Source organism: Somniosus microcephalus, chromosome 7 (genome assembly GCF_052327205.1).
Source record: "Somniosus microcephalus isolate GS21.2 chromosome 7, FLI_Smic_1.0, whole genome shotgun sequence".
NCBI lineage: Eukaryota > Metazoa > Chordata > Chondrichthyes > Squaliformes > Somniosidae > Somniosus > Somniosus microcephalus.
Genome location: NC_140993.1, coordinates 196,738,176 through 196,810,264, shown reverse-complemented (window position 1 = coordinate 196,810,264; position 72,089 = coordinate 196,738,176).

The window sequence follows — 72,089 nt, the reverse complement described above, 5'->3', positions numbered from 1 at the left end:
GCGTGCGCCCAGTTAGCTTCACCTTTGACTGTCTCTGAGCGGTTTGAATCGCTCCCACACCCCTGGGTTCTAGACACCGGACTTAGGTACAGGCAGCGATACAGAAAATCGAGTAGTCAAGTGGTTTGGTGCAAGAAAACCAAAATTTTATTAAAGCAGAATAAAACACAATCTTATGAGAATTACTGATATAGAATACAGGCATAAACAATTACACTTATAAGGGAATGGGGAACACATGGCACTTCAAGGGAAACAAATACATTAAAAATCCCCTTATCCTTATCCCACCCCCTATACCTAACTAGATTAAGCTACGAGGGGCCAGGAATTCATGCTCACCAATTCGAAACCTGTTGCTTTAACTGGTGGGGTTTTGAGGTCCGCTCTTTCTGTCCTTTGGGGTATCCCGTCGCCACGTGGTCTCAGGGTGTGGCGCTGAAGTTGTTTGTGTGAAGCACCCTCCTTTTCCTCAGCTAACATCATCATTGAGTCGCGATGGGTCTACTTCTTCTTCCTCGGGCGGTCGTCGACGGTATTGCTGCAGTTGGGGGTCGGTTGGCGGTCTGTACAGTCTAATGATTTTGCTACCCAAGCTTCGAACACCAGTTTATTCTTAAACTGGGCTCTTATTGTCCATTGATTTTGCTACCCATCCTTCGAACGCCGGCTTATTCTCAAACTCGGCTAGGATTCTGGGGTTTTACTGTCCATGCATGCAACGCCAACTTATTCTTCAGACGCCAGCTTATAACTAGGCATTTGTCCCCCAACACGTTTTTCCGCTGCCCTTCTCTGCTCTTATCAGTTTACCATATTCTTTGTCTCGTCTCGTCTCGTCTGCCCGTTTGTGGCCTGTGTGTCCTGTGTGCTTTCGAATCGGGTTCGGTTCTCCTCCCCTGTTTGGCCCTGGTGCAATGGGCGTCCTTGGTGTTGAGCGGCACGGGGAGCGAGAAGAGGGCCCGCCACGCGGCCAGGGCACGAGAACGAGAGGCAGTAGCAAGAGTCAAGAGCCAGAGATAAGAGAGCGATCACCACTGATGGGCCTACAATTATACCAGTTCTTCATTCCTTATCTGCGCGCCAAATCAGGCCAGTCCTTTGTCTAACTTTTGGCGGGCTCGTTTAAAATGATTACAGCCATTTACTTTAACGGTTTCTGGAGTGGTTGTCTCCGTGTTTAATGGCCTCGATGTCCTGGTTGTTTGTCATTCATGAAACTTAATTGTCCCCATCCAGACTTGATGGCTACTGTGAGCTGTTACCGATTAAATATGCAGAAACCTAATGTCCTCGATTTAGGCCCATTCTGACTTGATCTGTTTCAAGGTGAATGAATGCATATTCTGTGTTTGCTTTAGCTGGCTGGCTCCACAAAGTCTCTTCACAGATTCATGCATTTTAAGTTTCATTTCAGGTTTGAAAAAGTGCCTGCCTTTTTCCCTGCAGGGCCTTGCTTTTAAAATCTTGTACTTTTGGTCACGAGGTTGCAAAAGCCATTTTGGGTACCCTTTTTACCAACTTGTCCATAGAGGGTCCCTTTATCCATAACTTTGGGGAATGTGGGAATTTTGAGAACCCTACATTCCTTCCTCCACATCCTCCTCTTTCTCTTCTGCTTGGTGCTTCCCCTGTGGCTTCAGCAGATGTGGAGGCCTCTTGCTCACTTTCATGCTGCTCTTGCTTCGACACCTTTGGTGGGTGTCCTCTGGGTTTGTGAGCCTCTGTGGGCTCGGCAACAGTCTGCTTCTCCTGCGTCTGTGCAGGGGCTGAGACGCCCATCTCAGTTGGGTGAGGACTCTGGTGGGGCTCTGACCGAGGGCTACTCAGTGGCATGGGAGTGTGAGGAGTCTTCCAGCTCAGGCTCTTCCTCCTGGACAGTGGGGAGGGGAGCTGTCGATGGTCCCGTGGGGGAGTAAAGGCATGAGTTAGACATGAGATATTAACGTAGCATGCACATAGACTTGTGCAGATGATCATGTCAATCTGTATGAGCATCAGAAGCCATATCAGTAAATCATGCAATGCCAATGAGAGAGATGCAAAACTATTCTGTCACCAGCTTGCACTGATGCGCCCGTCTGTGGGTCCCCCACTTCCACATCCTCCTCAGCTCCAACGATCTCTATGGATGCCTCCTCAGCACTGGTGTGATGGGCTATTGAGGGTGGCCCTCTTCCTGTCTTTGCCCTTTCCCTCTTATTGTGGGCTCTCTTTTCCTGCAATGGGGGACACAAGTGGAGTTTGAGTGAGAATGATGGAGTGAGTGTAGAGAATCCATAGCATAGATGCTTAGAAGGAGACAAAGATGGAGTGAGGTCCCAAGACCAATGGCCCTCCCTGTGTGTTGCTAGTTGTTGTCATTGCATAACAGTGATAGGGAGTGTGTGGGCAGCATAGTCGAATAGTGAAGTGATTGTGTACATAGACAGAGAGGGAATGGTTAAGGGTGCAAGGGATGTAAGGGTAAAGTGGGTAGTGTAGGAGTAGGTTGACAATGTAGAGTGCTGGTGCTGAGAGGAGATGGGGAGCAGAATGAGGGTAAAGGTGATGGTCTACTCACTTTTCCTGTGTGGACAAGGTCATTGAACCTCTTTTGGCGCTGCAGCCATGTTCTGCTGCACATCAATCTGGAACTGACCTCCTGAGCCAGTTGCAGCCACACAGCTTTGGTTTTCTGGGGAGGTTTTTTTCCTCCCAGAGGAAGGAAAGAGCACATTCTTTTGAACTCTGGCTCCCTCCACCAGAGCATGGAGGCAGTCATCATCGAAACGTGGTGAGGCCTTGTGCCTTGAGCTAGACATTTCAGCAGTAGCACACCCTTTAAGCAGTTGTCACTCTGGAAGAACATAGGCACAAAATGAAGCAATGCTGCTTGGAGGCCTTAAATGCAGCTGGAGAAATGACGTCAGCAGAGGCGAGTTTCAGACCCAAAAGACTAATTGGGCCAGGGGAGCGCACATGCAGGGAATCAATTGCCCAGTTAAATCACAATTTCATCCCGCCCGACAGCGGAGGCGGGAGTGGGACCTGCCAACCACCTGACCCGCACCCAACCCGCCACCAATGGCAAAATCGAGACCATTATGTCAGCAAGTATAAGATCATTGCATCCAATGTTACAAATTCAGTTCTGCAGTAGATATCTTTTAGGGTTCAGTTGTGTCAGTCATCCCTGTAAATGCCTGAGTGTGTTATATTATGGGAGTTGACTCACGCAGTCCTCTATTTAGTTGTATGGTAGCATAACCCACTCAAACAATAACAACTTGCATTTATAAAGCACCTTTAATGTAGTAAAAAGTCCCAAGGTGCTTCACAGGAGTGTTATCAAACAAAATTTGACACTGAACCACATAAGGAAATATTAGGACAGGTGACCAAAAGTTTGGTCAAAGAGGTAGGTTTTAAGGAGTGATGGAGAGGTTAGGGAGGGAATTCCAGAGCTTTGAGCTTAGGTAGCTGAAGGCACGGCTGCTAATGGTGGAGCAAAGAAAATCAGGGATGCTCAAGAGGGCAGAATTGGAAGAGCGTAGCGATCTCAGAGGGTTGTAGGGCTGGAAGAGGCTACAGGGATAGGGAGGAATGAGGCCATGGAGGAATTTGAAAACAAGGATTAAAGTTTTAAAATTGTGGTGTTGCTGGACTGGGAGCCAATGTAGATCAGCGAGCACAGGGGTGATGAGTGAACAGGACTTGATGCGAGTTAGGATACGGACAGCAGAGCTTTGGATGAGCTCAAGTTTACAAAGGGTGCAAGGTGGGAGGCCGGCCAGGAGCGCATTGGAATAGTTGAGTCTAGAGGTAACAAAGACATGGATGAGGGTTTCAGCAGCAGATGAGCTGAGGCAGGGGCAGAGATGGGCAATGTTACGGAGGTGGAAGTAGGCCATCTTGTTGATTAGGAGGATACGGGGTCAGAAGCTCAGCTCTATATCTACTTGTATGGTATCATAACCCACTCACACAGCCCTACATCTGTTTGTATGGTATCTTTGCCCATTTACACGGCCCTATATCTTCTTGTTTTGTAGCATAATCCAGGGACATAACAATAGCATTCCCTTGTGAGCTGGACTGGATGTTCATGTTTTTCTTATATATACTTCTACATTTCTGAAGGCGAACTTATCAAACACTTGATGAGATGAGGCCAGATATGAATTGTTAAGCTTCTTTATCTCACAATAAGGTGACCGTACAACCGTTATGATTGTACTCACTTAATTCAAGCCTTACAACTTCTCATAATAATACAAAATAGAGAACATGCCACACTAGCCCACATCAGTGGGTTGTCCTACTTGACTTAGACAAATTGGCTTCTAACTATCCTCCAGCATTTCTAACCTCTTCACATCAGTGAAAACCCTCACAACTTTCTCCGCAATAAAGTTGATGGTCCTCGTGGCCTTTCTGTTTCTGTTTCATCCAAAAAGTCTCACTCTCATCTCCCATATGTACACAGACAGATAGGAATCAAAGGACTATTCAACACAATGGGCACAAGGGGTTTTCAATTATGTAGACAAGTTAGAAAATTGCTTATTGTTTAATCTCTGGAGAAAGCAACTTTCATTTAGTATAGTAACCACCTTTCATTAAGGGCCTGTTTCTAACCTTGTGAGAATACACTTTGCTGAAAAAACCAAAGATAAATCCTTTGTGTGGAAAAATGCTCAAAAGATCTTGAAATGTGACTGGCATATTTCTCGGCTGGCAAGTGAAGTCTGGGAATGAATAAGTTCTAAGGTTCCCAACTCAGCTATAATTTTTCTTTACATTATTAGGTATCAAAATTTTAGAGGAATAATTTTTCCAGATGTTCTATAATAGGAAACACTTGTCCATTTTAAATGCGCAACGGGCATTCAGTACTTAAAGGGTTGATTCTAAATATATATATGAAAATAATAGTGATCATTGGAAAAAGGACAATGTTGCTTTAAATGCTGATTATTCTAACCAATAAGGTTCCTGATTAGATGAACTAATTTTAATAATTGGAACAGATTGAGTTTAAAGTGAAATGATTGCTGTGCTGCATTGTTTCAAAGAGACTAATAGTGCACACCCTGATAGTATTGACTTTCTTCACCTCATCTTTTTACAGCCATCATAAATCATTATTCTCCATGATGTGCCCCACTCCTAGTCCCTAAGTACTTTCAGAAAAAGGATATATTTTCCACCATTGACAATAAATAAGCAGAAAACCTAGCCCACAACTGCTGATTCCAGTGCACTTTACTCCCTTCTTCATTGCGAATAAACTTTATATTGAACACTAAGAATGAACTAAAGACACACTGTGAAGATTACAACATCCTCAAGCATGACTGGGGCAATAGGTGACAAAATATGTAAGTAAATTATTTTTATAACTTGAGAGGAAATATAATTAAACAGCCAACCATAAATAAAGTGTCAGATTTTCTGCAAGGTGGAGTATTCTAATTATTTGCCTTCCTGTCATACCCCTCCCCAATAAAAGAGCTTCCCACCTTACAAGTTAACTCAGAACTGACAAACCTCAACACACACAGGGTGAGAGGTCCGTGAGCGTGAGTGTCAGTTGTTGCTGGAACTTGAACCAAAGGACACAGCAGCACAATGAGAAAGTCCTAATTGCTGCCTGGAGCAGAACAAACCTTACATTCTTTCATCAGCCAAGCCTTGCTAACCCAATCACAGCAGTAAAAGACATTGCTACCTTTTTTTCAGCGTGGGTGCATCCTCTGGGGAATATTGAAACACAATCGCCCTTTGCCCCCAATCAGATCCTATTCATAAAGCAATTACAGATTGATTTAACAAAATCTGAACTTGTTTTCCTAATTCTAAAGTAATTCAGTCAATTAGGGGGGGTACAATAAAACATTCACCAGAAAGTTTGTAGTGACTGTGTGTGGTGTGTGGTCCTTCAGCTCTGCTCACAAGCAGCAGCAACATTTGGTGTTGTTTCTTTTTAATTCAGTAAGTAGTGGGCCAGTTGGATCCATCTGTGACAGGTCACTACCAGTCAGCTTGTGGACCCTTCCTTAAATGAGGCCGGATGAACCTCGGAACATAGAGTGTAATGGATTCCAGAACTTTGTCTAGACCGAGGAGAGTTGTTTATCTCAGGCATATGTTTAACTATGTCTGTGCCAGTGCCAGTACTGAGACCAGTCCAAATGAATTTGGGTTTCTCAATCTGTACTTGCATACTGAACAAAACACTGCATTTTTTTCTTCCTGCCAGCTCTTGGCACACCCAGTAGTGTGACGCATAGATCTGGCATAGCGAGCAAGCCCACTTCAGCTTTGGGACCATTTTGTAGTCAGTTTAAATATGATATTTTGAGGTGGCGTAAACTGTATTTTGAAATGTTGAGACATTTCCTGCCACAAAACCCAAGGATCCTGGCCAGACTGTAAGGTGCAAGGAACAAGGAAGTCATAGCAAACTGCTCCACTTAAGGAAAAACTTTGCAAATTAATTTAGGTCTGGCACAATACTGTATTGGTTACTGGGTTAGAGAGAGAGAAAAAAATAGTTCATTTTGAAGTTCTGGTATACATTAGGAAACAGACCTTCTTTTAGAACTTTTAAAGTGCACCCTCCTCAGGAATCTCTGCATACCTGATAGAAATTCCGGGAACGGTAGCGTAGTGGTAATGTCACTGGGCTAGTAATCCAGAGGCCTGGACTAATGATCCAGAGACGTGAGTTCAAATCCCACCATGGCAGCTGGGGAATTTAAATTCAGTTAATTAAATAAATCTGGAATAAAAAGTTGGTATCGGTAATGATAACCATGAAACTATCAGATTGTCGTAAAAACCCATCTGGCTCACTAATGTCCTTTAGGGAAGAAAATCTGCCGTCCTTACCTGCTCTGGCCTATATGTGACTCCAGACTTAAAGCAATGTGGTTGACTCTTAATTGCCCTCTGAAATGGCCTAGCACGCCACTTAGTTGTAACTAACCGCTACAAAACAATATAGTAAGAATGAAACCAGACGGACCACCCGGCATCGACCTCGGCACTGGCTACGGACATGGCAATGGCACACCCAGCCCAGTCGACCCTGCAAAGTCCTCTTCATCAACATCTGGGGACTTGTGCCAAAATTGGGAGAGCTGTCCCACAGACTAGTCAAGCAACAGCCTGACATAGTCATACTCACAGAATCATACCTTTCAGCCAATGTCCCAAACTCCTCCATCACCATCCCTGGGTATGTCCTGTCCCACCGGCAGGACAGACCCACCAGAGGTGGCGGCACAGTGGTATTGGTATCCTCAACATTGACTCCGGACCCCATGAAGTCTCATGGCTTCAGGTCAAGTATGGGCAAGGAAACCACCTACTGCCCTCCCTCAGCTGATGAATCAGTACTCCTCCATGTTGAACACCACTTGGAAGAAGCACTGAGAGTAGCAAGGGCACAGAATGTACTCTGGGTGGGGGGACTTCAATGTCCATCACCAAGAGTGGCTCGGTAGCACCACTACTGACTGAGCTGGCTGAGTCCTGAAGGACATAACTGCCAGTCTGGGCCTGCAACAGGTGGTGAGAGAACCAACACAAGGGAAAAACCTACTTGACCTCATCCCCACCAATCTACCTGTCGCAGTTGCATCTGTCCATGACAGTATTGGTAGCAGTGACCACCGCACAGTCACTGTGGAGACGAAATCCCGTCTTCAAACTGAGGACACCCTCCATCGTGTTGTGAGGCACTACCACCGTGCTAAATGGGATAGATTCAGAACAGATCTAGCAGCTCAAAACTGGGCATCAGTAGCAGCAGTATTGCATTCCACCACAATCTGTAACCTCATGGCCCAGCATATTCCTCACTCTACCACAAACCACGGGACCAACCCTGGTTCAATAAGGAGTGTAGAAGAGCATGCCAGGAGCAGCACCAGGCATACCTAAAAATGAGGTGCCAACCTGGGGAAGCTGCAACACAGGACTACATGAAGGCTAAAAAGCAGAAGCAGCATGCAATAGACAAGGCTAAGCGATCCCACAATCAACGGATCAGATCAAAGCTCTGCAATCCTACTACATCCAGTCATGAATAGTGGTGGACCATTAAACAACTAACAGGAGGAGGAGGCTCCATGAATATCCCCATCCTCAATGATGGTGGAGCCCAGCATGTGAGTGCAAAAGACAAGGCTGAAGCGTTTGCGACCATCGTCAGCCAGAAGTGCTGAGTGGATGATCCATATCGGCCTACTCCCAAGGTCCCCACCATCACAGAAGCCAGTCTTCAGCCAATTCGATTCACTCCACGTGATATCAAGAAACGGCTGAGCGCACTGGATACAGCAAAGGCCATGGGCCCCGACAACATACTGGCTATCGTGCTGAAGACTTGTGCTCCAGAACTAGCCGCGCCTCTAGCCGAACTGTTCCAGTACAGCTACAATACTGGCATCTATCCGACAATGTGGAAAACTGCCCAGGTATGCCCTGTCCACAAAAAGCAGGACAAATCTAACCCGGCCAATTACCGCCCCATCAGTCTACTCTCAATCATCAGCAAAGTGATGGAAGGTGTCATCAACAGTGCTATCAAGCGGCACTTACTCACCAATAACCCACTCACTGATGCCCAGTTTGGGTTCTGCCAAGACCATTCGGCTTCTGACCTCATTGCAGCCTTGGTCTAAACATGGACAAAGAGCTGAATTCCAAAGGTGAGGTGAGAGTGACTGCCCTTGACATCAAGGCAGCATTTGACCGAGTGTGGCATCAAGGAGCCCTAGTAAAACTGAAGTCAATAGGAATCGGGGAAAATGCTCCACTGGCTGGAGTCATACCTAGCACAAAGGAAGATGGTTGTGGTGGTTGAAGGTCAATCATCACAACCTCAGGACATCGCTGCAGGAGTTGCTCAGGGCAGTGTCCTAGGCCCAACCATCTTCAGCTGCTTCATCAATGACCTGCCCTCCAACATAAGGTCAGAAATGGGGATGTTCGCTGATGACTGCACATTGTGCAGCGCCATTCACTCTCCTCAGAGAATGAAGCAGTCCATGCCCGCATGCAACAAGATCTGGATGACATTTAGGCTTGGACTGATAAGTGGCAGGTAACATTCACACCACAGAAGTGCCAGGCAATGACTACCACCAACAAGCGAGAGTCTAACCACCTCCCCATGACATTCAACAGTATTACCATCGCCGAATCCCCCACCATCAACATCCTGGGGGTCACCATTGACCAGAAATTTAACTGGACCAGCCACATAAATACTGTGGCAACAAGAGCAGGTGAGAGGCTAGGTATTCTGCGGTGAGTGTCTCACCTCCTGACTCCCCAAAGCCTTTCCACCATCTATAAGGCAAAAGTAAGGAGAGTGATGGAATACTCTCCACTTGCCTGGATGAGTGCAGCTCCAACAACACTCAAGAAGCTCGACACCATCCAGGACAAAGCAGCCCGCTTGATTAACACCCCATCCACCACCTTAAACATTCACTCCCTCCACCACTGGCATACTGTGGCTGCAGTGTGTACCATCTACAAGATGCACTGCAGCAACTCGCCAGGGCTTCTTCGGCAGCACCTCCCAAACCCGCGACCTCTTCCACCTAGAAGGACAAGGGCAGCAACCACATGGGAACACCACCCCTCCAAGTCACACACCATCCTGACTTAGAAGTATATTGCCATTCCTTCATCGTCATTGGGTCAAAATCCTGGAACTCCCTACTTAACAGCACTGTGGGAGTACCTTCACCACATGGACTGCAGCGGTTCAAGAAGGCGGCTCACCACCACCTTCCCAAGCGTAATTAGGGATGGGCAATAAATGCTGGCCTTGTCAGCGAGGTCCACATCCCATAAAAACAAATTAAAAAAAACCATGGCGCTTCAATGATGTGTGTGAACCAAATGAGCAAACATAGATTTCTACCTTAAAGTATCAACATACCAAGCTTCAGATCTCACCAATACCATTGGGAGAGGTGCAGAACAGAGCTTAACCATTACTCCCAGAGAGAAAAGGGTGAATGAGGGGAGTGAAGAAGGCACATCTTTCCGAGTTGTTCTTGTGCACCTCCTAGTGACTGGCACAAAAAATGAAATAAGCAGAAAGTTGGGAGAAGAACTGTCAGGAAATATGCATAACATGAGCTGAAAAAGAAATATAATCAGCCCATCACCAGATAGTTGTGAGTTACTTTACACTGCGAAGCTGAGAGCTATGCTGGTTTGAACAGTATGGTGCTACTACTTCAACTACAAGACTTGATTTCCACAACTTCTATGACATGGCAGATGATGCAGACTATGAAAATGTGTGGAGAGGAGATTTTCTGTGTTCACTATAGTAGCACAATTTTAAACATGAGTACAAAGAATATGTTAACGATTTCACTCCAAATAGTGAGCATAGGAATTTTCTCTCCTTCCCCAGGGAAAGGGATTAAGAAACCAACATCTTCTCATGCTTTAAAACTCAAAGCACTGCTATTTAAGTTTTTAATATTAAATACAGACATGCTAATCCTCAGTTGCCACTGTCTTTGAGTTAAAAATTTACTGCAGTTCCTCAACCCAAATCGGCAATGGGCGCGTAACTAATGTTTATTGCCAATCAAGTTAATGAAAGGCATATCTCATTACTTTTGTCTTTGAATTCATTCTTCAGTAGCAACAATGACTTTGTTTAAAACAGTAAAGATCACCAGCAAAATGCTCTGCTAGCACTATTGCCAGAACAAAAGCAACTCAGATAGTCTCATGGACCTTGGTCTATTTACTTTAGAGCAGCATAGACATAGAGGTCTATAAAATAATTAAAAGGCTGGATAGTGTCCCTATTGATAAATTATTCCAGTTTAACAGATTGGGAAGGACCAGGGGACACGAGTTTAACCTATGTAAGAGTAGGAATAGGCTGGATGTTGGGCGGTTCTTCTTTTCCCAGAGAGCAGTGAGCCTCTGGAATACGTTGCCAGCTGGTGTGGTGGGTTCTGACTCTCTGCCTTCAAGAGGGAGCTGGGCCGGTTCCTGACTGGGGCAGAGATCGCATCATAGAGAAAGTAAGTGTCTTTATAGATCACACTGGGACCATGTGATCTCCTGGACTGGGCCTGAGGGGATCGGAGAGAAATTTTCCAAAGTATTCTCTCCCTTATTGGCCCTGGGTTTTTTGCCTCTCCCAGGAGGTTACATGACTGGGGAGGGGGTGGTGGGAAGAAGTGTTTAGCCATGATGGCCCAACCATCAAGATGTGCGTCAGTTTTGATGGACCAGCTGGTCTTCTCCTGACCGTCAATTTCATATGTTTGTAATTATACAACACAGTATTTACTCAAGTACCAGCCAGCAAAATATGAATGATAAATTATCTGACTGCATGCATAATGTGTTTGCTCTGTGGTTATGATCGTTATGAGGGAAGAATTGAACATAGAGCAGAATGCAAAAGGTAAGAGCCATCTAGCCTAACCTGCAGTGCAACCCAACTTTGGGTGATTTGAAGTTCACGCTGATTATGAATTTCTTCCACCATTTCGGCAGCTTTGATGATTTGCCTGCCAGCCCCGCTGGGCTCATTTGCATAAGAGCACCACTCACCTGGTGGTGCTGTGCCCAGGAATCTCCTGCCTTTACACCACTACTGCGCACTGGGAAAGTTACACCCATAGGAAACAGGAGCAGCTGCTGCCCCAGTCACCTGATTCAGGTGTATGTGGGGAGTTTGAGAGCTTTGAAATGTCCACAACCTTTGCTTGCTGATTCCTGCCTTTACAAATGTTTTATCAACCTATTTTTTCCCCCATTTTGCTCACTGAGACGAGCATCTGACTCACTCCCCTCACAGTGTTACAGTCTCACCCCATCCCTACATTTTATCATCCTCCTGCCACCCCCCCCCCCACCCCAAATACTCAGACCGACTCTGGAGAAGTATTGGCATTGCCCATGGGCGTACCTCTCTATTCCATCCTTGTTGAGGAGGAGGAGGAACGTGGAAGTGAGAGGAATAAGGCAGCAGGGCAGAAGACATTGACAGTGAGGTGCCGGGCCACCTCCCTCCAGGCAGCAAGGCTGACACTTCTGGATGGTCTGCTGCCTGGCACACCCAGGAGTATGTCCCTCCTGTCTTGCCCTCTTTCAAGAGGTCTTCCTGTGAAAAGTTTACAGCCCTTTGCCATGGGCCTGTGACTGCTCATAGTTCTGATGAGGGTGGGAAATGCCCTGAGTTAAAAGAAAGACTTTATCTATCACCTTTCACTACCTCGGGACATCCTACAGCACTTTACAGGCAATTAAGTACTTTTTTTGAAGTGTAGTCACTGTTGTAGTGTAGGAAATGCAGCAGCCAATATGTGCACAGCAAGCTCCCACAAACAGCAATGTGATAATGACCAAATAATCTGCTTTTAGTGATGTTGATTGAGGGATAAATATTGGCCAGGACATCGGGGAGAATTCCCCTGCTCTTCATTGAAATAAAAATTGATTAAAGGGCTTGAGGAAAGATACGCTGCAACCTTCCCTTGCTTTACCCACTTCACCTGCAAATTCAGGGCCTAGTTTTATATTGCTAGTCTGTGCCAGAAAATTAGCCTTGTGATTGATGTAGTACCATCTGATCAAATAAATTTTAGTTGTTTATTGAAATAGTAGATTTGCAAAAATTTACTCAATTTGATATCAGATTTCTATAACACAGTTTTATAGAACCAAGGCAGGTAGATGGGAGTTAAGATACAGATTCGCCATGATCTCATTGAATGGCAGAACAGGCGCGAGGGGTTGAATGGCCCTAAGTGCTCTAATGAAAACTGAAGTTTTTACAGAAGTTGTAGCACTTCTGCATTTGGGTTTCCTGGGGCTTAAGCTGTTCACTGCGCTTTTAGAACGCAATTATACCACAGCGTACACCACTTCACATACAAATTAACTTACCCAGGAAACTTGCGTGCAACTCCTACTGTTGAATGGCGTAGCTGTCTGGTGCAACAATAGTGTAATGGATATCAAGGAAATTCAAGGCCTCGTTTTTTTAAAATTGCTATTCTGTGCCAGAAAAGTGGCCTTGTGATTGATGTAGTGCCACCTGATTAAATACATTTTAGTTGTTTATTGAAATAGTAGATATGCAAAAATTCACTCAATTTGAGATCAGACTTCTATACCAGAGCCCTAAAGGCTATATGGCAAAGGGTGCATTTTGTGAGTTACACTGCTCTGGCATCATTTATTATAATCCTGTGATTTGTGTACCTGAAGGGATTAGTGCACAACAATTGGAATAAATTATATTCAAAACTAAAATGGCATATTATACACATTTACCAACACAAACGCATTTCTGGTTGCGTCTCAACTGAAGTTGTTTTGATGAGTTCAGGGGAAGATGGCATGGTGATGATCTTCCTGGAGTCTCTTCACATTACTGGTAGAATGTGTCTCATGGTGACACTTAGGCCTTTGAACTACCTGATGGGACTGTGCTTACTTGATTAACTTTAAAGTGAACTTTAAAACAAAGCTTGAGAAACACTATCAAAGTATTAACCTTTCTCACCACTTTGTGCCCCCACATTTTCTCCTTTTATCTTCACAGCCATCTGTCGCTACCTCATCAAACTGGCTATTCCTCAAATGGAAGCCTAAACCGTGAACCTTGGTAAACAACTGAACTGACCCAGTCCTTCATGCATGAACTGAGCTCTGCATACGGCCTCTGGATTATCTTTGCAAACGCAACATTTGGCGACGAGGATGGCTGAAATCTCTCTTCCACCACCTCCTCCCTTCCTTGCACTACCCGGTGAGCCCCCGATCCCATGGGTTCGCTGGTTGCAGTCCTTTGATACTTATCTCATTGCTCTTGGACTAGAAAATGTGAGTACAGCACGGAAAAAGGCACTGTTATCCCATTGCTTGGGAGCGGAGGGCCAGCATGTTCTTGGGACATTATGCGCAGCAGACTCAATTCAAACATATGATGTGGCTGTGGCTCTGTTAAGCACACACTTCTCTGCCCCACAAAGTGCCCTCCTGCGGCGATTCATTTTTAGACAGCGTCACCAACTCCCTGGCGAGTCGGTGCATCAATACGTGGCTAATTTGAGGGGGTTAGCTAGCTCGTGCAAGTTCGGTGCACTACAAGACGAGATGGTGCGTGATCAACTAATAGAGCACACCAACAACGTGAGAGTGCGTGAAAGACTGTTACTCGAGTCCGACGATCTGTCGTTGTCACAGGCAGTCAACATTGCCTTTCAAGTGGAGTCTGCAGCCGAATGTGCAGCGAAACTAGCACACAGACCCAGTGACAGCGCCCTCTGCCCCGACAGCTCTGACACTGTAATGCTCACGTGACGGCAGCAACGCGCACTACCGCGGCAACAGTGTGGAAACTGCGGATCTCGTTCACATGCTACCAGAGTGCAGAATTGCCCCGCGCGCGGCCAAGCCTGTCGCAATTGTGGAAAACAAAATCACTTTGCCAATGTCTGCCACTCTGCCCCTGTTGCTACAAATGAACACACTCAGTCCTCAAGCAGTTGGCCTATAATTCACAACGTGAGCTCTGGGCCAGTAGTGGCTTTCAAGTCATGCACAATTAACCTGAATGATGTGTGCATCCCTCTGTTGTTGGATACCGGTGCCAGTGTCTCACTGCTGAATGTGGACACATTCAAACGCTTTTTCAGCTCCCTGCCACATTCTGCGCCCTCCACTGCCCTTTGCGGGTATGGTAATTCGAAAATTGGACTAGTGGGCGCAGTCAACCTCACTGTACGCTATGGAACAAAGGTCTTGCCAGATTTTTGTTTTCATGTGGCAGGCCAAGGAGCTAACCTGATGGGACTGGATCTTTTCACTGACCTGGGTTTTTCTCTCTTGGACACTGGCGGGCCTGTGATTCTGCACATCGCTTCACCGTGGCGCCAAACATGGCCAGCACTCTTTGAGGGTCTGGGCTGCCTGACTGCCTTCACCCAACAGCCCATGGTTGACTCCACCGTTACCCCTGTCATTCAGCCACTGCGCCGCATCCCGCTTGCTCTCCGTGACGGGGTCACAGCTGAACTAAAGCAGCTACTGGAAGCTGGCATCATCGAACCAGTTGATGCCTCCCCATGGGTCTCCAAGCTGGTGGTCGCAACGAAAAAGTCAGGTGGTCTACGCGTCTGTGTCGCTCTTCGAGCAGTGAATAAGGCCGTAATCCCTGACAAATATCCACTGCCCACATCAGAGGAACTCACAGCACAGTTCTGTGGTTCCATCCTGTTCTCGAAACTGGACCTTCGACAGGGCTATCTACAGGTTCCCCTCCACCCCAGCAGCAGGGACCTCACTGCTTTTGTGACACATGCTGGTGTCTTTCGGTACACCAGGATGCCATTTGGACTTAGCTCTGCACCCAGCTGCTTCCAAAAGGTGATGTCCTCTGTGCTTGCGGGCATTCCTGGGGTGGCATTGTCGTGCATGGGCCCTCGACCTCCACTCACGACGAACGCCTTCACAGAGTTTTCACGGCTCTAGCAAAACACAAGCTCACACTGAATGGCGAAAAGTGTGTCTTTGCTGTTTCAGAGATCAAATTTGTGGGGTTTCGGTTGTCGGCTGACGGTATATCCCCACTCCAGTCAAACATGGATGCCATTCACAGCATCCCAGAACCCAGCTCTGCAGCACAGGTTGCCTCCTTCCTTGGCATGACTGGGTACTACCTGAAGTTTTTGCCCCAGTACTCAGCCACCACAGCCCCACTGCGCCAGCTCCTGCGAAAGGATGAGCCCTGGGTGTGGTCACAAGCCTGTACGGAAGCTGTTCACCTCCTCAAATCGCAGCTCACGTCGCCTCCAGTGTTGGCTCACATTGATGTCGCCAGCCCCACCCTCGTCACCTGCGACGCGTCCGCTGCAGCTGTGGGGGCTGTGTTATTGCAGATACAGAATGGAGTGGAGAAACCAATCACCTTTGCCTCCCGAGCCCTTAGCCCCACTGAGCAGAAGTACTCAGTAGGCGAGCGTGAGGCACTGGCGTGCGTCTGGGCATGTGAGCGGTGGCACCTGTACATGTATGGCCATGCCTTCACCCTGCGAACCGATCACCAGGCTCTCACTGCCCTGCTGTTGACATCTGGCACGGGCCACAGACCACTGCGTCTACACCGCTGGTCTGACCGCCTCCGCCAATACAATTTCAGTCTCCAGTTCACACCAGGACGTGACAATGTTGTTGCAGATCTGCTCTCCCGCACTGTCTCTGCCCCAGCCCCACTCGTCGGGTCTGAACATGTGGAACAGGATATCGTCCAGATGCTGCACATGCCTCTCCAAACCACAGTCTCTCTCCAGGAGCTCAAAGAGGCCTCTGAACAGGATCCGGCCCTCTCCCAGCTGTGCACCTTCATCAGAGATGGCTGGCCTCGCAAGGTGCTTGAGAAACTGTCTGCCTACTCCAGAGTTAAAGAGGAGCTCTCCTGCTGGAATGACTCCTGTGTTGCACGTGGGCTCTGCACTGTGGTCCCAAGTGCCCTTTGTGCGCGTGTTTTATCCATGGCGCACGAGGGCCACTTGGGCATAGTGAAGCTCAAACAACGACGCCGAGACCTAGTGTGGTGGCCGGGTATCGACAGGGAAATCGAGGCCCTGGTCAAGGACTGTGCAGCCTGCCTTGTAAGTGGCAAGACTGGTCACCAAGCTCCCCCACCCCTGCAACCCCTTGCCTGGCCCTCTCAGCCCTGGGAGCACCTGCAGCTGGACGTCTGCGGGGAGATCCATGGTGTCCCCCACCATCAACGGTTCCTAGTGGTGACCTATGACCTGCACTTAAAATGGCCAGAGGTCACTGCCGTGGGCTCCGTCACCTCTCGGGTCATCATCGATATCCTCGAGTCCCTCTTCTCCCGCTAGGGGCATCCAAAGGCCATCACCACAGACAATGGCCCCCAAATGGTCTCTTTGGAACTCTCCTTTTACCTTGAGGGCAAGGGCATCCATCACACTACCACCCCGAGTCAAATGGTTGGGGGGGGGGGTGGAGCGTTTTAACCAGACACTGAAAAATGGCCTCAGAGCACACCTATCCCAGGGGTGTGCGTTTGACAAGGCCCTCCTCCACACACTGCTGCACTACAGAGCCTCCCAGCATTCCACTACAGGGGTCTCACCCGTATCCCTCATGCTAGGCCGTGAGCTCATGCTGCCCCTTGGCAGGCTCCGCCCCTCGCTAGCTCAGAGCCCTGCTCCACGGGCTCAAGCCACAGTCGCTAGACAGCAGGAGAAGATGAAACTCCGCTTCGACTAGTCGAAGAAGGCCAAGGCGCCCAAAATCTCAGTCTCCGATTGGGTCAGAGTCCGCAGGCCTCACCGCAACAATAAGATGGCTTCATTCTGGTCCTCCCCTCTCCAAATCAGCCGCCAACTTGGACCAGCCACTTTCTGCCTCACTGACGGCTCTCGGTGGCATGCCAGCCGCCTTCGGAAGGCGCCAGCACCCCCTGATGCGGGATTATACGGACCTAATCCCCGAGCCTTACCCCCAGAGTGGCGGGATGCACATGTGGCTCAGCCAGCCAACCCTCAAGCAGATATTGTGCCTCAGCCTGCTCCTCACCAGTCCCCACTTCGGCCTGTTCGTACATGTTCTCGCCTTGGCCACCTACAGGACTTTGTCACTACATTTCATGTTTGAAATTTTGTGAGGGGGGAGGAAATGTTAATTCTGACATTGGTGATAGGTACTCGATTGCCTTGGCCGGAGCACATGGAGTTTGATAGTGCTGTTAGCATTGTATTGTGTCTGACATTGGATATAGGTATTCGATTGCTTTTGCCTGGGAGAGTGTGTTTGGATCAGCCATTAAAAGCAACATGAACTGAGCTCTGCATACGGCCTCTGGATTATCTTTGCAAACGCAACAATGCACACATGTCTTATCCAACAGGACCCAGTCATACTGTTCCTACTATCACCCCAGCTGGGATCAGCGAGCTTGGCACTTAGAAACATAGAAAAATAGGAGCAGGAGTAGGCCATTCGGCCCTTCGAGCCTGCTCCGCCATTCAATATGATCATGGCTGATCCTCTATCTTAATACCATATTCCCGCTCTCTCCCTATACCCCTTGATGCCATTTGTGTCTAGAAATCTATCTATCTCCTTCTTAAATACATTCAGTGACTTGGCCTCCACAGCCTTCTGTGGTAGAGAATTCCACAGGTTCACCACCCTCTGAGTGAAGAAATTTCTCCTCATCTCAGTCCTAAATGTCCTATCCCATATCCTGAGACTGTGACCCCTTGTTCTAGACCCCCCAGCCAGGGGAAACATCCTCCCTGCATCCAGTCTATCTAGCCCTGTCAGAATTTTATACGTTTCAATGAGATCCCCTCTCATTCTTCTAAACTCTAATGAATACAGGCCTAGTCAACCCAATCTCTCCTCATATGACAGTCCTGCCATCCCAGGAATCAGTCTGGTGAACCTTCGCTGCACTCCCTCTATGGCAAGTATATCTTTTCGTAGGTAAGGAGACCAAAACTGCACACATTACTCCAGGTGTGGTCTCACCAAGGCCCTGTATAACTGTAGTAAGACATCCTTGCTCCTCTACTCAAATCCTCTTGCAATGAAGGCCAACATACCATTTGCCCTTTTAACTGCTTGCTGCACCTGCATGTTTGCTTTCAGCGATTGGTGTGCAAGGACACCCAGGTCCCTTTGTACATCAACATTTCCCAATCAATCACCATTTAAATAATACTCTGTCTTTCTGTTTTTCCTACTGAAGTGGATAACTTCACATTTATCCACGTTATACTGCATCTGCCATGTATTTGCCCACTCACTCAACTTGTCTAAATCGCCTTGAAGCCTCTTTGCATCCTCCTCACAACTCACAATCCCACCTAGTTTCATGTCATCAGCAAACTTGGAAATATTACATTTGGTTCCCTCATCCAAATCATTAATATATATTGTGAATAGCTGGGGCCCAAGCACTGATCCCTGCGGTACCCCACTAGTCACCGCCTGCCACCCCGAAAAAGACCCATTTATTCCTACTCTCTGTTTCCTGTCTGTTAACCAATTTTCAATCCATGCCAGTATATTACCCCCAATCCCACGTGCTTTACTTTTGCACACTAACCTCTTATGTGGGACTTTATCAAAGGCCTTCTGAAAATCCAAATACACCACATCCACTGGACAACCAATACATCCATTATTTCAATGGCTACTTCTTTGAGTACTCTGGGATGCAGATTACCAGGCCCTGGGGATTTATTAGCTTTCAATCCCATTAATTTCTCCAGCACTATTTTTTTTACCAGACCAGATTCAAATGGGAGTTCCCTGGTCTGCATTCTCACCATCTTACTGAGACCTGAGTGGGAGTGGCGACAGTGGAGAAGGCGGCGGCAGCTTAAAGGGCATATCCGAGAAGGCCCAGAACAAAGCGCGGACTTGAGCGAGAGTGGCGGTAATGGCGGCAGCGGCTTAAAGGGAGCACCGGAGAAGGCCCAGGACACAGCGCGGACCTGAGCGGGAGCAGTGGCAGCAAAGGCGGTGGCTTAAAGGGAGCTGAGCGGCGACTTAAAAAACAAAAAACAAGGAGTGATGTCACAGGACAGCAGGTAGGTGATTGGTTGGTGAGTATTACAGCTCTTTTGCTCTCTAGGTTAGGTAAGTGGATTAAATTCAGAACTGGGAAAGTATTAATTACTATAACTTTTGTGAATTAATAACTTAAACTAAATTAACTAATTAAAACTAAAAATGAAAAGTAAAAATAAGCATTTGAATAAATACTAATTATAAAAAATAAAATAAGGTTAAATAGAGATGGCAGTGCAGGTGGTATGTCGTAACTGCAGCTTGTGGGAGTTGGTGGAGACCAATGAGATCCCGAGCAATCTCATCTGTGGTAAGTGCCTGCAGCTCGAGGAACTTCAGCTCAGAGTTGTTGAACTGGAGTCTGAGCTGCAGACATTGTGATACATCAGGGAGGGGGAGAGTTGCCTGGACACTTTGTTCCAGGAGGCAGTAATGCCCCTTAGGTTAAGCAGTACTTTAGAGTTAGTCAATGGTCAGGGACAGGAGGGTGTGCCTGCGAGTCAGGAAGGTTTGGGGACCCAGGATATAGTGATGGAGGAGCCTCAGCCCTTGATCTTGTCCAACAGGTACGAGGTACTTGCTGCCTGTATGGATGAGAACAAGGACTGCAGGGAGGATGGGCAAACTGACCACAGCACATGGTGCAGGAGGTCATTTAAGTGGGGGGAGTAAAAGGAATGTGGTAGTGATAGGTGACAGTATAGACAGGGGGATAGATACTGTTCTTTGCACTGTGACAGGGGAGTACTGAGGATATTTCCTCGTGGCTGGAGAAGAACTTGGAGTGGGAGGGGGAGGATCCAGTTGTTGTGGTACACGTAGGAAGCAATGATATAGGTAGAACTAAGAATGAGGTTCTGCTGAGGGAGCTTGAGGAGCTAGGATCCAAATTAAAACGCAGAACCTCAAAGGTAATAATCTCTGGATTGTTACCTGAGCCACGTGCAAATTGACATAGGGACAAACAGATTATGAGTTTAAATGCGTGGCTCAAAGACTGGTGTGGGAGGAAGGGGTTTCAGTTCGTGGGGCACTGGCACCGGTACTGGGAAAAGAGGGAGCTGTTCCAATGGGATGGGCTCCACTTAAACTGGGCTGGGACCAGTGTTCTGGCGAACTGAATAACTAGGGCAGTAGAGAGGGCTTTAAACTAATGAAGAGGGGGGGGCGTTGGGAGGATTCAGGAAAGAATACATTTAAAAGCAGCAAGAGAAATGTCAAGGCTCTAGAGCAGAGTGGAGTTTTGGGTAAAAATAAGCAGAATGGGTCAGGAAGGGACAGAGAGAGTAACAAAGGTAATAAGGCATCAGTGACTAAGGTAACAACAAGGAAAAATAGAAAAAAGTCAAAGCTAAAGGCACTATATCTGAATGTGTGAAGCACTCGCAACAAAATAGATGAATTAATAGCGCAGATAGAAATTAACAGGTTTGATCTAATAGTCATTACATAGACGTGGTTGCAAAGTGGCCAAGGTTGGGAACTAAATATTCCAGGATACTTAACTTTTTGAAGAGATAGGCAAAGTGGAAAAGGAGGAGGAGTAGCCCTGATAATAAAGGATGGGATGAAGACAGTAGAGACAAAGGGGGAGAAATTGGGTGAGTAGCGCCACTTGTTAGCGCCTAAAGAGGCAGGCAGCGGCTGTAGCGCCACTGGCTGTGCCTCCCGCGATATTGAGTTGGGGCGATAATGGTGGCGTTAGCCTTTTGCACTGCACCGCCACCGATGACGTCATCGGTGTGCGCAGCGCCCCATTCGCGCCCCGTTCGCGATATTTGGTAGCGAACGCCGCAGTTGCGCCGTTCGCTACCCGCGCCCGGTTCATGGGGCCTTACTGTGCCGGCAGCGGCACAGGTTAAGGTGGAGGTGCGGGGCGGCCGCCTTTTTTGGCGGCCGCCTGCCAGCACCTCCGTCCCCGGCCTCCTAAACCCCCCCGCGGCATTGCCGGCTGTTTCCCGAGAGCCCGGCACTTCTCCTTGGTGCCGGGCTCGTTTGCTGGCACTCGCGATCGGGGCTCGCGCTGTTGCAGGCACCTCCCCCTTAACAGTGGGAGGAAGGCCTGCAGTACCGCAGCGTGCCGTGCTGCAGCGTGTGGCGCTGCGGCACGTTGCGCTGCGATATTCAGTTTCAGCGCCCTAAGAGGGACGCGGAGCACCTCGAGCCTCGCCCCGTGTCCCTCGAGGGGCAATGAAACTGAATATCTGACGATCGCTGAAGCCTCAAACGCTGCGTTAAATCCTGCGCTCAGGCGACTTTTGCGCCACTTTGGCGCCCCAACCCAATTTCTAGGCCAAAGGATCTTAGCTCCGAAAATCAAGAAGTAGAATCAATTTGGGTAGAGCTAAGAAACATCAAGGGGCAGAAAAAATTGGTGGGAGTTGTAATGTAGGGCAGAGTATAAATCAGGAAATTAGAGCTGCATGTAACAAGGGTAATACAGTAATCATGGAGGACTTTAATCTACATATAGACTGGGAAAACCAAATTTGCAGTAATAGTGTGGAGAACGAACTCATGGAATGTATGCAAGATAGTTTCCTAGAATTTTATATTGAGTTTGAAAGTGATTTAGTTAAATCCGAAACTAGGGTCTTAAATCTAAACAAAGCAAACTATGTAGGTATGAGGGGCGAGTTGGCTAAGGTAGATTGGGAAACTACATTATAAGGTATGGCAGTGGACAAGCAATGGCTAGCATTTAAAGAATGAATACATAATTTACAACAAATATACATTCCTTTAAGGCACAAAAACCCCACAGGAAATGTGGTCCAACCATGGCTAACAAGAGAAATTAAAGATAGTATTAGATCAAAGGAAGAGGCTTATAATGTTGCCAAAAAGAGTAGTAAGCCTGAGGATTGGGAGGATTTTAGAATTCAGCAAAGAAGGACCAAGAAATTGCTAAAGAAAGGGAAAATAAAATATAAGAGTAAACTGGCGAGAGACATAAAAACAGACTGTAAAAGCTTCTATAGGTATGTAAAAAGGAAAAGATTAGCTAAAGTAAATGTGGGTCCCTTACAGGCTGAGACAGGAGATATTATAATGGGGAATAAGGAAATAACAGAGAAATTATACACATACTTTGGGCTCGATTTTACTAGGTCTGATGAGGCAGGTTTGGATGCGTGTGAGTTGTCAAAATCGCAAAAAATGGCAGCCGGACCCGATCCCGCCTCCATCCCGCCTCCAAACAATTTTCCCACATTCGTGTTTTCAGACCCTGTTTCCATCCTGCCTCCAAGAGGCGGGATAGGCCCTTAAGGTCCTTAACAACCACTTAATTGCCTCTATAATCCCATTTTGAGAGGCCTTTCTGATTTTTAGACATTTCCCCCATCCTACACACCTCCTCTGGAACACACCAGTTAATCCTGTCAGCCTCACAATTGGATTGCTTACTAACAGCTGCAGCTCCACCATTAAAAAGGAGTTTTTACCAATGATCACTTGCAGGTGGCAGAACTTTGTTGTCTCAGGTCTGGACGAATTTTAGCAGGCCTACACATTGTTGTGGAAGTTTAGAGCCTGACACACATCTCCAGTGTGACCTCCTGGGAAACCCCTCTTCCCACCTTGACTGAGTGCTTCCTCAACTGAGGCATATACCATGGTGAACATTTATTTCCTTTCCTCCTGGACATCAGATTCGGACGAAGACCAGCCGTGGCAGCAGCAGACCCATGAGCAACAGCAGCAGCAACAACAGGAGTGCCAAGCTGCTGCTCACCCACCTGAAGCTGCACAGGCCAGAAGGCACCAGCGCACGACCACATTGCTGACCGGGATGCAAGGGACGCACTCATCCTGGCCAGATTTGCTTAGCCTGCACAATCAAACACGTTTGCCTCACACCTTCTTACCAGACCATCGACAATGGACAAGAACCTGCGGATTCCTATTACTCTGACCACCATACTGACAATTGCAAGTCGCCCTAAGCCCTCAATGTGGAAGTCCCATTTGCGAAATGACACAGGCCACAACTTCAAAAGTTTGCCATCAAATCTGTTTATGATACCATGACAAGGATGGCTGGTCAAAAACAATACAATATTTCTTAAAGTGCATCCAGGGGAGCTTTTTGAGCCAGCATGTAGAAAGTCCTACCCGAGAGGGGGCGGTACTGGACCTAATTCTAGGGAATGTAGCCGGGCAAGTGGTAGAAGTGTCAATAGGAGAGCATTTTGGTGACAGTGACCATAATTCGGTGAGATTTAAGGTAGTCATGGAAAAGGACAAAGATGGATAACCGGGGAAAGAGTAGGGCCCATTAGGGACCAAAGTGGCAATCTGTGTGTAGAGCCGGAAGATGTAGGTGAGGTTTTAAATGAATATTTTGCATCTGTGTTCACTATGGAGAAGGACAATGTAGGCATAGAAATCAGGCAGGGGGATTGTGATATACTTGAACAAATTAGTATTGAGAGGGAGGAGGTACTAGCGGTTTTAGCAGGCTTAAAAGTGGATAAATCCCTAGGACCAGACGAGATGTATCCCAGGCAGCTGTGTGAGGCAAGGGAGGAGATTGCAGGGGCTCTGACACAAATTTTCAGAACCTCTCTGGCCACAGGGGATGTGCCAGAGGACTGGAGGACAGCTAACGTAGTACCATTATTCAAGAAGGGTAGTAGGGATAAACCAGGGAATTACAGGCCAGTGAGCCTAACATCAGTGGTAGGGAAATTATTGGAAAAATTTCTGAGGGACAGAATTAGTCTCCACTTGGAGAGGCAAGGATTAATCAAGGATAGTCAGCATGGCTTTGTCAGGGGGAGATCATGTCTAACCAATTTGATTGAATTTTGAGAGAGGGTGACTAGGTGTGTGGATGAGGGTAGTGCTGTTGATGTGGTCTACATGGACTTCAGTAAGGCTTTTGACAAAGTCCCGCATGGGAGACTGGTCAAGAAGGTAAGAGCCCATGGGATCCAGGGCAATTTGTCACACTGGATCCAAAATTAGCTTAGCGGCAGGAGGCAGAGGGTGATGGTCGAAGGTTGTTTTTGTGACTGGAAGCCTGTGTCCAGTGGTGTACCGCAGGGATTGGTGCTGGGTCCTTTGCTGTTTGTAGTGTACATTAATGATTTAGATATGAATGTAGGAGGTATGATCAGTAAGTTCGCAGATGACATGAAAATTGGTGGAGTGGTAAATAGCGAGGAGGGAAGCTTCAGGCTACAGGACGATATAGATGGGTTGGTCAGATGGGCAGAACAGTGGCAAATGGAATTTAACCCTGAAAAGTGTGAGGTGATGCATTTTGGGAGGACTAGCAAGGCAAGGGAATACACAATGAATGGTAGGACCCTAGTAAGGACAGAGGATCAGAGGGACCTTGGTGTGCATGTATGTAGATCTCTGAAAGCAGCAGGACAGGTAGATAAGGTGGTTAAAAAGGCATATGGGATACTTGCCTTCATTAGCCGAGGCATAGAATATAAGAGCAGGGAAGTTATGATAGAGATGTACAAAATGCTAGTTAGGCTACTGCTGGAATACTGTGTGCAGTTCTGATCGCCACACTATAGGAAGGATGTGATTGCATTGGAGAGGATGCAGAGGAGATTCACCAGGATGTTACCTGGGCTGGAGTGCTTCAGCTATGAAGAGAGACAGGACAGGCTGGGGTTGTTTTCCTTAGAGCAGAGAAGGCTGAGGGGGGACCTGATTGAGGTGTACAAAATTATATGGGGAATAGATAGGATAGATAGAAAGGAACTTTTCCCCTTAGTAGAGGGGTCAATAACCAGGGAGCATAGTTTCAAGATAAGGGGCAGGAGGTTTAGAGGGGATTTGAGGAAAAACTTTTTCACCCAGAGGGTGGTTGGAATCTGGAACTCACTGCCTGAAAGGGTGGTAGAGGCAGGAACGCTCACAACATTCAAGAAGCATTTAGATGAGCACTTGAAACGCCATAGCACACAAGGCTATGGACCAAGTGCTGGAAAATGGGATTAGATTAGACAGGGTTTGATGGCCGGCACGGTTCTGTGCTGTATGACTCTATGACTAATACATCACAACACCCGAGTGACTACTCTTGTGACTACTTGTGCTTTACCTTCCTCTTACGTGTGTTCCTACATGGTGCTTCTCCTGTGGCTTCAGCAGATGTGGTGGCCCCTTGCTCACTTTCTTGCTGCTCCTGTCTCGACACCTTTGGCGGGCGTCCTCTGGGGTTGCGAACCTGTGAGGGCTCGGCATCAGTCTGCTGCTCCTGCGGCTGTGCAGGGGCTGAGATGCCCATCTCAGTTTGGTGAGGACTCTGGTGGGTCTCTGACCAAGGGCTTTGCAGTGGCATGGTCGTGTGAGCGCTTGGAGAGGAGCCCCCACTTCATTGTTGCCTGCCACCAACATCCCTCTCATGGGTCAACCCCACTTCAGAGCTAGCAAGTGGCTTGACAGCACCTTGCTGCACTGCAGGGGGGCCATGAGGACCCGTTTCTGCACTGGAGGTCCTACTCCAGAGGAGTTCCATGAAAGCCTGGTGTGTATGCTCAATAGCTGACCATTGCTCCTCAAGAGATGTCATTCTATTCTGAACAATGACCATGTTTTCAAGACCCTGGCGACTAAGCTGCTCCATGGCCATAGCCACCCTCTCCTCTACCATAGCCATCCTCTCCTCTACGGTAGCCAGCTGTACCATAGCCATCCTTTCCATGGAGGCTGCCATCCTTTCCGCGGTGATGCGTTCATGCACCAATGCCTCCACAAAGGCTCTGCTCATGTTTGCGATGGACTCCTCCATTCGCTCCACACTCGCAGCGACCCTGGAGACAAAACCTGCCAGAGACTCCTGCACCTGTTCCTGGAGTTCCAGCACCGCTCTCCTTTAGAATGGACCCGGAGGCACATGGTCGACATGTAGCTGAGCTGAGCTGGCAGAGTCCTGCGCCCTCCGATGAGGACTCCCCACTGCTGTCCCTGTCTCCACCATCTGCTGATGCTCACTTGTGAGCTGTGATGCACCAGGTGACAACACTATATCTCGCGAAGGTCCCACCGATGTGTGAGTGTCTGCGCTGGTGCTGGGTGCACTGAATTCTGCTGACGCTGCGCCCTCAGAGGTTACAGCTTCCTCTGAGGAGTCTGGAGGCTCAGGCTGTTCCTCCTGGACAGTGGAGACGGGGGCTTGTGGGGGAGTAAAGGAAAGAGTTAGAAATGTGAGCTCAAGGTTACATACACATTGAATAGTGCCGATGATCATAAGTCAATCTGTTAGAGCATCAGAATCATTATCAGTGACTCATGCAATGTCAATGAGAGAGATGCCCAACTATTCTGTCACCAGCTTGCTGTGATGCGCCCGTCTGTCCGTCCTGCACTTGGGAATCGTCCTCGATCCCAGCGATTTCCAGGGCTGCCTCCTCCCAGGCGGTGAGCTGGGCTACTGATGGTGGCCCTCCTCCTGTCATGGCTCTTTCCCTCTCATTGTGGGCTCTCTTCCTGCAATGAGGGACACAAGTGGAGTTTGAGTGAGAATGAGGGAGTGAGTGTAGAGAATGCATAGCATCGATGCTTAGAAGGAGACAAAGGGCCCTCCCTGTGTGTTGTAAGTTGTCACTGCATCACAGTGATAGAGAGTGTGAGGGCTGCATGGTCGAATAGTTAAGTGAATCTGGCCATAGAGAGAGAGGGAATGGGTAAGGGTGCAGGGATGTAAATGTCAAGTGGGTTGTGGAGGAAGAGGTTGGCAAAGCAGAGTCCTGGTGAGGAGAGGCGATGGGGATCAGATTGAGGGTGATGGGAAAGTCATACTCACTTTTAGAAGGTCATGAAACCTCTTCCTGCATTGCAGCCAGGTTCTGCGGCTCATTGAGATGGAGTTGACCTCCTGGGCCACTTGCAACCACACAGCTTTAGTCTGCTGGGGTGGCTTTTTTCTCCCTGAGGAGGGGAAGAGCACCTCCTTATTGGATCTTGCTCCCTCCACCAGAGCTTGGAGGGAGGGCTCATCGAAACATGGAGCACACTTTGGCCTACTGGTGGACATAGTTGATCAATGAAGTGCTTACTACAATGGCCATAAAGTTTGCAGTCTCCAGAAGAAGCAAGGCTGCTTGCAGGCCTTAAATCCAGCAGCATTGATGACGTCATTGGAGGCGACTTTCTGTATGAAAAGACTCATTGGACCAGGTGTTCCCACACGCTGGAAATCAATTGCCCAATTAGGTGAAAATTGCACCTTTTCCCCACTTCACTTCGGAGTTGGGATCCTGACACGAATGCCACCTGACACGCCCCAGCCCGCCCACAATGGCACAATCCAGCCCTTTGTGTCTGTCTTCACAGAAGAAGATGCAAAAACTTCCTGGAAATAGTGGAGAACCAAGGGTCTAGCAAGAATGGGGAACTGAAAGAAATTAGTATTAGTAAAAAAAAAGTACTGGAGAAATTAATGGGCCTGAAAGCCGATAAATCCCCTAGACCTGATGGCCTACATCCTAGGGTTTTAAAAGAAGTGGCTATAGAGACAGGTTGTCATCTTCCAAAATTCCATAGATTCTAGAACAGTTCCCATGGATTGGAAGGCAGCAAATGTAACCCCGCTATTTAAGAAAGGAGGGAGAGAGAAAACGGGGAACTACAGACCAGTTAGCCTCACATCAGTAGTAGGGAAAATGCTAGAATCTATTATTAAGTAACAGGGCACTTAGAAAATAATAATAGGAGTCGACATGGATTTATGAAGGGGAACTCATGTTTGACAAATCTGTTAGAGTTTTTTGAGGTTGTAACTAGCAGAATAGATAAGGGGGAACCAGTGGATGTGGTGTATTTGGATTTTCAGAAGGCATTCGATAAGGTGCCACACAAGAGGTTATTAAACAAAATTAGGGCTCATGGGATTGTGGATAATATACTAGCATTGGCTGAGGATTGGTTAACGGACAGAAAACAGAGAGTAGGAATAAATGGGTCATTTTCGGGTTGGCAGGCTGTAACTAGTGGGGTACCACAAGGATCAGTGCTTGGGCCTCAGCTATTCACAATCTATATCAATGATTTGGATGAGGGGACCAAATGTAATATATATAAGTTTGCTGATGATATAAAGCTAGGCGGGAATGTAAGTTGTGAGGAGGATGCAAAGAGGCTTTGAGGGGATATGGACAGGTGAAGTGAATGGGCAAGAACATGGCAAATGGAATATAATGAGGTAGGAAAAATAGAAAAGCAGTGTATTTTTTAAATGGTGAGAGATTGAGAAATGTTGGTGTTCAGAGGGACCTGGGTGTCCTTGTACACGAATCACTGAAAGTTAACATGCAGGTACAGCAAGCCATTAGGAAAGCAAATGGTATGTTGGCCTTTATTACAAGAGGATTTGAGTATAAGAGTAAATACGTCTTACTGCAGTTATATAGGGCCCTGGTGAGACCACACCTGGAGTATTGTGTACAGTTTTGGTCTCCTTACCTAAGGAAGAATATACTTGCCATAGAGGGAGTGCAATGAAGGTTCACCAGACTGATTCCTGGGATGGGGGAGATTGTCCTATGAGGAGAGATTGAGTACACTAGGCCTATATTCTCTAGAGTTTAGAAGAATGAGAGGTGATCTCATTGAAACATACAAAATTCTTACAGGGCTTGATAGGGTAGATGCAGGGAGGAAGTTTTCCCTGGCTGGGGAGTCTAGAACCAGGGGTCACAGTCTCAGAATAAGGGATCAGCCATTTAGGACTGAGATGAGGAGAAATTTCTTCACTCAGAGGGTGGTGAATCTTTGGAATTCTCTGCCCCAGAGGGCTGTGGAGACTCAGTCATTGAGTATATTCAAGACAGAGATTGATAGATTTTTAGATGTTAAAGGAATCAAAAGATTTGTGGATAGTGCAGGAAAGTGGAGTTGTAGATGATCAGGTATGATCTTATTGAATGGTGGACTAGGCTTGAGGGGCTGAATGGCCTACTCCTGCTCCTATTTCTTACGTTCTTATGTTCTAATAAATATTGGCCCGGATTTTGCATTCAGCGGCAAACGAATAGCACTCGCCGTTCGTTAAGCATACAGCTGCCCACAGACTTTTTGCGGGCTTTTGTGTGGCAACTTATGGTTACTAGAGATCCATTTCAGTGCGGCACCCTCTACAGGGTATCTGGAACCTTTGTGAACAGGGCAAGCAACTGTGTGTCTCTTTAACCAATGAGATTGAAGAATCCTTACCAAGTCTTGCAAAGTCTAAACCAAGAAGTATAAGCTAGAATATTTAATTCAATGTAAAATCATTTACAGAAAACAAAATAAAGAGAGGGAAAGAAAGATGAGATTAAGAGTCAGAAAGAAATAGTTAAAAAAATTATTTTAATTTTTAAAAATCTCCAACAATAATTAAAATCTGAGGGAATGAGACTCCACACTTGTTAAAGTTGATTTTCAGTGCCAGAGAGGTTGTTTGGTAGTAATTAAGACTTATCACGCTGTTAAAAATTCACTTACACTTGAAGGGACAAACCCTAACTTTATCTGGCATGTTTAGTGGGTAACTAATGGATAAGTACTGCAACTTCATGCCTTTTATGTATTTGAATGCCGAATCTCTCGGTGAGATACCGGAGTAGCAAAGCTTGTGGAGGAGCAGGACAACTCGGACAGCAACTTCCTGATTTCCGCATTTAACTGTGCACTTGTGGATGCTGGAAGTTGCCATCCGGTTTACTCCATAATAACAGTGAGCGCTGATAGCCTCACCATTATCCCTACTGCAAAATCCAGGCTAAGCTGACAGCTGCCAGTGAGACACAATTTTTCTCTTCACTGGTGAATACATAGCAACAACTTCATCACTTTTATATCATGCAGTTGGGTTAGTGATTACGCATAACATTATGGCCTAGAAATTCGGTGGGCTGCCCCACCAGTTAGCGCCCAAAGAGGGCACTTAGTGGGTTTAGCGCCACTGGCCACGCCTCCTGTGAAATTTAGAGGGGCACTAATGGCGGCGTTAGCCTGTAGCACTGCGCCGCCACCGATGATGTCATCGGTGTGCGCAGCGCCCCGCTACCGCCCCAATCGCGATATTTGGTAGCGCCCCCCGCTGTAATGCTGGTTGCAATTTGCGACCGGTTCAGGGGGGCCTACCTGCGGCGGTAGAGGCGCTAATTAAAGGGAAGGTGCGGGGCGGCCATTTTTTTTGCTGGCCGCCTGCCAGCACCTCCTCGCGCCGCCGTCCCCGGCCTCCTGAGCACCCCCCCTGCATTGTGCTGGCTGTGTCCCTAGAGCCCAGCACTTCTCTTCGGTGCCGGACTCTTTTGCCGGCACTCGTGATCTTTGATCGCGCTGCTGCAGGCCCCTCCCCTTTAAGAAGGGGAGGAAGGCCTGCAGTACCACAGCGTGCCGTGCCGCAGTGTGTGGCGCTGCGGCACGTTGCGCTGCGATTTTCAGTTGCAGTGCCCCAAGAGGGATGCAGGGCGCCTCGAGCAGCGCCCCGCTTCCGTTTGGGGCGCTGAAGCTGAATTTCCGGCTGGCGCTCGCGGCTCCGTCTGGGGTGGTACTTCCGGTGCCCAGGCAAGACCGAATTTCTAGGCCTATATGTCTTAGTAACTGTAAATCTGTTCTTACAGCCAGTTATCATGAAATTCAATTTTTGTTTGAACCAGTGCAATTAAGAAAAAAGATTTTCTGGCCAAGCAGTGACTAACTGAAAATATATTTTCCAGTACCAAATGGAGTCTCTGTGTCTGACCAATCAAATGCCAAGCTTCAATCGCATTTCCCCCAAACTAGCTGAAGGGATTTCCCTGTCTGTATTCCTGGTTTTAATGACTGGTTGAGTCATTCCTAGTGTTAATAATGGTTGGTTGAGTGATTTGTATGATTGCACAAGCAGCAAATGATTTATTTTGCTTCTGATGCAGACTCTCCATGGAGAGAAAAGTGACAGTGTGCTGTTACGGTGCCAAATGTTTGTCTTATTTTTCAAATAACTGAAATATACTTACTTGTAAATCGATGTGAAGAACTGTTTGTCCAACTCAATTAATGCACTGCTAAGCTTAGGTGTAAATTTGATGATTGCTATTCGCACTGACACTGGTGCAATGCTAATAGTGTTTAAGTACATCCAAATATAAAAATGTTTTTTGTTTAACATTGTGCAGACAGTGACGGTATTTAAATATTTAAATGTTCACTGGAAGTCGCTTTTAGGCATGTTTGTTTTGTCAACTGTTTCATCCACCAGGAAGAATCAGCTCCCAGGGCCAAGGTCAGTCTAAGACCTTTTCACCTGGCGTACTGCTGATTTTTGTTGTCTATAGCAAAGACTAAAACAGCTTTAAGGCTTCTGTCCAGTAAGGGGTAAATCCTTGCATTAAATTGCACTTCATCATGTCTCTTAAAAATGCCCAAAGTATTGCACATGCAATGAATTACCCTTGTGAGCAAATTCAGCCGCCAATTTTACACACAGTGAAATTCCACAAACAGCCATTGGATGAATGACCAGCTAATTTGTGGTGTTGGTTAAGAGAAAAATGTTGGTCAGAATAGTGCTCAGTAACAATCTCTCAGCCACAGGACAAGCCTTGACTCTCATCCCAAGGAGGGCACCTGTAACAAAACTGTTCTCCCTAAGTACTGCACTGGTGTATTAACTTCAATTGTATGCTCAGGTCCTGCTGCGGGTTATGAGCCTATGATCATCTGACTCAGGGTTAAGAGTGGTGCCAGCTAAGCTGAGCTGACACCTTTCTTGGGCCTGGAGTTCCCTCCATGGGCACAATCGGCAAATTGTGCCCAAAATGCAGCCAAAGGTGCACCCGTCTGGTTGAGGTGAAATTATGCTCAGGTTTCTGTGTAAACTATTTAACATAAACCCGAACGTAAAATCACCCATGAATCAGCGCAATCACCGAACGTAATCGAAACATAACTGGAACTGGCTCTGCAGCTTATGGATAGAGGTTTAATGTAATTTCGCAGAAATTCACACAGTCGGCTGATCGCGCCCTCAGTGAATCATAGTCAGTGCACAGCCAGCTCCTCAGACATCTCCTCAGAGCTCATTCATGGCCAGTACACTCTGTGGGAAGGTACCTGTGATTGGGGTGCAGTCTTTTCCTGTGGCGCTTAACTCCTTGGGCCTCGAGTCTCCGGAACTCTTTCTCCTCTCTCTCCTCGTCAGCTTTAGGAAGATTCAGTAAGTGGTACAGGCAGAAAATGAGCTATTCTTCAGGTTCAGACATCACAGTGAGGGAGGGGATTGGACATCGTGTGTGGGGGAGGTCGTATATCGCGGGGGGAATGTCGAACATCGGGGGGAAGAGAGGTCACCGGGGGAGGGATGGGGGAGAAGGTCGGACATCGGGGGGGAAGGTTGGACATCGGGGTGGGGGGGAGATCGGACATTGGGGCTGGTGGGGGAGGCCAAAGGCTTCCTTGACTGGCTGGGGGGTGCACTCCTGCTCCTCCAGGCCCACAAGGAGAGTGGGGAAAGGCACTTACCTTCTTGAGCTGGCAGCTCCCGCCTCCCTTTCACTTCCGGGTTTCCCAACCCCTGGGAAACCCCCGCAGCAGCAGTGAATTTTAAATCGGGCTCCCAATTGCACTGTGGTAGACTAATTTAAATATATTAATGATGTGTCCCACCTCTGCATGGAGGGACACTCGGATGCCATGAAACCCGCCGCTGTAAAAATAGCAACTAGCGTGTGCGTGGCGAGTTGAGGTCATGTTTTGCGCATTTGACGGTTTAACTGTCCCTGACCCATTCCCACCCACCGTTAGGAAGCTAATATCGAGGCCATGGAGTCCGGATCAGCACTAGTAGAATGAAAAGGGAAGTAGCAGAAATGTTTTCACATAGAGGGCTATTAGATTATGCAAAGCCTCATCAGAAATGGCTATTGAGGCAGAGATTGTAACATCATTTACAAGGGAATTAATAGGCATTTTAAAGGAAGATCATAAAGGAAAACAGAGATAAAAACAGAAAATGCTGGAAATACTCAACAGGTCAGGCAGCATCTGTGGAGAGAGAAACAAGAGTTTTTTAAAAAAGATTTATTATTAGTGCTTTCTATTTTCTGGTTCCCTGTCTGTGAGAATTCTGCAATGTGATTGGCTGCTCAGACAGCTTGTTGACATCACAGCAGGTCACACTGTGGGATTCTCACTAAACTACGCTGATCTCAACTGCATGTCGGAAAAGCTGAACTTCTCGCCACAGAGATCACGAGATCTTTGTGGGAAGCTTACTTCAGGGCCAGCGGCGAATGCCTTTGCTTCGCCTCTGACCGCAAATTATGAGCCAACATCTCGCGATGTTAAAAAAAAAATCATCGCCCCTCTGGTTCTTTTGCCAATTATCTTAAATCTGTGTCCACTGGTTACCGACTCTCCTGCCAGTGGAAACAGTTTCTCCTTATTTACTCTTTCACTTTTCACAACCTCAGGACATCCCAAAGTGTTTCAGAGCAAATTAAGTACTTTGGAAGTGTAGTCACTGTTGTAATGCAGGGCAGCGGTTCTCAACTGGGGTCAAAGGCCCCCTAGGGGTCCGTGAGAAGGTTTCAAGGGGTTCGCCAAAGGGGGGATGTTCTGCACTGGCCTGTCATGCGCTGTAAATGGGTCGAACTGCATTCCTGAAATACCGGAGAATGAACCAGCAGGTTTACAACCAGTCAGGAGGACTCACACTGTGAGCAGGCGCACAGAAACAGAACAGACACAAATGGTGCAACAACCGTGCTCTCACCAGATAGGTCTGTACAATTTGTCAATTTTAATGAAGCTGTTTGATTTCTAATTGATCTCTTGTCAATTTCCAATCATGTCAACTCTGCACGTTCTTTGAAATTGATGTGGAGTATTTTAAACCAACACTCGACACAAGGGTTTCAGATCGATAGTCAAGTTGTCTTTATTACACTGGTGGGGAGACAACCTGCCCTGTCTTAGCCAGACTTCTATAGACTCTGGAACAGTTCCCATGGATTGGAGGATAGCTAAAGTAACCCCACTATTTAAAAAAGGTGGTAGAGAGAAAATGGGGAATTATAGACCGGGAAGTCTGACATTGGTAGTGGGGAAACAGGAAGACTGGTTATTATCTGAACAGCAATAGATTGGGAAAAGGGGAAGTGCAACGAGACCTGGGTGTCCTTGTGCACCAGTCGCTGAAGGTAAGCATGCAGGTGCAGCAGGTGGTTAAGAAGGCAAATGGTATGTTGGCCTTCATAACGAGAGGATTCGAGTACAGGAGCAAGGCTGTCTTGCTGCAGTTGTACAGGACCTTGGTGAGACCACACCTTGAGTAATGTGTGCAGTTTTGTTCACCTTATCTGAGGAAGGATGTTCTTGCCATGGAGAGAGTGCTGCGAAGATTCACCAGACTGATACCTGGGATGGCAGGAATGATGTATGAGGAGAGATTGGGTCGATTAGGCTTATATTCGCTAGAGTTTAGAAGAATGAGAGGGGATCTCATTGAAACTTATAAAATTCTAACAGGACTAGACAGACTAGATGCAGGAAGGATGTTTTCGATAGCGGGGGTGTCCAGCACCAGGGGTCACAGTCTAAAGATAAGGGGTAAGCCATTTAGGACTGAGATGAGGAGGAATTTCTTCACCCAGAGAGCGGTGAACCTGTGGAATTCTCTACCACACAAGGCAGTTGAGGCCAATTCATTAAATACATTCAAGAAGGAGTTAGATATATTTCTTAAGGTTAAGGGGATCAAGGGATATGAGGAGAAAGCAGGGACAGGGTACTGAATTTGGATGATCAGCCGTGATCTCATTAAATGGCAGAACAGGCTCGAGGGGCTGAATGGCCTATTCCTGCTCCTATCTTCTATGTTTCTATGTTTCTCAATTGTTACAGCAAGCACTACATTTTTATACATTCAAATAAGCATGGCGGCCTCATGCACAATTCATTCCTGCAAACTGATTGGATCTTGGCCTGCATGCACCTTCACCGATTGGGTTACATGTCCTAAGGTGAACATGTGTAAGCTGCATACTGAATTATTAGCCCAAACTGCTGAACGCTGATTAAAAAATAACTTGGAAGCATTGTGACCCAGATAACAAAACCATAAAGGCAGCTAAGCTGCTAGACATCATGGGCAGGATTTTCATTGGGCCGTGGAGGCGGGATTGGAGGCATGTGGGGGGTTAAAATCCTGAAATCGGGGGACACGAACCCATCCTGCCCCCAACTCGCCTCCATGCCAGTTTCAAAGGAGGCGGGTACCCGCCCCGCACTGGGACCCGCCTCCCCGAGGCGGGAAGGGGATTAGTGCCAATTAACTGCCTGTTAACAGGTAGTTAACAGGCAGTTTTTAACCTAATCCCTATTTTTAATGTTGAAGTGTGGGATTCCTGACGGCTCCAAACTACGCCAAGTTAGAGGAGGCGGACTGTCGGGATGAAGGGCTTGGAGGGGTCGAGATGTCTGGTGTTCAGGTGAGTGATGGGTGCATGAGTGCAAAGGTAAGTGTGTTTGGTGTGTGTAAAGTGTTTAAAGAAGTTTTACATACCTTTACTTACCTTTACAGCCTCCCTTCCTTCAGGTCTCGGGAGTCCCTCATCTCACCGGCACAGAATGCAGAATGGCTATGAGCTGTCAAAAATTGCAGCATTCAGCTTTCTGTTCCGGGGAGATCTCTAAATCATCCTGAGAGGAAGGAATTAACTTAGAATACAGATTGTCAGTGCTTGACAGCTTCAAACAGCTGTGAAACGTTGATATTTCATCTGTCAAAAGGTCTTGACAGATGAAATATCAATCTGTGACGTCACTTGTTGGCCCTTATATGGCCTGCTGAGCCCGCTGGACGGGCTCAACAAGGTCAATCAAGTCAAAATTGCGTGGGTTAGCTAGAACTCGATTGAGGCGGGACTACAACCCCGAAAGTTGTAGTCCTGCCTCATGTCTCAACTGAGTTGTTTTTAGTCTCAAAGGTCGGTTATCTTGACCACACCATATGGATGTGGTCTTTCATGTCAACAACTGCCACTCTTACACCATTCTGTGAGCTGCCAGCGATGTTATTTTAACTCTTTCCCCACTTCAAAATTAAAATGATATTAATTTGAAAAACTCTCTTTCACTTCCAAAAATTCCTCCCTCTCTGTCTACAGTCTTCCAAGCCTTGTAAGATTTAGTTTCCCTGAAAATAAGTTTACTAACTTGATTGAGTTTTTTGAAGAGGTAACAGAGAGGGTTGACGAGGGCAATGCGGTTGATGTGATGCACATGGACTTCCAAAAGGTGTTTGATAAAGTGCCACATAATAGGCTTTCCAGCAAAGTTGAAGCCCACGGAATAAAAGTGACAGTAGCAGCATGGATACACAATTGGCTAAGTGACAGGAAACAGAGAGTAGTGGTGAATGGTTGTTTTTTGGACGGGAGGAAGGTATACAGTGGTGCTCCTCAAGGGTCGGTATTAGGACCACTGCTTTTCTTGATATATATTAATGACTTGGACTTAGGTGTATAGGGTACAAATTCAAAATTTGCAGATGACACAAAACTTGGAAGTATAGTGAACAGTGAGGAGGATAGTGATAGACTTCAAGAGGATATAAACAGACTGGTGAAATGGGCGAACACGTGGCAGATGAAATTTCATGCAGAAAAGTGCGAAGTGATACATTTTAGTCGGAAAAATGAGGAGAGGCAATATAAACTAAAGGGTACAATTCTAAAGGGGTTACATGAACAGAGAGACCTGGGGGTGTATGTACACAAATCGTTGAAGGTGGCAGGGGAGGCTGAAAAAGCGGTTAAAAAAGCATATGGGATTCTGGGCTTCTTAAATAGTGGCATAGAGTTCAAAAGCAAGGAAGTTACGATGAACCTTTATAAAACACTGGTCCGACCTCAACTGGAGTATTGTATCCAATTCTGGGCACTGCACTTTAGGAAGGATGTGAAGGCCTTAGAGAGGGTGCAGAAATGATTTACGAGAATGGTTCCAGGGATGAGGGACTTCAGTTATGTGGATAGACTGGAGAAGCTGGGGTTGTTCTCCTTAGAGCAGAGAAAGTTGAGAGGAGATTTGATAGAGGTGTTCAAAATCATGGGGGGTCTAGACAGAGTAGATAGAGAGAAACTGTTCCCATTGGCGGAAGGGTTGAGAACCAGAGGAGATAGATTTAAGGTGATTGGCGGAAAAACCAAAGACGACATGAGGAAAAACTTTTTTATGCAGTGAGTGGTTAGGATCTGGAATGCACTGCCTGAAAGGGTGGTGGAGGCAGACGCTATCACCCTATCACAGACATTCCCTTTTGTTCTTTCCTCCCCTCCCCCCTTTCCCTGCCCCTGCACTTGCTTAAAAACCTGTTCCATCTCCAGCTTTTTCCAGTTCTGACGAAGGGTCATCGACCTGAAACGTTAACTCTGTTTCTCTCTCCACAGATGCTGCCTGACCTGCTGAGTATTTCCAGCATTTTCTGTTTTTATTTGAGCAAGAAATGTATTGTTTTCTAAATTAATTTTAGATATAATTAAAAACTCTCTCCACCCCTTGAGATTTTGCATTAACTGTAAACCTGTCCAATATACAACACAATTGTGGGAGGCCATTTATGTTTAATGAATTAGCACTGATATATTCTAAGTTAATATTCATGTTAGTTGATGTTATACTGTATTATAAGAATCTATCAATTCTTGACAGAATTGTTGCTCAGCACCAGCAACAAGTTTCACGTTAAGTAGAACAAAAATAATAATAAATATATATGTTTAATTGTATAACTAATTTATGTACAGAGAAATACTTGTGTTGTGTTACAGGGGGTCCATGGAATTTTTATAACACGGGAGAGGAACCTCAAAAGCAGAAAGGTTGCGACCCCTGATGTAGGGAAATGTGGCAGCCAATTTACCTACAGCAATGCCTCACAAACAGCAATGAGATAAATGATCAAATTATCGGTTGGTTAAGGGATAAATGTTGGGCAGAACACTGGGAAAACTCCCCATCTCTTCTTCGTATAGATCATTTACATTCACCTTAGAGGGCAGACAGTTTAACATCGTATCTGAAAGACAGGACCCATGACAGTGCAGCACTCCTTCACTACTACACTGAAGTGGCAGCCTAGATTGTGTGCTCAAGTCTCTAGAAGGGGGCTTGAACCCATAACCTTGACAGTCAGAGGTGAGAGTGCTACCACTGAGCCAAGGCTGAAAAGTATGTACTGTAACAAGTTTAAACCTGGGTTTCTGTTAGCACCACTCTGCCGAGGCATATTTTGTCTTTCTGTGTAGGCTAGGTGAGGAAGACACAAATCCTGACTAGAGTGTGACTACCACTTCAAAGGGGGATGATCACCTCTGCATATATTAATTGCTTGTAGACTATTCCCTGTCAGGACAAAATAGTTCATTTTTTTTCTGTCAGGCAATGTAAGTGAATTTGATACAGAAGAATGATTCTTAGGGGGAAAAATTCAGTATCGACCATTTTGGGGCACTAACATTAACGCCCGGTGCTAATCAGCGTTGGCGACCGCGAAATTCAGTTTTAGCGCCCCAAGAGGGAAGTGTAGTGTTAAATCAAGCGCTACACACTGCACTTAGGGCGCTAACTTTGGGGAGCGGGGCGCCACTGCAGAGCGCTATTCAAGTTCAGGCGCTGTCAATTACAAGTACTCAGACAGCCTGGCGCCTTCCAGTTCTTAAAGGGGAGGTTCAATCATGCTGCACAGCCTCACTCTGATCATTGCTGCTTGTGACCTGGGCCTGCAAGGAGCTGCAACCCATCAACCACAAATCTCATGGCTGCTCAGAGGCCCAGGGAGAGAGCTCACCAGTTTAGTGACCAGGCATTGATGGCTCTGGTTGTGGCTGTGGAACGCCGCCGGGCAGTGCTGTTCCCAGACACTGGCAGGAGGCCATTGCTGCAGGAGTTCAGAAGGATGTGGAGGGAGGTGGCTCAGTATGTCTCGGCGAGAAGTGAGGACCAAAGGACTCGCACGCAGTGCCGCATGAAGTTCAACGACCTCACTTTCATGGTCAGGGTGAGTACATGCTTCAAAAACCTCTACATCCCACCATCTCAATCTCATTCTGTGCACAGATGGTATGTGTAGTGTCCGTGTGTTGATAAAGACACTGAAGACAGGAGTTGGTTCATAGGTATTTACTAAGCAAAGTCTGGGGGGGGGGGGTTCTAACGGATATACACAATACACAGGCTTATATAGCCCGAGTGGCAATCACCGGTACCACAGCACACCTGGGGCTCTTAAAGGCACATACACTACAATTCCTCCACTTTTAGCTAACCAGTACATCATATTTTAAGTAATTATTAATTACATGTTATATGCAAAATAATATACATTGCTGTAGTTAATTAATTATAAGTCAGTCTCTCAGGAGGCTTCCTGACTCGGTCCGGATAACGCCTCGGGGGTGCAGTAGTTTCTGGTGGTGTAGTAGGTTCTTCTGGCAAGGCTGATTTGGCTTGAATGCCAGCGTCGGGTTCATCGGGTTCCAGTATCACCAGATCGGAGGTAGATATGGGTATCTCTACTTCATCGTTAGATGTATAGAGTTGTGGTGTAGGCTGTCCCTTTTCGGATGAATTTATGATTTGGTCAGCATGGCGCCTTATTATGCTTTCTCCGATGTCCACGGTATACATCAGTGGTCCTAGTCGTGTGCAGATAGTTCCAGGCTGCCCTTTCTCGGTACGGTAGTCCCGGGCCAAAACTTGTTGACCTATCTGGAAGGTTCTAGTTGGCCTTTCATTCATGCCTTGAAACTGCCGGTTCTCCACGTCCCTTCTGATGTTGGGCTTGACCAAATCCAGCCGGCATCTTAGGTTTCTATTGAAGAACATCATGGCGGGAGTTTGGTTGGTAACCATATGTGTTGCATTCCTGTATGCGAATAAGAAGTTATCCACCTTGTGCTGAAGTTTTATGTCTTCATTACCCATGGCCTTTATGGCCTTCTTGAAGGACTGGACAAACCTTTCAGCCAATCCATTGGTGGCGGGATGGTATGGGGCGGACGTGTAGTGCTTAACCCCATTGTTTTTTAAGAACTTTCTGAATTCTTCGGACACAAATTGCGGTCCATTATCAGAACAGATCTGTTCCGGCAGCCCATTCCTGGCAAATATGGTCCTTAATACTGTGATGGTTTTTTCCGTGGTGGTGGAGGACATCTTTATTACCTCCGGCCACTTGGAGTGTGCATCAACCACGATTAAAAACATTGAGTCCATAAATGGACCAGCAAAGTCGATGTGTACCCTTTGCCAGGGAGATGAGGGCCACTCCCATGGATGTAGAGGGGCTTGTGGTGGAGCGTTTTGGACCTTCTGGCATCCTAGGCAGCTCTTGGTCATTTCTTCGATGTCTCCATCGATACCTGGCCACCATACAAACGCCCTGGCTAGGTTCTTCATTTTCACTCCACCCAGATGCCCCTTGTGAAGCTCCTTTAGCACTTTATCCTGGAGTTTGGGTGGAATCACCACTCTGGATCCACACATCAAGGTTCCTCGGCACACTGACAGCTGTTCTCTTCTTTGCGAGAATGCTGGCAACAGTGGCTCACCATGTGCTGGCCATCCCTTCACTGTTAAATCGTAGACCTGTGAAAGAGTCGGGTCATTTCTTGTTTCCCTTTCAATGGCAGAATTTGTTACTGGTAGACATTCCACTATGGTAGAGTGGAACATCTCCATTGGGTCTACTGTAGGTGTCTCTTCTACCGTTGGCAACGGTAGGCGCGATAAACCGTCAGCATTCCCATGCTGTTTTGACCCTTTGTATTCTATGTTGTATTGGTGTGCCCCTAGAAAAAGGGACCACCTCTGTAGCCTTTGTGCTGTCATAATGGGAACACCCTTTTTAGGGTTGAATATGGAGATGAGGGGTTGATGGTCAGTCAACAAGGTAAATTTCTGTCCGTGTAGGTAATGGTTGAATTTCTTTACTCCCCATACCAGGCTGAGTGCTTCCCTGTCGATTTGGGCATAGTTACGCTCAGCTGAGTTCAATGAGCGTGACGCAAAAGCTATCGGCCGTTCCGAGCCATCAGGGAATTTATGCGATAGTACTGCTCCTATGCCGTAAGGGGATGCATCGCACGCCAGTCTGATTGGCAGTGATGGGTTGTAATGAGCCAAAACTTCTTTGGATGTGATTAAGTCTTTGCATTTATGGAAGGCACTTTTGCAGTCTTCGTTCCATTTCCAAATTACTCCTGTTTGTAGCAGTTCATTAAGAGGGTGTAGAAGAGTTGATAAGTTCGGTAAAAATTTATGATAGTAATTTATTAATCCCAGGAACGACCTTAATTGTGAAACATTTTCAGGTGCTGGGGCTTTTATGACCGCCTCAATTTTTTCAGGTGACTTATGCAACCCTTCCTTATTTATTATGTGGCCACAATATGATACTTGATTTTGGAAAAATTCGCACTTGGGGCGATTTGCTCGTAGGCCCCGTTCTCTCAGCCTAGTGAGCACCTGCTCTAAATTGGCAAGGTGCTCGTTGTCATTTTCTCATGTTACAAGGATGTTGTCTAGGTAGCATTGAGTCCCCGGAATCCCTCGGAGGACTTGCTCCATAGCTCTTTGCCAGATAGCTGGAGCGGATGCTACTCCGAAACCAGTCGATTGTACTGGTACAGACCTTTGTGTGTATTTATCGTGAGTTATTTTTAGAGGCCTCTTCAACCTCCATCTGTAGATATGCCTGTGCCAAGTCAATTTTGGTGAAACGTTTCCCTCCGGATAGTGAGGCGAAAATATCTTCTATCCTCGGAAGAGGATACTGTACTGTGTGAAGGACCGGGCTTACAGTCACCTTGAAGTCTCCACAGATGCGAATTTTTCTCTGTTCTTCATATTTATCATTCTTCAATGCTTTCTTCATGACTGGGACGATGGGTGTTGCCCACTCGCTCCAATCTATTTTAGATAATACGCCTGCCTTTTCCAAATTCTCCAGCTCTGCCTCGACTGCTGGACGAATTGCACATGGCACCGGTCTTGCCTTAAAAAACTTGGGAATTGCTGCATCTTCCACTTTTATTGAGGCGGTGATGCCTTTCAAGTTTCCTAGTTTCTTTTGAAATACTTCCTTGGCGTTGGCCAAGATGTCTTTTAATCGTTCAGGTATGACGTCATCATCATTTTTTTCCTTACTGGTCACCGTCAGTGTCTGAATGGAGTGCCAGTCTAAATGTATTTTTCTGATCCATTCACGTCCCAACAGCGGTGGACCACCATCTTGTAGAACGTATAAATACAACTTCTGTATTTCCTTGCCGTTGTATACAACAGGCACCCTTATTTTTCCTTTGGGGTATACTTTCTGCCCCGTATATGTTTTCAAGATAATGGATGTGTCTTTTAAAGGTATATGCGGAAATAGCCGCTCATAATCCCGTCGATTTATGACGGTCAGAGCTGATCCTGTATCTAGCTCCATTTTAACTGGGGACCCTGCTATTGTGAGGGTAACCCAAATGGTCTGGTAATCTTCTTTGGCACTTACATTATGTAATTTGAGAGAGCTTAGTCTCTTGTTCCCGGAGTCGCTATCGCTTTTCTGGTCTTCGGAGCTACTGTCCGTCATCATTTGTACCTTTCTGTGCTTTTCCTTATTGATTCTTTTCCCGTTAGTGGATTTTTTGTTTTCAGATCGGCACACACGTGGAATGTGTCCCATCTTTCCGCATCGCCTGCATGCTTTTTCCTTGAACCAGCAGTCCCTCTGGTCATGGGTGGATCTGCCGCAGCGATAACATCTCTTGAAACCCCGTGTCATTTCATGGGTGCCGAAGTCCTGTGACCTTTGCTGTATCTCTGCAGCTCCTATTGCACTGAAAGCCTTGTCCAGTGTTAACTTTTTCTCAGAAGATACCTTTTTTTGTGTTTCTACACTTAGGGGATCGCAGATGAATTTGTCTCGCAGAGAATCTGCCAGTCCTGCCTCGAATTGGCAGTGTAGGGTATCAACAATCTCCTCAAAATTCTTGTCCATCGGTTCGGCTGGAGTGATTAAGTTTCGTAACAGCTTGTATGTCTTTGCGCCCATTAGATCCAGAAGCACTGAAGCTTTTTTTCATCTTCTATTCCATTTGCGGTGCAATATACCTCCACTCTTTCCACATATGTGGTCCAATCCTCTATCTCGTTATCAAAAACATCAATATTGCCAGAATTAGGCATCTTAGAAAAGATATGGCGCTTCCCACGCTTTTCTTTCTTTTTTGTAGAAAAGATATGGCGCTTCCCGCGCTTTCCCACCGCTGCTGCCGATGACAACACCGTTTACTGCGGTTTCCGTTTGTTTTATTTTTTTATTTACTGTTGGAGACTCGTTCCCACCGGAGTTTCTCTCCAGGTCTGAATGCTGACCTGCTTGCCGCGCCGGCCGTCTCCCGAGTGCTCCCTCCCAGTCCATTATTGCTTGCCTCCGATTTCGCTGCCTGTCTCAGCTGTAGAGCCAGCCGCTGGAGCCCCAGCCTGACGCCCAGGAAGGATTAGCGCAGTACCTGCCACCAGCTTGGCCAGCTGGTGAAACCACAGCTTCTCTCACTTCCTTGAGTCTTTAGGACGCCCGAGGAATCGATGTCCTTGAGGTGCTGCCGAATTGCAGGTAAGTCCGTTTCCACTTCATCGCCACTGTAGTGTCCATGTGTTGATAAAGACACTGAAGACAGTAGTTGGTTCATAGGTATTTACTAAGCAAAGTCTGGGGGGGGGGGGTTCTAACAGATATACACAATACACAGGCTTATATAGCCCAAGTGGCAATCACCGGCACCACAGCACACCTGGGGCTCTTAAAGGCACATACACTACAGTATAAACCGCCAAATCCCCAACATTCACCCACCAACTATGCCCATCTACTAAAAGTCACATCCACATCTCACGCCTTGCATACATTAACAGCTATTCAACTATGGTAGGCACACCTGCCAAACACATAGCTGCACATTCACTCACACGCTGTCCTTTTTTCTTGCAGGCCAAGCTTGCCCATAATGGGAGGGAGCAGCATTGCATAAGAGGAGGTCAGATGGAGCTGCACCCCCTTACACAGCTGGAGGAGTGAGTGCGCAGTATCATAAGAACATATAAAATAGGAGCAGGAGTTGGCCATTTGGCCCTTCGAGCCTGCTCTGCCATTCAGTCAGATCATGGCTGATCTTCTACCTGATCTCCACGTTCCTCAACTATTCCCATATCCCTTGATTCCCTAAATATTCAAAAATCTATCGATCTCTGTCTTGAATATACTCAATGACTGAGCCTCCACAGCCCTCTGGGGTAGAGAATTCCAAAGATACACCACCCTCTGAGAGAAAAAATGTCACCTTATCTCAGTCCTAAATGGCTGACCCCTTATCCTGAGACTGTGATCCCTGGTTTTAGACTACCCAGCCAGGGGAAACATCCCCGCTGCATCTACCCTGTCGAGCCCTGTAAGAATTTTATATGTTTCACTGAGATTGTTATGAATCTTATGATCCATGAAGAAAGACTCATGAAATGACACTGGATGGCCAGCTGGTGGCGCCATCCAAGGAATATAAATACTTGGGCGTGGGCCCAGCTTTTCCAGGACATTTTGTAAACAGGAACTAGTGAAAGATAACTAGACCTCCATGTTTTGAAACAAGTTGATTAAAGCCTTGCTTTATACTCAAACCAAGTGCGTAGTGAGTTTTATTACGTCAATTTAATCAACTTGATAGTGACTCCACGCTTTGGGTGATTTCGGGAACAGCCAGCTACGACTTGAACCGTAGAAGGGAACTCAGACAAGTAATCGATCCATCATGGAGAAACTACTCAGACCTGCCCGTCTCGACCTGGACCCAAATTCACTGACCGCTGCTAAGGTATGGAAACATTGGTATCGTACCTTCAGCAACTTCCTTGAGGAGTGTGGTGAGAATGTTCCTAACAAGTTACGAATGCTTGCTAATTGTGTATCCCCTCGTGTGTTTGATTATATCGAAGACTGTGTAGACTATGACGAGGCTATCCAAATACTACAGCAACTATATGTCAAGTCCCCAAATGAAATTTTTGCTCGGCATCTACTGGCCACAACTCGACAACAACCCGAGGAATCACTTGATGAATTCCTTCAGAAACTTCGCAGGCTCAGCAAGGATTGTAATCTTAAAGCTGTCACAGCTGAGCAGTACCAGGAGGAGTTAATTCGTGATTCCTTTATTAATGGGATTGCGTCTCCCTTCATACGTCAGCGTCTGTTGGAGAATAAAACCCTCAAGTTACAGGCTGCCTATGACCAGGCATGTTCTCTGGGCTTAACAAAGAGGAATGCAGATACCTATCTTTCACCATGTGCACGGGCTGCTGCTATCAATTTTAGTGACTCCTTCGGTAGGCCTCGGGTGGAAGCCCTCAAGGATGATGACTCCAACCTGGCTGATGACAACCCTACCCTAGAAGCCTTCACAGATGATGACCCTGCCCTAGCGGCATCTTGGCAATCTGGAAGGAAGTGTTTCTTCTGTGGAAGTACGTTCCATTATAGGAAATGTTGTCCTGCTCGTAACGCAACCTGCAATCATTGCAGCAAGAAAGGTCACTTTTCTAAGGTATGCCAGTCAAGAGCCTCTGTTAGTAAGAAAGGCCACTTTCCTAAGGTATACCGGTCGAGAGCTCCTGTTAGTTTTGCAGCTACTATCTATAAAACTGCTCCTCCCCCAAGAGCCACTACTAAGATTACAGCTGCTATCTATGAAACTGCTCCTTCCCCAAGAACCACTACTAAAGTTGCAGCTGTCAAGGGTAAAACTGCCCCTCCTCCCATCACAGCTGACTTTCCCCAAAGTCTGACCCATGCAGCCACGAAGGTTTCGGTAAATGGACACATTTTGAGCGCACTAATTGATTCATGCAGCTCTGACAGCTTCATTAGTGAGCGGGCTGTCAATAAGTTAAAACTGCGTATTTACTCCTCGGACAGGGAAATTGCAATGGCTCTGACGACATTGACCAGCAATTCTTCCAGCTTTTGTCTTGTCGACCTTATTCTCAATGGCGGCACTTATTTCTCCACCCGACTCTGACAAAGAGTATACGGCCTTTGAGACCAATGGTCGGCTTTATCAGTTTTGTCGCCTTCCATTTGGGGTCACCAATGGGGTGGCCATCTTTCAACGGGCAATGGATAGCCTAGTCAAACAGGAGAACTTAATGGACACTTTTCCATATCTAGATAATATCACCATTGCTGGTCATGACCAAAAGGAGCACGATGCCAATCTCCAGATATTTTTTGACGTTTGCTGTTGTCGCAACTTAACCTTAAATGAGTCCAAATCTGTGAAATCAGTACCATCAGTCAACATCCTTGGCTACTGGGTGGGCAACGGTGTCATCAAACCGGATCCAGAGTGGCTTTGTCCACTTCAGGAGCTCCCTCCCCCTACGAATCTCAGCTCTCTTCGTCGGGCACTCGTCATGTTCGCCTATTATGCGAAGTGGATACCCCACTTCTCCGACAAGATCCAGCCCCTGCTTCACGCAAAGTCATTTCCATTGGAGGCAACGGCTATTTCAGCTTCAACCTCCTCAAGCGACAACTGGAAAAAGCCACACTTCATTCCATTGATGAAAATCTTCCTTTCGTGGTCGAGTGCGATGCATCGGAGGTGGCGATCTCTGCTACCTTGAATCAAGTTGATCGACCCGTTGCATTTCTGTCCAGAACTTTGCAGGGTAGCAAGCTCCATTATCCTCATGTCGAGAAGGAAGCTACGGCCATCATCGAAGCTGTACGTAAATGGTGTCATTTTCTCGCTCGTCACCATTTCACACTCATAACCGATCAACGCTCTGTGGCCTTTATGCTGGATAACCAGAAACACACTAAGATCAAGAATAACAAACTACAACTCTGGAGGATGGAATTGGCCGCCTTTGGATACACCATACATTATCGACCCGGCAAAGAGAATGTGGCCCCGGATACCCTCACGCGGGCATTCTGCTTTTCTATGTCAACTTCGACTCTTGCAGATCTTCATACTGACTTAGAGTGGGAGAGCAATAGTGGTAGGGGATTCTATAGTAAGGGGAACAGATAGGCGTTTCTGTGGCCGTAGACGTGAATCCAGGATGGTTTGTTGCCTCCCTGGTGCCAGGGTCAAGGATGTCACTGAGTGGCTGCAGGGCATTCTGGAGGGGGAGGGTGAACAGCCAGAGGTCGTGGTCCACATTGGTCCCAATGACATAGGTAAAAAGAGGGATGAGGTCCTGCAGCAAGAATTTAGGGAGCTAGGTAGAAGATTAAAGAGCAGGACCTCAAAGGTTGTAATCTCTGGATTACTCCCGGTGCCACGTGCTAGTGAGTATAGGAATAGGAAGATAGAACAGATGAATGCGTGGCTAAAGGGATGGTGCAGGAGGGAGGGCTTTAGTTTCCTGGATCACTGGGTCTGCTTCTGGGAAAGGTGGGACTTGTACAAGTCAGACGGTTTACACCTGAACCAGAGGGGGACCAATATCCTTGTGGGGAGGTTTGCTAGCACTGTTGGGGGGGGGGGGGTTTAAACTAACTTGGCAGGGGGATGGGATACAGAGTGGAGCTATAGTAGGGGGTGATTTACAGCCAAATATGGAGGAAAAAACAAGTCAGCTGGGAAGGCAGAGCAAATATGTGAAGGCAAAAGGGAATATGGCAAGGCTGGAAGGCATTTATTTTAATGCAAGGAGTCTTGCAAATAAGGTGGATGAACTGAAGTTGTTGTTGAACACATGGGAGTACGATATTGTTGCTATCATGGAGACATGGTTGAGGGAGGGTCAGGACTGACAGCTCAATATTCCGGGGTATAGAATTTTCAGGCGAGACAGAGGGGGGCGTAAAAGGGGAGGGGGTGTTGCAATATTAATTAAGGAGTCAATTACTGCTGTAAGGAGGGATGATATATTAGCGGGTTCCTCTAAAGAGGCCATATGGGTAGAACTTAAAAACAAAAAGGGGGCAAGCACTTTGCTGGGCGTGTACTATAGGCCCCCAAACAGTCAGGGGGAGATAGAGGAACAGATATGTAGGCAAATCTCAGAGAAGTGCGAAAATAATAGGGTAATAATAGTGGGGGATTTCAACTTCCCCAATATTAATTGGGATAGTCAGAGTGTGAAAGGCTTAGAGGGTGCAGAATTCTTAAAGTGCATCCAGGAGAGCTTTTTGAGCCAACATGTAGAAAGCCCTACAAGAGAGGGGGCGGTACTGGACCTAATTCTAGGGAATGTAGCCGGGCAAGTGGTGGAAGTGTCAGTAGGAGAGCATTTTGGCGACAGTGACCATAATTCGGTGAGATTTAAGGTGGTCATGGAAAAGGACAAAGACAGCCCGGAAATAAGGGTTCTAAACTGGGGGAAGGCCGATTTTAATATGATAAGGCAGGATCTGGCCAAAGTGGACTGGGAGCAGCTACTTATAGGAAAATCCACATCAAAACAGTGGGAGACTTTCAGAAGGGAAATAGAGAGAGGAGAACGCCAACATGTTCCCGTAAAGGTCAAGGGGGGGGGGACCAACAAGCAAAGGGAACCTTGGATGACAAGGGATATACAAAGATGTATTAGGAAAAAAAGGGGGGCTTTTGGCAGTTACAAAAGACTAAAGACGGAGGAAGCCCTAGAGGAGTATAAAAAGTGCAGGGGCATACTTAAAAAAGAAATTAGGAGAGCGAGGAGGGGCCATGAAATAACACTGGTGAGCAAAATAAAGGAAAATCCTAAGATGTTTTATAAGTATAATAAGGGCAAGAGGATAACCAGGGAAAGGGTAGGGCCCATTAGGGACCAAAGTGGCAATCTGTGTGTAGAGCCAGATGGTGTAGGCGGGGTTTTAAATTAATTTTTTGCATCTGTGTTCACTATGGAGAAAGACGATGTAGACATAGAAATCGGGCAAGGGGACTGTGATATACTTGAACATATTAGCATCGAGAGGGAGGAGGTACTAGCGGTTTTAGCAGGCCAAAAAGTGGATAAATCCCCAGGCCCGGACGAGATGTATCCCAGGCTGCTGTGTGAGGCAAAGGAGGAGATTGCAGGGGCTCTGACACAAATTTTCAGAACCTCTCTGGCCACAGGGGATGTACCAGAGGACTGGAGAACAGCTAACGTAGTGCCATTATTCAAGAAGGGTAGCAGGATAAACCAGGAAATTACAGGCCAGTGAGCCTAACATCTGTGGTAGGGAAATTATTGGAAAAAATTCTGAGGGCCAAAATTAGTCTCCACTTGGAGAGGCAAGGATTAATCGGGGATAGTCAGCATGGCTTTGTCAAGGGTAAATCATGTCTGACCAATCTGATTGAATTTTTCGAGGGGGTGACTAGGTGTGTGGATGAGGGAAATGCTGTGGATGTGGTATACATGGACTTCAGTAAGGCTTTTGACAAAGTCCCGCATAGGAGACTGGTCAAGAAGGTAAGAGCCCATGGGATCCAGGGTGCCTTGGCACGTTGGATCCTAAACTGGCTGAGTGGTAGGAGGCAGAGGGTGATGGTCGACGGTTGCTTTTGTGACTGGAAGCCTGTGTCCAGTGGGGCACCTCAGGGATCGGTGCTGGGTCCCTTGCTGTTTGTGATCTACATAAATGATTTGGATGAGAATGTAAAAGGTATGATCAGTAAGTTCGCAGATGACACGAAAATTGGTGGGGTGGTAAATTGCGAGGAGGAAAGCCTCAGGCTACAGGACGATATAAACGGGTTGGTCAGATGGGCGGAAAAGTGGCAAATGGAATTTAACCCTGAAAAGTGCGAGGTGATGCATTTTGGATGGACAAATAAGGCAAGGGAATACACAATGAGTGGTAGGACCCTAGGAAGTACAGATGGTCAGAGGGACCTTGGTGTACATGTACATAGATCCCTGAAGGCAGCGGAACAGGTAGATAAGGTGGTTAAAAAGGCATATGGGATACTTGCCTTCATTAGCCGAGGCATAGAATATAAGAGCAGAGAGGTTATGATGGAGCTGTACAAAACGCTGGTAAGGCCACAGCTGGAGTACTGTGTGCAGTTCTGGTCGCCTCACTATAGGAAGGATGTGATTGCTTTGGAGAGGGTGCAGAGAAGATTCACCAGGATGTTACCTGGGATGGAGCGCCTCAGCTATGAAGAAAGACTAAACAGGCTGGGGTTGTTTTCCTTGGAGCAAAGAAGGCTGAGGGGGGACCTGATTGAGGTGTACAAAATGATGAGGGGCATAGATAGGGTAGATAAAGAGGAACTTTTCACCTTAGTAGGGGGTCAATAACAAGGGGGCATAGATTTAACGTAAGGGGCAGGAGGTTTAGAGGGGATTTGAGGAGGAACTTTTTCACCCAGAGGGTGGTTGGAGTCTGGAACTTACTGCCTGAAAGGGTGGTAGAGGCAGGAACCCTCACAACATTCAAGAAGCATTTGGATGAGCACTTGAAATGCCATTGTATACAAGGCTATGGACCAAATGCTGGAAAATGGGATTAGATTGGCAGGGCTTGATGGACGGCGCAGGCACGATGGGCCGAAGGGCCTCTTTCTGTGCTGTAAAACTCTATGACTCTATTATGCCATCCTGGCGTTACCCATATGTTGCACTTTGTGCGATCTCAAAATCTCCCATTTTCTACGGAAGATGTGAAAAGAACATGCTCCTCCTGTAGAATTTGTGCGGAATTAAAACCGCAATTCTTCCGTCCATCGGATGGCTTGCTCATACATGCTATGCAGCGACTCAGCATTGACTTTAAAGGACCATTGCCTTCCTCAACGCGAAACACCTACTTACTTACTATGGTGGATGAATATTCATGCTTTCCCCTGTCCCAATATGTTTACTTCCACCATGATCAAATGCCTTGATCAAGTCTTTTCCCTTTGCGGTACGGCCAATTTCATCCACTCTGATCGGGGTCCCTGCTTCATGTCAAGCGAACTCAAAAGTTATCTTTCCCAATGGGGAATTGCCACAAGTAAAATGACACCGTACCTTCCCATCGGTAACGGACATGTTGAGAGATACAACGCTATCATTTGGAACGCTGTTCATCTTGCACTGAGGTTACACAACCTACCAGACCAGCAGTGGGAAACTATGCTTCCCTGATGTGTTGCATTCCATCAGGTCTCTTCTTTCTACGTCCACCAATGTCACGCCTCACGAGCGATTCTTCAGGTTCCAGCGTCGCTCCACTCATGGGACGTCCCTACCATCATGGTTGGCAGCTCTTGGCCCCGTGCTGCTCCGAAGATCCATCCGATCTTCCAAAAATGATCCCCTCGTCGACAAGGTGGAATTCACGGACGTTAATCCCACTTACGCATACGCGCGGTACCCTGATGGCCGGGAGTCCACCATTTCACTCAGTGTTCTGGCTCCCCATGGACCCAAATGATAGAGGGTCCCACAGTAATGATGCCGACACTCTGCGCTCCTTTGAATATGACGCCCTACGTGGGACATCAAGAGATCTGCCGGCTACTCCACCGGATCAACTCCGGGAGGCGAGCGCTCCCCATGGGACGGCCACCCAAAGCCAGGGCGCCAGTCAATCCCCAGCTACCAAACAAAATGAAGCCAGCTCTGCACCTGTGGGGACCTGCACCCGGAGTCACGATCTCCCCAGTCTCCCTCAGGTCAATCAAGGCGACACGGGCTCTGTCGACCTACCAGTACGGATCAAGCGACCCAGGGACCCAGACACGGTCCCAGGGGACGTACCTTCCAGCCACAAGCAAAGAGCTAAAAGACTGTGGCTATTCGTGGTCCGGCTAATCCGTTAAAAGGAAATCATCGGACTTCCAAATCTTTAGGGAGGAAGAATGTTATGAATCTTATGATCCATGAAGAAAGATTCATGAAATTACACTGGACGGCCAGCTGGTGGCGCGTCAAAGGAGTATAAACACTAGGGCAAAGGTCCAGTTTGCCCAGGACATTTTGTAAACAGGAACTAGTGAAAGATAACTAAACCTCCATGTTTTGAAACAATTTGATTAAAGCCTTGCTTTATACTCAAACCAAGTGCGTAGTGAGTTTTATTACGTCAGAGATCACCTCTCATTCTTCTAAACTCTAGAGAATATAGGCCTAGTCTGCTCAATCTGTCCTCATAGGACAATCACCCCATCCCAGGAACCAGTCTGGTGAACCTTCATTGCACTTCCTCTATGGCAAGTATATCCTTCCTTAGTTAAGGAGAGCAAAACTGTACACAATACTCCAGGTGTGGTTTTACCAGGGCCCTATATAATTGCAGTAAGACGTATTTACTCTTATACTCAAATCCTCTTGTAATAAAGGCCAACATACCATTTGCTTTCCTAATCGCTTGCTGTAACTGCATGTTAACTTTCAGTGATTTGTGTACAAGGACACCCAGGTCCCTCTGAACACCAACATTTCCCAATCTCTCACCATTTAAAAAATACTCTGCTTTTCTATTTTACCTACCAAAATGGTTAACTTCACATTTCTCCACATCATATTCCATTTGCCATGTTCTTGCCCACTCACTTAGCTTGTCTATATCCCCTTGAAGCCTTCTTGCATCCTCCTCACAACTTACATTCCCACCTAGCTTTGTATCATCAGCAAATCTGGATATATTACATTTGATCCCCTTATCCAAATCATTGATGTAGATTGTGAATAGCTGAGGCCCAAGCACTGATCCTTGTGGTACCCCACTAATTACAACCTGCCAACCCGAAAATGACCCGTTTATTCCTACTCTCTGTTTTCTGTCCGTTAACCAATCCTCAATCCATGCTAGTATATTACCCACAATCCCATGAGCCCTAATTTTGTTTAATAACCTCTTGTGTGGCACCCTATCGAATGCCTTCTGAAAATCCAAATGCACCACATCCATTGGTTCCCCCTTATCCTGCGAGTTACAACCTCAAAAAACTCTAATAGAGTTGTCAAACACGATTTCCCTTTCATAAATCTGTGTTGACTCTGCCCACTCCTATTATTATTTTTAAAGTGTCCTGTTACCACGTCCTTAATAATAGATTCTGGCATTTTCCCTACTACTGATGTCCGGCTAACTGGTCTGTCATTCCCCTTTTTCTCTCTCTCTCCTTTCTTAAATAGTGGGGTTACATTTGCTACCTTCCGATCCACATGAACTGTTCTAGAATCTATGGAATTTTGGAAAATGACAACCAATGCATCCACTATCTCCATAGCCAACTCTTTCAAAACCCTAGGATGTAGGCCATCAGGTCCAGGGGATTTATCAGCTTTCAGTCCCATTAATTTCTCCAGTACTACATTTTACTAGTACTAACTTCTTTCAGTTCCTCATTCTTGCTAGACCCTTGGTCCTCCACTATTTCCGGGAAGTTTTTTGCATCTTCTTCCATGAAGACAGACACAAAGTATTTGTTTAATTTCTCTGCCATTTCCTTATTCCCCATTATAATTTCGCCTGTCTCAGCCTCTAAGGGACCCACATTTACTTTCACTACTCTTTTCCTTTTTACATACTTATAGAAGCTTTTTCAGACTGTTTTTATGTCTCTCGCTAGTTTACTCTCATTCTATTTTCCCTCTCTATCAATTTCTTGGTCCTCCTTTGCTGAATTGTAAAATCATCACGGCCCAGGTCGTGGGCGCTGTAGCAGTCGGAGAGGTTGATCCCCTTGGGGACAACAACGGTATGTTCATCACCTCTCCCTCTTCTCTCATACCACTTCCCCCTCACAACACAAGCCCTTCCCACTTTTCATCTAAGTATACTGTCTCCATTCCTTGCTCCCTTCCTGCCCCCTCCCCTGACGTTAAATACACTCTTGTGCCTTAATGCTTTCAGATAATTAGCCACCATCTGACCAGCCTGTCCCTTAGCCTCCCAGTGGCAGTGATGCAGGAGAGGAGGAGGAACACCAAACCGGAGCCTCACTGCCTGTGTCTCCTGAGGGCGAGATGTCCAATAATGGGGCCACGCAGTCACTGGAGGGGAGCAGTGGAATTGGCTCTGATTTGGGTGAAGCTCCGGGACCCAGCGGGCTGCAGAAATGCCATGGGGAAAGGAAAGCTCAGGGGCTATCTCCCCACAGGGTGAGTGCGCGCACGAGTTCTGCTGCACAGGCCTCAGATGAGGATAGCAATGACCACACAGGCGATGAGCATGCATACTGAGCTCATGGGTGCAGTGGCAAGGGTGCCCGAGAGCATGGATACACTGGCTAGGATTGTGGAGGAGTCCGCCTCCAGCATTCCTCTCATCTCTGCGCAAACCATGGAGCCCATCCTTGGCGCTTTGCAGAGGATGGTTGACTCGCAGAGAGACCGTGGGGACCCAGACCTCATGCCGCGTGTCATGGGTGATTTGGAATCAGCTATTGCAGCACAGGCTGAAGCAACACAACGGCTTAGTGCTGTAATGGAGTCAGTGGTTGGTGGCATCCAATCTCAGACTGCTCTCATGCAGTCTCAGATTGAAGCCATGCAAGCGCTGACTGCTGCCATCGTGGCTGGGTCACCCACAGTCCACCGGGGATCTCACGGTGCCACAGCAGGCCAGCAATCTGTGCTCGAGCAGATTGCTCCGGATCCTGAGGTGCTGCCCCGGGGAGTGCCAGTGTGTCTGTCAAGCAGGAAGGTGCTGTCCTCTCTCAGGATGACAGCATTTTTCTTTCCACCACTGCCACTCCACCATTGCACTTGCTGCAGCCTGTAACCCAGCCAGCTCAGACTGCGGCTGCCCCTGCTGACGTGGTGCAGTCTGCAGCCAAGCCTTCCAGGCCCAGAGCTGGTCGAGGGCATCCTGCAAGGCCCTCTGCAGTCTCTGGCTCCCAGACTCAGCAGCCTTCCACCAGCCTTGCTGCAGCTACTTGGGCCACATTACGGAGGAGCAGTAGGGTTGGAGGGGGGAATTGCAATGGGGAGGGAAATCATTGAGGAAGGCCCAGTAAATTAAATATTAGTAGCAAATGGGGTGAGTGTGTGTACAAAAGTTGATGTGCTTGTAAATATATTGATCAGTTTGGAAAGAAATAGTTCCATTTGCTAAGAACCAGTTGTGTTTGCTCATAAATTGCTGTGTTTGTTTATTATTGGTTGTGTTTGATAAGAGAGAGTTGTGCAGAATAATAAATGTTTATTTTGACGTAGTAAATGTTGTAATGTTTCTCATTTGAGCTTTGCCCGTTGATAGGGGCTGTGAGCTGGCTGTAATGATGTGGTTGTTCTGCACAAATGCCATGTGCTATCTGATTTATTGGAAGCGCTGTGTAATGAGGCGATCACGAATGGCCCTTGCAGAAGCAACATTGAGTGGCTCCCTCCTACATTGGTGCTGCTCTTCCTCCTCTTCATCCTCCTCCTCTGCCTCCTCCTCCTCCTGTCCCTCTTCCTCCTCCTGAAGTGGACCTGCAATCCCTGGTGGCAATGGCTGGGCCCTCAGAATGGCCAGGTTGTGCAGCATGCAGCACACAACAATAAAAACGGAGACTCGGTCAGGGGAGAACTGCAGGGCTCCTCCAGAGTGGTCAGGGCAGCGGAACCATTGCTTTAGCACCCCAAAGTCTGTTCGATCAGGTTCCTGGTGGCGCTATGGCTCTCATTGTATGTGCGCTGAGCAGGAGTGTTGGGGTTGCAGATGGGTATCATCAGCCAGGTGGCAAGTGGATAACCTTTGTCTCTGAGCAGCCAGTGACAAGTTTCATGTGGTGGATGGAACAGTGCTGGGACACCAGTCTGGCACAGGATGGATGCATCATGGCTGCTGCCAGGATTGCGGGCATTGACGGTGAGGATGCGCTGTCTGTGGTCACACACCAACTGCGCGTTCAGAGACTGGTAGCCTTTGCGGTTGTGGAACACCTCTGCATTGTAATGAGGTGCTCGCAATGCCATGTGGGTGCAGTCAATGGTGCCCTGAACCATGGGGAAGCCCATTATCCTAGTGAAGCCACATGCACGTTCATGCTGTTTGTCTCTGGTCATGGGGAATGAGATGTACTCCCTTCTCCTTCTGTAGAGAGTGTCTGTTACCTCCCGGATGCAGCAACGGACGGCGAACTTTGAAATGTTGGCAATATCCTCTGTTGAAGCTAGGAAGGAGCAGCTGGCATAGAAACTGAGAGTGACTGTGATCTTCACTGCCACTGAGAGAGACATGCTGGTCCTGAGCTGAGGCTGGGGCTCTGGCTGCAGGAGGTGGCAGAGTTCTGTGACCACCTCCTTGCTGAAACGGAGCCTTCTAAGGCACGGCTCCTCTGACAGATGAACGTAGGAGAAATGCTCCCAGAATACCCTGGGAGGGTAAGGTCTCCTGTGCAGAGGCCTGTTGGCCCTCCTGCCTCTGGCCATGTTTTCCATTCTCTCTCTCCGCTTCCGCTGCCTCCAACGGTGAAGCTGGAGGGTGACCCCCCCCCCGGCCATGCTAATACAGCCCCCATTAAGTGTTGGAAATGTTGCAGTATCAAAAGTAAGACAAATGAACCTGGTAAATTTTTGTCAGGAACAAAACTTCTTCAAGCAGGAAAACCTCAATTGGGTCAAAATGCCAGTCTGCTCCTGTCAAAGTGACAAGGCAGCATTGTTTGCCGACAAAAAAACCCAGGAAGTGCACGCTTTAAATAGTGCTCCCCCAGCTCCCAGCCGACTGCAAACCACCTCCTCTACCTGTCGTTCCTAACGGCAGGTGCTGCGGCAGGGAACAGAAATTAATTTCTGGTCCAGGGCGCTACTGGGCCGATGCACAGCCGGATGATGTCACGATTGTGGCAGTAGTGGTTATCACCGCTGCAAACCGGCAGGTGAATTTCGCTGGTGGTGCTAACATCGCCACACCTGGGCGGTAAGTTGTTAGCGCCCCCGGGAGGCGCAAATAGGAGGCGCTAACCAACCAAATTTTTCCCCGAGTCACTAATCGTAATTTCTGTCTCATCGGTGCATGTCCCACTAGGAGACTCTTGTCTATTGAGACAGGTTTCCCTTGTCCTGGAGCTGTAAGAATGTTTGACGTTGAGTATCTAAGCGGCAGCCTTGATTTCTTTGAAGTATAAATTGATTGATAGGTCTATGCTCCAAGGCTAACTAATAGAGATATATGCTGTTGTCTTGTGTTAGTTTGACTGTTCACATGATTAAAACATTTAGCTCTGTGTCACAGTGGTGAGCTGGAACTTCATGGCTGTTAGAACCCATTTACAGCATCTGAACTCAGTTAAACAATGATTAAGTACCTTGAAATGATTCACTACTTTAGACTCTGAACAGATACCAGTAAAAGTTTTAAATTATTGTGATCTGCCCTGCTAATTAAATTTTTCATCTGTATAATTTTACTTCTTACAATAAATTTAGATGAGAAGTTTTAACCTAAGTTACGCGATTCTATTAGCATGGTGTTTTTCTGCTGTTTTAGAGGGATCAGGAGTATATGGTGCCATCCCATGCTATTTCCAGTGCATACCCCAATGGTATAAGGGGTTATTGTTCAGATTGTGGCGTGCTTTCTGAAATACTTCACAAATAAAATCAAATTATGGTTTATAGGAATGCCCAGCTTTCCCATTGAGGCAGACTATTGTTGAGAACACATACAATTTGGTCTGCTTCCTAATGTTCTTTGTAACAGTCCACACACATGCACTTTCCATCAAGTGTTACTAGATAATGATCATAAGAATGAACCCGAGCTGATTTTTCCCCTTCATTGCCTTGGATGCTGAGGCCAATTGTACCACCCTAACTGTCACCTTAGCTGAGATCAGCTACCTAAGCACAGTCTAATGATTGAATCTCAGATCCTCCTAGCTCAGTAGCACACAGGCAGCTTATCCATCTACTAAGCTGTCAGGGGAATCTCAGATTCAACTGTTTGGTAACATTTTCACTCTGTGTAACATTAATCTCAAATTCCTTTATACTGTCTCTTTTCTGCTTCATACTTTATGGAGAGTAGCTGACATATAGTTCACTAATGTACTTCCATGCTGAGATGCAATTTCTTGTAGACCTCAAAAAACACTCTACCGCCAGAGAAATTGAGACTACTTCAAATCCTTTTCACAGTAAGTATGCAAATTTAGACAATGACAAGCATTCTGCAAATTATGGTAGCACTTTGAAGACAAAAGGCACTTAAATGCTTGTTAATAAAGGAAGGGGGGTCAGCCGTGTTGAGTAAGTGGGAACTTTTTTTTTCGGAATTTCAAAACCAATTTTGTGTTTAAATATATTGGAACAATTCCAGGCTGTTTTTAATCAAGCAGGTATTTTCATCCCCACGGACCTACTGAAATATCACTGAACACCTGTCTGAATAGCACCAGTCTGTGGGTGGCTTGGAGTGAATGAAAACCATTTATAAACAAAAGAAAACTGATGTGAAAAATTGAATGAATTACAGTGGTGCCAAAGTTTCTAGAGTAGAATCAAGCAGCTGTTAGAGATTTCCATGTGTTCTATCAACTAATTTACTTGTAATATATACAGGCATGCCAGCACTGAGCTGTAATACATTACAGAAGAACATTTTATTTTTCTTAATTTAAGCAAAAGGTGAAAATCAGCAAAGACATTTCTAGGATTTATCACAGCATAAAAGCAGGAAGGATTGTGGTTTTATTGTTAAACTTATCATAATATGCCAGTCATCTCTACAAATCTGTCTTTGGAAATCAGAAATATATATAAACATCGAGATGTTATGATCTGGAATGCATTGCCTGAAAGGGTGGTGGAAGCTGATTCAATAGTAACTTTCAAAAGGGAATTGGATAAATACTTGAAAAGGAAACATTTGCAGGGCTATGGGGAAAGAACAGGGAGAGGGACTAATTGGATAGTGAAAAGCACTGGAAATTTCCTTGGGGTGGGGGAAGGGGTTTTCCCGATCAGCCACCATTGGCGGAAACTCCGTTTATACATGTATCTGGAGTTTCCGCTGATCTTCTGCTGAAGTTATGGTGGCTAATTTGGAGAACCCCCCGTAACCTCAAGGATAAATCATGGTGAAGGTATTTATTCTAGGCTGCTCTGTTCAAGCAATGGGCCACTGTCTTTATGAAAAGTGGTTGGCAAACATTTTTTGGTTTGTTTAGAAACACAGGGTAATGATGAAAATGATGTTGAAATGAATCATTACTTAACTTCAATAACAACTTGTTTTTGTGTAGTGTTCCTCATTTAAAAGAATGTCTCACAACACTCAACAAGGGGAGCAGTAGACACCATTCAGGAAGAGAATGAGGTGGGTGGGACCAGACCCATGGTATGGTTGAAGAGAATGGTTTTTCAGAGACTTTTCACAGAATCACAGAATCACAGAAACCCCACAGTGCAGATAGAGGCCATTTCGGCCCATCGAGCCTGCACCGACACATATCCCACCCGATCCCCGTAACCCCTACACCAACACATATCCCACCCTATCCCCGTAACCCCACGTATTTAATCCCCCTAACACTAAGGGTCAATTTATCATAGCCAATCAACCTAACCCGCACATCTTTGGACTGTGGGAGGAAACCGGAGCACCCGGAGGAAACCCACGCAAACACGGGGAGAATGTGCAAACTCCACACAGACAGTCACCCGAGGCCAGATTCGAACCCGGGTCCCTGGCGCTGTGAGGCAACAGTGCTAACCACTATGCCACCATGCTGCCCTTTTGAAGGCATTGATATTGGTTGTGAGGCAAATTGGTTTTGGGAGAGAATTCCAGAGTATTAATGACTGACACAGAAGCATTGGGAGTGAAGAACAAACAGCAATACAGTCATTTTTTTTTGGTTCGGCTGCCAGAAACCAATCACCATGTTTAAGCATCTCCAAACAAACCTAGTGAGAAATTCACACAGGTAGAGTTTCTGTTTGCCTGGTATGCAGTAAACACACTCTCCCTGAGAAGGCACATCCCACCTAACCAAGTCCAGACAGCTTAGGTGCAGGTTGGTAAGAGCAAAGGCTTAAGTATGTCCATGTCTACTCTGGGGCACTGCTAGAGTTTAATCAACTAAAACTGCACAGTTCTCCAGCACAGAATACTTTCAACTGCTGGTCCAGGTCGATCACTCTTCCTGTTAGGGCATTGGCTTACAGGGCTATCTGGAGCTGTGTGGGAAGAATCCAAGCCCCAGTGACCTTTATATGCCAAGCTGGCTAGCTTAATTATTGATAGTGCCTTAGAGTGCTCTGGACACGTGAGGCTCAGGTATTGGATTAAAGGGTCTGCCACAGAGGGTTAATTTCACTCTGACTTTCCATCAAACAAGCATATCATCTTGAAGACATTTTTACTGCAAAAAAAACACTTGAAGGATAGAAAGACTCACCAAGAAGGATAGTTCCTTATTGGTCACTAGGCATTAGACAAGTGCTGGTTTTGTTGTATCCATGTGTTAATGGAGACACGGAATGCAGGAGTTGGTTTAACAGGTGTTTACTGAACAAAGTCTGGAGGTGAACTAAAAGATACAAGACGCTATACAGGCTTATATACCCAAGTGGTCACTACCGGTATTACAGTACACAGGGGCTCTTAAAGGTACATACACTACAATTCCTACCCTTTTAGATAATTAGTACATAACATTTTAAGTAATCATTAATTAACATGTTTACAAGAACAATAATCTACACATTTGCTGCAGTTAATCAATTATAAGTCAGTCTCTCTGGAGGCTTCCTGACTCGGTCCGGATAACGCCTCGGTGGTGTAGTAGTTTCCGGTGGTGTAGTAGATTCTTTTGGCAAGGTCGATTCGGCTTGAATGCCAGTGTTGGGTTCATCTGGTTCCAGTATCACCGGATTGGAGGTAGATACTATGAGTATCTCTGCTTCATCATTAGGCGTATAGAGTTGTGGTGTAGGTTGTCCCTTTTCGGATGACTCTATGATCTGGTCAGCATGGCGCCTTATTATGCTTTCTCCAATGTCCACGGTATACATCAGCGGTCCTAGTCGTGTGCAAATAGTTCCAGGCTGCCATTTCTCGGTACGGTAGTCCCGGGCCAAAACTTGTTGACCTATCTGGAAGGTTCTAGTTGGCCTTTCATTCATGCCTTGAAATTGCCGGTTCTCTACCTCCCTTCTGATGTTTGGCTTGATCAAATCCAGCCGGCATCTTAGTCTTCTATTGAAAAACATCATGGCGGGAGTTTGGTTTGTAACCACATGTGTTGCATTCCTGTACGCAAACAAGAAGTTATCTACCTTATGTTGTAGATTTATGTCTTCATTACCCATGGCCTTTATGGCCTTCTTGAAGGTCTGGACAAACCTTTCAGCTAATCCATTGGTGGCGGGACGGTATGGGGCGGACGTGTAGTGCTTAACCCCATTGTTTTTTAAGAACTTCCTGAATTCTTCGGACACAAATTGTGGTCCATTATCAGAACAGATCTGTTCAGGCAGCCCATTCCTGGCAAATATGGTCCTTAATACTGTGATGGTTTTTTCCGTGGTGGTGGAGGACATCTTTATTACCTCCGGCCACTTGGAGTGTGCATCAACCGCGATTAAGAACATTGAGTCCATAAATGGACCAGCAAAGTCAATATGTACCCTTTGCCATGGAGATGAGGGCCACTCCCATGGATGTAGAGGGGCTTGTGGTGGGGTGTTTTGGACCTTCTGGCATCCGAAACAGCTCTTGGTCATTTCTTCGATGTCTCCATCGATACCTGGCCACCACACAAACGCTCTGGCTAGGTTCTTCATTTTCACTCCACCCAGATGCCCCTCGTGAAGCTCCTTTAGCACTTTATCCTGGAGTTTGGGTGGAATCACCACTCTGGATCCACACATCAAGGTTCCTCGGCACACTGACAGCTGTTCTCTTCTTTGCGAGAATGCTGGCAACAGTGGTTCGCCATGTGCTGGCCATCCCTTCACTGTTAAATCGTAGACTCGTGAGAGAGTCGGGTCATTTCTTGTTTCCTTTTCAATGGTAGAATTTGTTACTGGTAGACATTCCACTATGGTTGAGTGGAACATCTCCACTGGGTCCACTGTAGGTGCCTCTTCTACCGTTGGCAACGGTAGGCGTGATAAACCGTCAGCATTCCCATGCTGTTTTGATCCTTTGTATTCTATGTCATATTGGTGTGCCCCTAGGAAAAGGGACCACCTCTGTAGCCTTTGCGCTGTCATAATGGGAATGCCCTTTTTAGGGTTGAATATGGAGACGAGGGGTTGATGGTCAGTCAACAAGGTAAATTTTTGTCCGTGTAGGTAATGGTTGAATTTCTTCACTCCCCACACCAGGCTGAGTGTTTCCCTGTCGATCTGGGCATAGTTACGCTCGGCTGAGTTCAATGAGCGTGATGCAAAAGCTATCGGCCACTCCGAGCCATCAGGGAATCTATGCGATAATACCGCTCCTACGCCGTAAGGGGATGCATCGCACGCCAGTCTGATTGGCAGTGATGGGTTGTAATGAGCCAACACTTCCTTGGACGTGATCAAGCCTTTGCATTTATGGAAGGCACGTTTACAGTCTTCGCTCCATTTCCAAATTACTCCCGTTTGTAGCAGTGCGTTAAGAGGGTGCAGAACAGTTGACAAGTTCGGTAAAAATTTATGATAGTAATTTATCAATCCCAGGAACGACCTTAATTGTGAGACATTTTCAGGTGCTGGGGCTTTTATGACTGCTTCAATTTTTTCAGGTGACTTATGCAACCCTTCTTCGTTAATTATATGGCCACAATATGATATTTGTTTCTGGAAAAATTCGCACTTGGGGCGATTTGCTCGTAGGCCCCGTTCTCTCAGCCTAGTGAGCACCTGCTCCAAATTGGCAAGGTGCTCGTTGTCGTTTTCTCTTGTTACAAGGATGTCGTCTAGGTAGCATTGAGTCCCCGGAATCCCTTGCAGGACTTGCTTCATAGCTCTTTGCCAGATAGCTGGAGCTGATGCTACTCCGAAAACCAGTCGATTGTACTGGTACAGGCCTTTGTGTGTGTTTATCGTGAGATACTTTTTAGAGGCCTCCTCAACCTCCATCTGTAGATATGCCTGTGCCAAGTCAATTTTGGTGAAACGTTTCCCTCCGGATAGTGAGGCGAAAATATCTTCTATCCTCGGAAGAGGATACTGTACCATGTGAAGGACCGGGTTTACAGTCACCTTGAAGTCCCCACAGATGCGAATTTTTCTCTGTTCTTCAGATTTATCATTATTCAACGTTTTCTTCATGACCAGGACGATGGATGTTGCCCACCCGCTCCAATCTACCTTGGATAACACGCCTGCCTTTTCCAAACTCTCCAGCTCTGCCTCGACTGCTGGACGAATTGCGTATGGCACCGGCCTTGCCTTTAAAAACTTGGGAATTGCCGCATCTTCTACTTTTATTGAGGCGGTGACGCCTTTCAAGGTTCCTAGTTCCTGTTGAAACACTTCTTTGGCGTTGGCCAAGATGTCTTTTAATCGTTCAGGTATGACGTCATCATCATTTTTTTTCTTACTGGTCACCGTCAGTGCCTGAATGGAGTGCCAGTTTAAACGTATCTTCCTGATCCATTCACGTCCCAACAGCGGTGGACCACCATCTTGCAGAACGTATAAATACAACTTCTGTATTTCCTTGCCGTTGTATACAACAGGCACCCTTATTTTCCCTCTGGGGTATACTTTCTGCCCCGTATATGTCTTCAAGATAATGGATGTGTCTTTCAAAGGTATATGCGGAAATAGCCGCTCGTAATTCCGTCGACTTATGACGGTCAGAGCTGATCCTGTATCTAGCTCCATTTTAACTGGGGACCCCGCTATCGTGAGGGTAACCCAAATGGTCTGGTAATCTTCTTTGGCAATTACATTATGTAATTTGAGACAGCTTAGTCTCTTGTTTCCGGAGTCGCTATCGCTCTTCTGGTCTTCGGAGCTACTGTCCGTCATCATTTGTACCTTTCTGTACTTTTCCTTATTGATTTTTTTTCTGTCAGTGGATTTTTTGTTTCCAGATCGGCATACACGTGCAATGTGTCCCATCTTTCCGCATTGCCTGCATGCTTTGTCCTTGAACCAGCAGTCCCTCTGGTCATGGGTGGATCTGCCACAGCAAAAACATCTCTCGAAACCCCGTGTCATTTCATGGGTGACGAAGTCCTGTGGCTTTTGCTGTATCTCTGCAGCTCCTCTTGCTGCTGCTTCGTATGATTCAGCCACACTGAAAGCCTTGTCCAGTGTCAAATCTTTCTCAGAAAGTAGCCTTTTCTGTGTTCCTTCACTTAGGAGACCGCAGACAAATTTGTCTCGTAGAGAATCTGCCAGTCCTGCCCCGAATTGGCAGTGCTTTGACAGCTTTCTTAATTCGGTGAGGTAATCAGCGTTACTTTCATTCTTCTGCTGATTCCTCCTGAAGAATTTGAATTGTTCCGCTATCAGCAGCGGTGTTGGGTTTAAGCGCTCCTGTAGGGTATCAACAATCTCCTTAAAATTCTTGTCCATCAGTTTGGCTGGAGTGATTAAGTTTCGTAACAGCCCGTATGTCCTTGCGCCCATCAGATTTAGAAGTACTGATGCCTTTTTATCATCCTCTACTTCATTTCTCTGTGCAATATACCTCCACTCTTTCCATATATGTGGTCCAATCCTTTATATCACTATCGAAAGCAGTAATATTGCCAGTCTTAGGCATCCTGAAAATCAAAAATGGCGCCTCCCGCGCTTTCCTTTCTTCCCTGCCGAGAAAAAATGGCGCCTCCTGCGCTTTCCCGCCGCTGCCGCTGCTGACAACGCTGTTCGCCGCGGTTTTTATTTACACAGATATTTTTAATAGTTGGAGACTCGTTCCCGCCGGACTCTCTGGGACTTTTCCCTCCCTCTGCTTGGTCCGAACGCTGACCTGCTTTGCAGTGCCGGCCGTCTCCCGAGTGCTCCACCCTCCGTCTCTGTTTGCCTCCGCCTTCTGACTCGATGCTCGGCCCCGCTGCAGAGCCACCCGATTGAGCCCCAGCCCGCCGCCCAGGAAGGATTAGTGCAGTACCTGCCACCAGCCCGGCTAGCTGGTGAACTCACAGTTTTTTTTTTTTTCTTCGACCTTCGTCTGAGGAATCGATCTCCTTGAGGTGCTGCCGAATTGCAGGTAAGTCCGTTTCCAATTCGTCGCCACTGTTGTATCCGTGTGTTAATGGAGACACGGAATGCAGGAGTTGGTTTAACAGGTGTTTACTGAACAAAGTCTGGAGGTGAACTAAAAGATACAAGACGCTATACAGGCTTATATACCCGAGTGGTCACTACCGGTATTACAGTACACAGGGGCTCTTAAAGGTACATACACTACAGGTTTCATCCCATACTAGGTGAACAACAGAGCCATGTACTCCTTGCAAGTCACATAGCCAGCAGTATAATTCACCATAAAATCTGTGAATGCATTGCCACCATCCTTTTGACAATGATATGGGGCGAATATACTTCAGAGTGAAGTAATTGTGATCAAAATAATGCTTGTTTCCTCTGCCTGGTCTACTTCTTCAAATAAGAAAAGTTTTCCCAAACAACTTTTCACAAGGGCATCACCCCTTTAAAATAATTTATTTCATTTGTGTAATACCTTTGCTCCTCCCTTTCTTTGTCAGTCATCTCAAATATTGCTGCCCTCTGGGCTAATTGTGGGCGGTTCTGCACAATCCCAACGTCAGCACTAATGGGTGAGTCAGTAGTTTAAACTGGGTGCATGTCTGACTGAAATGAGGCGAGGTTGGAACAAGGGAGTCTCCTATAAGTTTATACAGAGGTGGAGTTGCCAACAAACCAATGACTAGCTGAGCATTGATGAATCACACTTGCAGTTTAATGTTTCCATTTGTTTGAATTGAACTTCAGGCCATTTCTAGAAGCGAGAGCACGTACAGGACAAGACACACATAAAATCCCCTGTACCCTGCGGGTGTCACCTCTTGCCCACCTCACACTCATGTTCACAAATTAATGGGGTCTGATCTCAAATCGGTAAAGGTGCTCATTGTTTTCCAAGCATCACAGCACTTTTCTAAACTAACTCATCCATTATCTAAAATAAAAACAGAAAATGCTGGAACTACTCAGCAGGTCAGGCAGCATCTGTGGAGAGTTAACGTTTCAGGTCGATGACCCTTCATCAGAACTGGAATAAGTTAGAGATAGAACAGGTTTTAAGCAAGTGCATTATCTATTTAGACTGAAGCACCTCCAACCTCTCAAAGTTAGTTGTAAATGCATTATGCTGGAGTATAAATCATTAAAAAAAATCTGCTTCCTCTATTTGCTGGGATGTACGTTTTTAGAAGTGCGCAGTTAAAAGAGACTGAATTTATGCAGTGGCAGACAATGCTGAAGCAATTTGTTCTTGGTTTTAAAAACAACCATCTTGAATTAAACATGGCTGCTGCCACCGCCATGGGCACAGTGCTCCTGTCTTCTGAGAGTACTGGTGGCATATTGAACAAGAATGTTCAAGAAACACACATATGTAATTTCCTATTGCATTTAAAAAAATAAGTTGAACCTCTGTTGAAATGGCTGCAGCATCTGTGCTGCATCACACAAAGCAATTTCCTTCCTGACATTTTCTATTTATTTTCTTTATTTCTAGGTAAGAAAAAAAGAGAGAAAATGCTTTAACACACATTTAGATGTCAGGTTCAGTCAGTTCATATTGTGTTTGCATGGTCCTTCATGCACTGATATCTTACACATGTGCATTGAGCGTGTTGCCAAAGCTGCACGCATTTGATTGGCATTGTACATGAGAGGGGGTTGGAGTGGATTGTGAGCTTTAGTTCTATGTGGGAGGGTAAGTTGGATTCACCCCCCCCCACTTTCTGCTTTGTGACACATTTTTGAATGCATTGCATTGACCTTAAAGCATGGCGGAAGCTCATATAAATAGTGGGGGAGGGAAGAACACATCTTCATCTTTTCAGGCTGCCAATTCAAACAGAGGAAATTGTGAGTTGGCCCCTGTGACGTGCTGTGGGTGAAATGGCTTCTGCAGTAGCGTGCAGAAAAGAATAGAATGCAGCTGTTCACTTTGGAGAGCTCACCCTACCTACCAAATTTATTATCCTTTAAAACCTCGCAAAAGAGTTGCAATGGCACAGCACATTGGTGGTCCAACACCTAGTGCCATCAAATGTCAGATCACAGGCTGGACCCTGAGATTTCCCACTCTGAAAGGAGATGTTCTTAGTTATGCTGTGAGGGGAGGCACTGAGCACAGGTCCTTTCACAGTTTCCTCTGTACCCTTCCCACCCAGAAAGGAAATCGTAAGGCGAGTTATCGCAAATTACTGTCTTACCAATCCCAGAGATAGGCTATGAACAGTGAGTTGGAGGAGGTGATATCTTGCATGTGAACTGAGTGTGTTGCCAAAGCTATACGTACTTGATCTGCACTGTGCTCGAGGAGGTTGGAGTGGATTGCGGGCTGGAAGGTAGAAAATACTTAATCAATTTGAATTTTTGAAATTTCAAATGATAGTGCAGTAAATTTTTGTTTTTGTTTTTCAAGTTTTGTGTCCAACATTCTCACCCTCCCTTGAAGGTGGACACTCATGCTGCCGTGTGCTTCATTGGCACCGACAGCATTCCACTACCTAGTGCTGGAGGTGGCCATTCCTCCAGAGTGTTTGTAGACAGTGAGTTGCAGGCACCATTGCAGGAAGCAGAGCGAAGCCTGATCTTACCCTTTTGCGATGTCCATACATCTGCACTTCCCAGCAGTGGACAACAGTGAGAACTGGATCGCTTTGTTTAGCTCACTTATCCAGGAATAATTAGGTCAAGCGTCATGTTCCCACCACTTCCCTTGCTGTAGCAAGCTAAAAGTAGGAAAAGAAATACTTGGGCCAAGAATTTCCTCAGAGCTGCTTCTGCTCCGCCACCTTAACTTCGCTGGAAATGTGCAGAAACTCTTTTTATACACGTCGATGGAGCGGTAGCAGCTCTGAGGAAATTCTGTGTCTTTGTTTCACATAACGCCTTATCACATTTCTCAGAAGTAACACAGGCTTAGAAATTCGGTTGGTAGCGCCAGCGATTAGCGCCTAAAGAGCCCGAGAATTGGGGCGTTACCCAATTTTCAGGCGGGCGCAGTGAATATAGCGCCACCTCCCATATTGAGTATCCTTTTAGCACCGGCGCTAACTCTTTGCGCAGGCAGATCATGACGTCATTTCAGTGTGCAACGCCTTTTTGGCGCCCCGGACCGGATATTCGGTGACGCCCGGAACCTTTGCGCCTAGCGCTGTTAGTGACAGTTCGATGGAACGTTACCAGGCCCTTCTCATAGTCGGGGGCCGCTATTTAAAGGGGACAGCTCTAGTATAAAAGCTTCAGCCACTTGGCCTGTTCATTGTGATCGTTGCTGGAGAGAGTTGGTGAGCTACTGTGGAGCAGATTTTTTGGAATTTAGCCTTAGAATACTTGAGACCTTCAAACCTGTCCGGAGCAGTTGGAGCACTACACCTAACAGCGTTTTGACCGACTGGCATCGGAATGGGAGCTGCTTTGGAGGGCAACGTCCTCATGGCCGGACACTGTGAAGGGGCAGAGAGACGGTGGGAGAGAGGGCCGGGATTGGCCAGAAGGAGAAGGGGCAATGGAGGTCGGCCAATCCGAGGGTACGCTGCGAGGGTATTCAGGCAGCAGGTGTCATACCTTGCAATGTCGGAGGAGCAGTGTGAGCGAAGGCTCCGATTCGGTAAGGAGGTTGTAACTGAGCTGTGCCACCTGCTTGCTCAGGATCTGCAGCCGCGTCTACGGTGCAGGACCTCTCTGTCGGTGTCCGTTAAAGTGACTGTTGCCCTCAATTTCTATGCCACCAGATCCTTTCAGTCAGCCACTGGGGACATTGTGAATATCTCTCAGTTTGCAGTCCATTGTTGCATCCGGCAAGTTACAGCTGCCCTTTATAGACGAAGGCGTCAATTCATCACCTTCCCTCTGAGCCTGGAGAAGCAGGCGGAGTGCGCGCAGGGCTTCGCTGCTATTGCGGACATCCCCATGGTGCAGGGGGCGATTGATTGCACACACGTGGCTTTGCGGGTGCCATTACTGAATCCTGAGGACTTCCGCAACCGCAAGGGGTTCCACTCCCTCAATGTGCAGCTGGTCTGTGACCACCGCCAAATGATCATGCAGTCAATGCCCAATTCCCAGGGAGCAGCCACGATGCCTTCATCCTGCGGCAGACCTCAGTTTGTGACCTTTTTGAGGGGCTGGCTCACCCACGAGGCTGGCTTCTTGGGGACAAGGGCTATCCTCTCTGCCCATGGCTCATGACACCACTCCATTTGGCCGCCACCCCAGCAGAAGAGCTGTACAACAGCAGCCATCAGGCGACCAGGAACATTGTAGAGCACACTATTGGTGTGCTCAAACAGCGTTTCTGCTGTCTGGACCATTCGGGGGGAGCCCTGCAGTACTCGCCGGAGCAAGTGGGTCACATCGTCGTCGTCTGCTGCATGCTCCACAACTTGGCGATTCGACGCACCCAGCCAATGCCAGCTGTCCCTCAAGGTCCAGCAGAGCAGGCGGATGAGGAGGAGGAGGAGGAGGACGAGCATGCGGATGAGGAGGAGGCGGAAGAGCATGCGGACGAGGAGGAGGAGGAGGAAGATGGGAGGGCTCCTGAAAGTGGAAGGGCCATCCGTCAGAGGCTCATCAGGACTCGGTTCCAGGCCCCTCTGGCGGAATGATGGGTGTCATTCATCCTGCGCACCTCGGATCTTTGAAAGGCTCTGAAGGCCAGCATGACTGTAAATAGTAACGTGTACCATTGCAAATTAAAACTTTTCTTCATTGTCACAGAGTCCTTCCTTCCAGCATAACAACGTCATGTCAACAGAAACCATAACTAACAAAATAACAGTTAACTCTTCGGCAAAGCCGCAGAACTAAACAAACCATTTCCAACAATCACAACAGGTGAGGGAGTCCTTGAATTTGGCCAAAGAAACATCTCTGCACCTCCCTCTACTGCTGGCCCCTTGATGGAGAACGACTTCTCTTTCGCGGTCGGCCCCTTCCCTCCCTGCTGCTCCTACGTAATTGAACCCCAGTGGCGGGGTGAAGGCTGGGGGACGCCTGCTGACTGTGTGGAAGCGCAGAAGCCCCTGAGGGACGGCCTGGCCGACCTCTGGTCTTGGAGGGTGCGGATGCAGGCTGCTTGATCTGAGCATGGCTGGAAGCAGTGTGCCCTGCAGGTGGTGGCAGCTGCACTGCAGACGTACCAGCGGTGGCATGAGCAATGGTCACCTGCCGAGAGAGGACACCTGCACCATGGTCGGACGACACACTGGCTCTCTGAGGGGACTGGTTCGGCTCAACCGCCAAAATCGCCTGCTCCACTGATTCCTGGCCTTGTATGGTACTGGAAGGGCCCGGGGTGATCCTAGCTGATGCAGATAGGGTGGCTGCAGTGAGAGTTCGCGTTGCCTCAATCTGGGTGTGGACGAGGCCAGCAAGTGACTGCGTGGCAGCAGTGAGGACCTGTGTGGCAGGTGCCAGTGCTTCGGAGAAGCCCTGGACAGTTCTTTCCATTGCTTCGGACAAGGCCGGAGCAGTCCATTCCACTGCCTCGGACAAGCCCTGGACAGACCTTTCCAGGGATTGTCTGAAGCTCTGAACAGTCCTTTCCATAGCAGCATCGAAGCCCTGGACAGCCCTCTCCATTGCTGTCCCAAAGCCCTGGACAGTCCTCTCCATTGCTGCTCCAAAGTCCAACAAACTCTTTGCCAGTGTTTCTATTGACACAGGCATTCTCCCCAATGCAGCCATCAGCTCAGTGTGCCTGAGCCGGGCCTGGGTGCTCATTTCAGCCAGGCTACGCACCTCCTCTGCACTCTGTGCAGCAGTCATCACTCCCTGCCTTGCCCTCCAGGGAGCCGGTGGCCGAACTTGCCTACCCCTCTTGCATTGCTGCATGCCGCTTGTTCTGGCAACTGGCTCATCAGCAGAGCCACCCCCCTCCCCTCCAGGAACTACTATCCCCAGTCTGCAGATGTGTACGCTCCCCTGAAGTTGGAACGGATCCTCCGGCTTCCTCCTGATCCTCGCCTCCAGAGGCACTGGCACTGGCAGCTTCAGGGCGCAGATCCCGAGTTGGTGATGCAGCATCTGAAAGCAGGGAGGTGGAAGAGTGGCTTTAGCAAAAGGACAGGTTGGCGGCAAGGCATGCCAGATTGCGGCAAGGCTCTGACATGGCTGCACACTGAGAAAGCATGCTGGCGGGGGGACCAAGTGGAAGGAGACAGCTGAAAAAGGTGAGAGCCTTACCCTCGCTGTTGAGAATGGGGTCGGCAGCTACAGTGGTAACAGGACCACTCAGACGTCCTCCAAGAATCTGGTGCACTCTCTCCTCGAGATCCGTGAGAGTGACCACTTGTGGAGGTCCGCCACCGGTTCGACGCTGGTCCTTGCGGATCGTTGCCAGCTTGGACTGCAGGGGAAAGAAGGGGAAGTCCTGTTACATGATGCCCTGAGTGATCATCTCATGCCCCCCATGGTGCAAG